Source organism: Schistocerca piceifrons, chromosome 4, assembly GCF_021461385.2.
Source record: "Schistocerca piceifrons isolate TAMUIC-IGC-003096 chromosome 4, iqSchPice1.1, whole genome shotgun sequence".
Classification (NCBI taxonomy): domain Eukaryota; kingdom Metazoa; phylum Arthropoda; class Insecta; order Orthoptera; family Acrididae; genus Schistocerca; species Schistocerca piceifrons.
Window position 1 is genome coordinate 187,774,984 of NC_060141.1, and position 72,089 is coordinate 187,847,072.

A 72,089-nucleotide genomic window follows, 5' to 3' on the forward strand; every position below is an offset into this window, starting at 1 on the left:
AGCTTTCCCATTATCCATGGAATGACCAGTAGATATACAGTTTTCAGCCATTGTAGATTTGTTGCGCTGCGGTAGGTGAGTGTATTGTTTGTGTTCAGTGCAATGCCCTGTTGCATTGTGTGCTCCTTGTCCTACTTACCTTTCATGACACTCACAAGGAATTTGATAGATACATGCCTTTTGTAAAAGTAGATCATTCTTCTTAGATAGAGGAAGGGCTGCTGTCTTCGCTGGTGGTAGGAAGATAACATTTACTGTATGTTTCTTCACTATTCTTCCAAATTTTGAAGAACTATTTCTCACATTTGGCAGAAAGGCCATTGACTTTACACATCATTTTTCTTGCTCTTCTTTTGGTTGGTCTGGCGTTTTTACTTAGAGATTTTATTACTAGATTAAAAACTTGGGAACTAACAGGTGTGATTTATTGGTCAGCTTTTCTTGTTCACCATACTACGAGGGCAGTTCAATAAGTAATGCAACACATTTTTTTTCTCGGCCAATTTTGGTTGAAAAAACTAGAAATTTCTTGTGGAATATTTTCAAACATTCCCGCTTCGTCTCGTATAGTTTCATTGACTTCCGACAGGTGGCAGCGTTGTACGGAGCTGTTAAAATGGCGTCTGTAACGGATGTGCGTTGCAAACAACGGGCAGTGATCGAGTTTCTTTTGGCGGAAAACCAGGGCATCTCAGATATTCATAGGCGCTTGCAGAATGTCTACGGTGATCTGGCAGTGGACAAAAGCACGGTGAGTCGTTGGGAAAAGCGTGTGTCATCATCGCCGCAAGGTCAAGCAACACTGTCTGATCTCCCGCGTGCGGGCCGGCCGTGCACACCTGTGACTCCTGCAATGGTGGAGCGTGCGAACACACTCGTTCGAGATGATCGACGGATCACCATCAAACAACTCAGTTCTCAACTTGACATCTCTGTTGGTGGTGCTGTCACAATTGTTCACCAGTTGGGATATTCAAAGGTTTTTTCCCGCTGGCTCCCTCGTTGTCTAACCGAACACCATAAAGAGCAAAGGAGAACCATCTGTGCGGAATTGCTTGCTCGTCGTTTGGCTGAGGGTGACAATTTCTTGTCAAAGATTGTTACAGGCGATGAAACATGGGTTCATCACTTCGAACCTGAAACAAAATGGCAATCAATGGAGTGGCGCCACACCCACTCCCCTACCAAGAAAAAGTTTAAAGCCATACCCTCAGCCGGTAAAGTCATGGTTACAGTCTTCTGGGACGCTGAAGGGGTTATTCTGTTCGATGTCCTTCCCCATGGTCAAACGATCAACTCTGAAGTGTATTGTGCTACTCTTCAGAAATTGAAGAAACGACTTCAGCGTGTTCGTAGGCACAAAAATCTGAACGAACTTCTCCTTCTTCATGACAACGCAAGACCTCACACAAGTCTTCGCACCCGAGAGGAGCTCACAAAACTTCAGTGGACTGTTCTTCCTCATGCACCCTACAGCCCCGATCTCGCACCGTCGGATTTCCATATGTTTGGCCCAATGAAGGACACAATCCGTGGGAGGCTCTACGCGGATGATGAGAAAGTTATTGATGCAGTACGACGTTGGCTCCGACATCGACCAGTGGAATGGTACCGTGCAGGCATACAGGCCCTCATTTCAAGGTGGCGTAAGGCCGTAGCATTGAATGGAGATTACGTTGAAAAATAGTGTTGTGTACCTAAAAGATTGGGGAATAACCCGGTGTATTTCAATGCTGAATAAAACAACCCCTGTTTCAGAAAAAAAATGTGTTGCATTACTTATTGAACTGCCCTCGTACCTATTGTTGATTCTCTGTCATTAATTAGGAGCAGGCTTGAAGAAGATATAACGGTATTATTAAAGAATACACTGATCTCCACCTACTTTTTTGCTTAAGAAACAATATTTGAATAGATTGAGGGTGATGCCACTGTCAGTCCTCTCTCATCCGTGATAGTCAATTTATTTCTGCAGGATTTTGAAGGAAAAGCACTCACATTTGTAGTTTTAGTATGCATGTAATTCCTTGAGATTGTAGTGAAAGGTACATAGGACAAACAGTACACACTGCAACAGGATGTTGCATAGAACACCAGCGATACGCTCACCCACTACGGCCCATCTAATATGCAGCGGCTGAACATTGTATAGCGACTGGTCATTCCATGGATGATGTGAAAGTTAAAATACAGGCCCGGCCTCATCCTACTGGGATTCAGTGATCAAGGAAGCTGTGGAAATACAATTAACAGACAGCCTGCTCAACCGAGACGAGGGTTTCCGGCTCAACAAGTCATTAAACCCCTTATTTCATGTCTGTGCTTCCGAAGGAAATATTGTTCTAGGTCTTCACTGCCTGCCATTTCAACATATAGCATTCAAAATAACAAAGCCAATACTTCTGAAGCTCTGTGGATTCGCTGACTCTGCACTTGCTTTGTTTTACTCTTAGAGACATAAAGTTTTGTCTAGGGCTGACTTTCTTGTTGCCAACATCGTTATCTTTGACGCATGTGCGTTTGCTACACAGATTAAAGTGTTTTAAAAATCCTTCAAGCAACCTACCTTGAGAATGGATGAAAGGTTGTTAGGCAAAATATAGCGCAAGAGTTAATAATATCCCAGATTCGAAAGATAATAATATTCCAGGTGCATGCATGAAAATGATGGACATTATGGCTGTAACCAATGAAAGTAGACGAGAAATTACATGTAAGTTTTGGGAAAACAAATTAAAAATTATAACTGTAGGAACTATAGAGAATCGTGTCTAAGGGCACTCAGTGACAGTATTACGCTAACTGCTGCTCAGTGAAAACAGCCTTGCAGCTGTCTGTCTACAGTTTTACATAGTAGCACTAAGTTGTTTGATTTTAAGATGATGTATTATCTAATTAATTTCTTTCAGTTCTGTAACCATGCGAGTGTTGCAGAAATCCATATGAATTTACTTTGATATAAATATTTACAGAAATTATTGATTTTTATTTGTTTATTTATTTATTTAGTGTTGCTATGTGTAATTTTTTCTAACATTTGTGAGGCTTTTTCTTCTTTCCAGCATGCATTTACGTTACAGCATAATGCTATACAAATCGTCTAATGCTTAGCAAAACGATGAATATTAAATTTTTACTTCACTTGTGATTAAACAATTTTTCTACTTACAGCCCCATCAGTATTCATACAGAGCTGTTTGCCCTGTTTTCTTATGCTTTCTTGCCATGCTCATATTATATTACCAACAAGTTATGTAACATATCAGAGAAATACTTACTATGTGCTGTGTTTGGTGCAACAGTCCAACATTCAACTGGATGATAAAACCAGAAAGTCGAAAATGACCTGAGTGGTGACGAGTATGGATGTAAAAAGAAAGAAAAGGGAAGTACAGAAAAAATAATCTAATTTGGAAGATACTTGAAGATGTGGAATACTACTAATTACTTGTTACACAGACAGTATTCAGTTTATGAAGGGACTAAAGGGAATTCAACATTCTAAATTATTCTGCAAGAATAAGAAACAATGTACACAAACTAGTCTTCAGTGAAAATCAAAGTCTTTTTCTTACTCTAGCTCTCTTTACAATACTTTAATTCTAATTTGTAGAAGATACATCAGAAAGCAGCTGTAAGATAAATTGTGCTACTGATAAGTATGCACCAAGCACATCGATGAAGGATGGAAAAGATCCACCGTGGTTTAGTAATAAAATTTTGAGAATGGTGAACAAGCAGAGACGCTTGCATTCTCGACTGAAGAAAGTATCCACTAATGTCGACAGGCAAAAGTAAGCATAAATTCGTGCCTCCTTAGCTCTGTGCTTGAAGATCTATGCTTGAAACATCCAACAACATCCATCATCACACCTCAGTGAAAGATCTTGCCAAGAACCCGAGAAAATTCTGGTCATGGGTACAATTGCTAAGGGGATCGATTCAGACAACTATAAACCATTTTGGAATGGTGTGTCAGTAGAAGATTCGAAAAGGAAAGTTGAAATTTTGAATGTCGCGTTTAAGAAACCATTCACACAGGAGAGTCGGACAAACATGCTGTAGTTTGACCATCACACAGATTCCTTAAGGAAGGTATAGTAACAGGCATGTCTGTCGTAGAAAAGCAACTGAAAGAAGAAATAATTATGGAAGGAATACCAGTTTGGTTGTGCAAAGGATATGCTGTGGCAGTGCCTCCTTACTTAGCTTGAGTTCACCACGGATCTCTCACCCAGAAAAAAATTCCAGGTGACTTGAAAAAAGCACAGATGACTCCCATATATAAGAAATATAAAAGAATGGACCCACTTAATTACAGATCACTATCCTTAATATGGGGTTCTACATCTACATCAGTACTCCTCAAGTCACACGACGACGTGTCCGGTCTACTACTTACAGATCTCTGTCCCACATTCCCTGTTCCACTCGCCATGGCGCGTGGGAAGCATAACTATCAGTAAACCGCTGTGTCAGCTGTAATATCTCGAATGTTCTAGTCGTAGTTATTTCGCGAGTTGTATGTAGTCTGAAGTAATATGTTGCCCAGTTCATCCTGGAAATAACTTACTCGAAATTTCAATAGTACATCTCTCTGTGATGCACGATGCCTCTCTTGTAGCATCTGCTCTCGCGCTGACCAAACATCTGATGACGAAACATGCCGCTCTTTGTTGAATCTTCTCTATCTCTTCCATGAGACATACCTGGTAAGGGTCCCACACTGACGATCAGGACCCAAGAATCCGTTGAACAAGCCCACTGGATGCTACTTACTTAGCTAATGCATTGCATTACTCTCGTCGTGGCATCTGCTTTTCCTACTGTTTGTTGTGTGTGATTATTCCAGTCAAGAGTTCTCTTGATAGTTACTCCTAGATGTTTTTGTCATCAGTAGCATAGTTGTACAGCAGTTGATTTCTTTTCCTATGTAAACTGCAGGGTTCTTGGACGTATTCTGAGTTCGAATACATCGAATTTCCTTGAGAAAGAATAGCTTTTGACTACAAATCAGATGGATTTGGAAAGTAACAGTCAAGATAAACACAACTTCCCTTTCCTTGAATGACATCATGTGAGCCATGGATGAAGGGTAGATTCTGTGTTGTTAGATTTCTGGAAAGGGTTTGCCACAGTGCCCTACTGCAGATTTTTAATGAAGGTATGAGTATAAGGAATAGGTTCCGAGATATGTGAGTGGCTCTAAGACTTCTTAAGTAATAAACTCAGTATGTTGTCCTCTACAACGTTTTTTCTTCAAAGACAAGAGTATGATCAGGAGTGCCTCAGAGGAGTGATCGGAATGTTCTTATTCTCTCTATACATAAATGATCTGACAGACATGGTGAGCAGCTGTTTCCTGGTGATGTTGTGGTGTACACGCTGATATCGTCATTGAGCGGCTATAGGACGGTACAGGGTGACTTAGGCAAAATTTCTAGTTGATGCTCTAAATGCAGAAAAATGTAAGTTAACGCAGAGAAGCGGAAAAACAAACCCATGCTGTTAGAGTATAGCGTCAGTAGCGTGCTAGGCAACGGCCTTGCAGCTGTGGATACACCAGTTCGCATCAGATCACCAAAGTTAAGCCCGGTCGGGCGTGGCCGGCATTTGGATGGGTGACCATCGAGGCCACCATGCGCTGTTGCTATTTTTCGGCGTGCATTCAGCCTGGTGATGGGAACTGTGGAGTTACTCGACCGAATGGTAGAGGTTCCGGTCAAAGAAAACACTCATAACGACCGGAAAAGCGGTGTGCTGCCCACATTCCCCTCCTGTCCGCATCTAAGTGAGGATGACATGGCGGTCAGATGGCCATGATGGGCCACTTGTGGCCTGAAGACGGAGCGCTTTTAGCAGTGAGCTGCCTGACAAAGCCACTTTGATCAAATATCTGGGCATAACTTTGCAAAGCAATATGGAATGGAACGAGCACATAAAGACTGTAACAGGGAGTGTGAAAGGTCGATTTCAGTTGATTTTGGCATTTACTCTAAATTTATTTTGTGTGAACCCTCAGAGGGACATACTGTACATTCTTCATATGTTATTAACTGTAGACACTAATGATTTTACAGCTGATTATTGGGTGGTTCATTACCACAGTGTGCTGTAATTAAAAATGTATTCATATGCTTTGTAGCAGGACTGATTTTATGCTATGAATATCTTGTGCTGTTGCTTTTGTCATCCAACATGGTGAAGAATTTGATCACTTTTAGCAACTAATTTTGCTAATTATACTGGACAGTGTGAAGAAATATTCTATTTGACTTAGAAAATATCTTTTGTGGTGCTATTACAAAGAAAAATAAAAAACATCTGCTAACTGGCTCATACATTTTCCTATGAAGGATATTGTGTTAGGAATCATTTTATGTTATAATAATTGGAAGATATATTATGATAATGAACTTGTTAATAATGATAAGAAGTGATTGGTGCTAGGGGCTACAGTATTTAAACATGTCTTGAGGAGGTGGTGTGTTACCTAATGGTTTGTAGTAGAAATTTGGTTATGCCAGAAGAAAATACGTGGAATTACACTGAAATTCATGGATTATTTCCATCTCTAATTAATAATTTACTTCTGCTTTACAATTACAATGTTTAATAGTTTTATCTATTATCCAATGGAATTTATGTGATGCTAAGAAGAGAGTTGTTAGGAATCATACTTTCATACATAACACAAACGATTTTTCGTAAGAAAATTTTGTAACAACTATCTTATGCAAGTGAACATTTATACCTTCTTGCTCTGTTCCATACAAGCTCTGGCTGAATCTCATGATACGTTCTATGCAGGAGATTCAGGATTCTAGAGAGGGGCAGGGTGTTGTTATTTCAAGAAAATGATTTAAAAGTCAGTATTACACAGGTTTGTAAGAAGGTCTTCCAAAGTATTAAAAATATTCCATAACCTCACGTCTATCACCCCACCCTGCCACTCTAAAAAATACCATATAAGCACCTCTGGAGCTGGGGAAAGGTGTACTGCTGGCAGAAAAATAGACACTATGAGTATAATGAAAGGACCAATACCCTATTCAGTAAACAATCTGCTCCACATACTAAATCATTGCACAAATTATTAAACTCATAAATCTGATTATACTAATTAATTGTAAATTTTGTATGCAGTTAATTAACTGTTCAGCAAGGTAAGTAAGAGCTCAGGAGTGGTACAGTCTGGTAGCCCACAAAACAAATTTAAAATTCTCATAAGATATTCATTTTAATGGAAACATATGTTGCAAGGAAATTTGACATGTTACAATGACCAAATAGTGCAACAGATAAAATTATATGTCTTTTGCAAAATTAAAAAATGGATGATAATAAGTGTACTTTTATTTACACCAAACCTGATCTGATAGCACAATAAACCTTAAAGAAAAAATTCCTCAACTTCTTGTAATATAACTTGAATCTTACATCAATCAATATTTATACTGACTGATTTAAGACGCAAAAAATTATTTTACTACGTAAAAAGAGTCATATAACATGGAGACAAAAATATGTTTTTCCTTTATTTTTGAGAAGGATTACAGATACTAACATCTGACAAATAAGATACATGTTTTACAACTTGGAAATTCTATGAATGATGTATCTTTTCAGGTGAAAATACTTGTAGACAAATCACTTTCGACAGAACAGATATGAATAGATTCTACGGCCACCACACAAAACGGCGAAACACAGTACAGGAAATAGCAGAGTGACACTTATAAACAATAGTCAGAAACGTTCTTGACACAAGAACACACCAGTCACCATAATAAATATGCAGTCAGGTTCTCCTGACACAGAAACTCAAAACACTTAGTAATAACTGTAGATGAATCACTGTAATTACTACCATTATGTAAAATATAGAGTAAAATTTTAAGGAAAGCACTTCGAAAGACAACAGATTATGGCCAGAGAACGTAACTAAGCGTGCAAAAGCTTAGCTTGATATTGTTTCAGATCAAACAATAATACCAACACCTCACAGAGAAGGGGCAGATCAATCAATTGTAACCGCACCCAGCGTGTATCTATAATTGAAGGATGACCAGGAGCCAAGTAAATAGTCCGGACACAGTGTTCAATGTTTTGAAACCCAAGTCCTCACCAGTGACAATGACTGGGTGCAGATGGTCTGACGCAGTTATAATCCTGACGTTCAACATTGTTCTTCTGCCAGCAACGAATCAGCTCCAAAATGATTAGGGGCACGTATTGTAGAAAACAAAAATTTTTCTTCACTGTACATCCATGCAGTGCCCCACAACCAGAATTCACTGGTAGCACATGTTGATGTGTCTAGCTGTACTGACTGTCAGAGCCTCCTCCTGGTGGGAGACTCACATACTTCTCCATAGGCTTCGAGGCATTGCCCTCCGGCAGTCAGCAACAAAGATCATGAGACACTCTACCCAAAGATCTTTAGTATGACAAGGCAGATTACTTTGATACAATGGGATCGATCCAAGCCAACCACAGCTCAAATTTGCTTTCATTCGTGCTTGGGGGCAGGCAGCTGTCATGTATCTGTCTATATCTCCATGTGTGTACATACTCCATAAGTCATCATACACTGCATGGCGGAGGCACCTCGTACAACTACTAGTCATACCTTTTCCTGTTCCACTCACAAAATGGAGCAAGTTAAAAACGATTGTCTATATTATTCCATATGAGCCCTTCTTTCTTGTGTCATTTCTATGCAGTCCTTACATGTGACGACATCAATCAACAATGTAAGTTGTTCGCCTGCATGAGTACATGGTGCTATATTGGCACTAGTCGCCAAGCACAAGTTACACATTCAGAAAAATGTCAGCCGACTGATAGGGATGGAAACCTATTCGTTACCTCTTGTTGATAAATTTTATAGAGTCGAGGAAAGGGATAACAGACAGCATTTTGACTATGGAAACAATCAACATGAGGAGGACTGGAATGAGTGTTTCAGGGGCTGCAACTATAGTAGCAGGTACTATGGAAATTTCAGGAATGGACCACAGAATAATAGAGGAGAGAGAGACAGTACAAGAATTCTAGAAACGAAACACCAAATGGCAAAATGATACGAGATTACAGTAGGAATGATGGAAGTACAAACTGGGTTAGAGATTTTGGTGGTAGAAATAGAAGATGGGATGAGGCAATAGAATGCTTCTGCATGTAAGACCATATGACAGAGTGAATCAGTCAGAAAACAAAATATAGCCACAACGAGGATTCATGACTTTGGTGTGAGAGAAGCATGTAACCAGACAAGCAAATTCTGCCATAATGATATTAGAAATTATAATCAGAGGTGACCACAACAAAATTTTGGGACAGTACAGCAAATGAATTGGTTTGAATTCAGTAGAAAACTCTGGAACACCACAAGGGAGAATGATTTAGAAGAGAATAACAGTAAACAGTAAAAAGATGAAAATCCACATATATATGTTGGGATTGTCGAGATTTCCATAGTTGCACTGAGAGTGATACAGTAAAGAATGAAGAGGGACAGAAAGATAGGTGACTGTTTAACGAAGAAGAGTATGATGTAGTGGTCAATAATGCTAATGTGCAGGATGTTGATTACGTGGCACAAAGGGGGCAAACAAATAAAATAATGTTATACAAGCTAAGCATAATGAGAAGTGATGCTGATGATTTTGAAGTCAGTATTGGTGATTATGTTGATACAAAGGAAGGTGGGGTGTTGAATTTAAATGATGTTCAAGATGATGTTTCTTACAATGAGAACAGGAAAGACATAGTTAATAGGGTAACTGTATCAGAAAATAAGCCATTGCCTCTTTGTGAATCACAAGTCATGAAGGGATTAGAAAATGATAATCATGGTGAATTAAATCAGTCTGGAATGTGCTTCAGCTTGGAAGACAACAAGGAAAGTTTTTGTAGAGTATTGTGGAACCACAATGGAAATAATGTTGATAGGGAAAAATTCTCGAAAAGATTAGAAAAAAATAGTGGGTTCCGAGACTTATGGGATACAATAAAAAACGAGTTAAGTGTAAAACGTGGAACAACTACCGGTAGTAGTTTGTTTAGTTTCCAACCTATGGTAGAAGCTTGGTTTAAGAATCACGAAAGAAGATTGTACATATGGAAGAAACATGGAAGGCTTCAGATTGTTTGTGTATGGATGAGACACCAGATTTTAATCTTAGTGCCCACACTCAAAAAAATATACTTTGTTCCATAACCACTTTACCAGGGTAACACAAAGTACTGTGTTGTACAGTCACTGTTGGCAACACTCAGCTTTGCGTATATACGAAATAGTTGCAAGAAGGCATTCTAATTGTTGCAGGCTACTGTTGCACAGCGTTATGATCTGTCCATTATTGTGTGAACTTTGCTATTGTGAATCTCAACTCTGGATTCTCACAGATGATGAACTGGAACTCAGTAAATCTGAATAAAGCAGATTAAGCTATGAAGATGAAGTACAGCATAATAGTACGTTTTTGTCTACAGTTGATACAGTAGAGGATGACTCTACAGATTTCAGCGATCAAGATTCTACAAAAAAATCATTACTAGTAAGGAAGACGCCCTGCTTCAGATATTGAAGATGTTAATGGTACTTGCTTGTAATGACGCTGCAATTGAAAAATAAACATTTTATAACAGTAGCAATAAAAATGAGAAGTGATAACGAAAACAATAAAGCGACTGTGCGTTCTGTAAGTATTCTATGTGGTAAAGTTGGAACGAAATAGCATACAGAACCTTTTTGGGCAAGAAAGTTGCTGATGCAAAATATTTTTTGGGAAACGGCTGGTTCAATACTTACAACAAAACTTCCTTCTTTAAAAGACGTCTTCAAGAGTATACTTACAGAAGAAATATGTGAAACCAATAGGAACGCAAATCAGGTATTCAAAAACTATAACATTAGTTCAGAAGGAGCAGCGAAAGCGTGGAAGCCATTTTTTTACAGCTGACGAATTTGATGCATACATTGTTGTAGTGATTACAGTTGGAGTAAGATTCTCTAACACTGAACATACAAAGGAAACGTGGAAAAACTGCATTCCCATTGTATTGTGCAAGCTTATCCCTCACGATTTTTGGCAGATAAGCAGATATATGAGATTTGACAATTTGAACAACAGAACTGAGCGTTTGAATATTCACAGAGCTTCTGCAATATCTGACATATTTGAAATACTAAATTCAAATTTTCTTGAAAACTATATGCCTTCTGATTTCCTCACTGCTGATCAGCTTTTTCCTTACAAAGGAAAGACGAGATTTACTCCGTGGATGCACTCAAAACTAACCAAATATGGCTTGATCGCTTGGTCGATTTGCGATTCGCGAAATTCTTATCCACTAACTGACCAAATTATGGAGGCAAATCTGCTTCCAGAAGAGAAACTAATCAAAGTCAGAAAGGAATAAAAGGTTAATTTTGTCATTTGGAAGGTGCTGGCAGAAATATGGCCACTGACAATTTTTTCATAACTCTACCATTAGCAAGACTGTTGATGACTGCGATTTGTCCACAGTTGGTACTGCGAGAAGAAGCAAACCCTATATACTGCCAGAAGTGCAGCCTTCCTCTTAACTCAAAAACCGTTGTCCGGGTTTGGATTCAATGAAGACAACGTTACTCCCTGTTCATATGTTACAGAGAAGAAGAATTTATTTATTTCAAGTTTCTGTTACCAGTCACTTTTTATTTTATGCTTAATCTAACACAATGCAACGCGTTTCGAACATGTTCTGTTCATCTTCGGGCGTTTATACATACATACATACATACATATAGAGAAATGTTACTTAAAAATAAACAGTCTTAAACTATATTAATCTAGAACTCTTTGTCCATGGTTTTTTACTGTAGCTGCTGGTGTGGCATTTGGGGGGAAGGCTAGAAATCGAAATCAGTGATGTCTTCTGTTGGTTTTCTTCCTTGTGGTTGACTATGTATATCATAGCTTGCATAGGATGCAGATAAATTTGCATTAGTTATATGTTAAGAAAACAGTGTGAAAGGCTTTTACATGGCAGTTGATCACTTACAATTTCATCATCTTGCTGCTTCACTTGCATTACTGGTGTAATGGCGGAGCTGTTGATTGACATTACACTATTGCACATTATATTTTGTCACTGATTGCCAACGTAATTAATTCACTGCACAAATTGCTTCAATGTTATACACACAACACAAGATGGTGGACTGTAGCATGTGAGTCTGCATCAGTTATCGAGGTTTTGTATCAATATTCTTGACACTGACAGATTTGTAGTCAATTATTTACATTGACATATCTTGAATCTATTGAGTTAGAACTGACTTAAAGAATTTCGAGTTTTTGAATTTGGTTATTTCATTAAGAATGTTACCTCTGTTCTTTGTGTTATGTATGAAAATTTCCACTTCTTCCATGATATCCATTCTTCTACTTTTTCTATTTTGTGTAAAATTTAGAGGTTGTCTTCGATTTTTAAAGGGTGGCCTGTGTATTTAATGTGAGTTGCTACTGCTGATTTGTTACATTTATCAAGCCTGTAGAAGTCTAAATGTTTTTTGAATTGGGTTCTGAAATTTCTGCCTTTTTGTTTATTATATTGGCTGCATAATTTTGTAAATACCAGATGCATCAAGACTTGTATCTGGTGTTTTTATATTGTGATTAAGCTTCCTAGTTAGGTTGTTGTTGGTGCTGAAGCTGATTTTTACTTCTGTATTTTTGAATAGTCTTGATAATTTGAAAGATACTATTCCAAGATATGGCATTTTTATATATTTGACTGCTGGGGCACTGTCAGTTGTCAGTGTAGTTTGATGTTGTTTGTTCAGTTTATTTTTTTATCTATTGTGACATGATATTAATTAGAGGAGGGTCATATCCATTGTTTATTGCAGTATATGTTATGGTTTCTATTTCTTGTTGGAGTTTGTATGTTGAAGTGGAAATTGGTGTGCTCTATACAGCAGTGATATATAAGCAGCTTTTTTGTGGGAGGAGGGATGTGTTGAGGAGTTTGGTACAGTGGTGTCAGTGCCAGTAGGTTTTCTGTAAGCTTTGAAAGCTACCTTTTGGTTCTGTTTTGATATTTTTATGTCAAGAAAATGTATGGTGTTGTCTTCTTCCTGTTCAAAGGTGAATTGAATATTTTTATGTAGGCTATTGAATTTGTTAAAAAGGTTTGTCACTTCATCCTCTGTGCCATCAAATAGAATGAGGGTGTCATCTACATATCTCTTATAGAATTTAACTTTGCTTGTGATGTTATCATTTAGAGTTAGAATTTTATTTTCTATATGATTGCTAAATATTTTAGCTAATAGGCCACTGAGAGGGCTTCCCATTGCTAGTCCTTGGTCCTGCTCCTAAATTTTATTGTTAAAAGAGAAGTAATTATGTAAAAGCACTAGATTAAATACATCTACAAGTTCTATGATTTGCTGGTTTGTTCACTGTCTTGTTTCTCAATAGGTTCATTCTGATTATCTCAACTGTTTCACCTACAGGTATACTGCTGTAAAGGTTCACAATATCTAGGGACTGAAGCTTGGCTTGAGGTGGTACTGTCAAATCTTTCAAACTGTTAGTAAGTTCATAGCTGTTCTTTATGGAATATGAATTTTCAAATGTTCATTTTTCTACAAGTATGTCATTTAGTTCTATCATTAATTTGTAGGTTGGGCTATTAATTGAGTTCACAATAGGCCTGATAGGTGTGTTGGTTTTATGGGCTTTTGGTTGTGCTCTGAGTTTGGGGCTGTTGAGATCATCACAATAAGGTCTCATACTTCATTCTTAGTGAAAAGGAAGTTACTGTTGTTGAGGCATTTTCTTATTTTAGCTTGAAACTTTGGTGTGGGGTCAACTTGGACTTCCAGTATGTGGTTGTTTTTGCGAAGAATTCGAGTGTTTTGTTTATACAATCATCCTTCAACATAATAACTGTTGTGGAACCTTTATCGGATTTTACTGCCAGGGCATTATGGTTCTGAAGTTTCTTATTGATTGATTGGAGTACACTTATTTCAAAGTTGTTTGTTTTTGTTGCTTTTGTGGTTATGTGTTTCCGTATAATTCTATTAGCCTTGTGGCCTAGTACTCTTTGTCCAGTGTCATTAAGTTTTGCAAAGCCACTGGCTATCTTTAGCGAGCATATGGTGTCTTTTATGTTTTGTGATTGATGCTTGGATTTATATTATGCTTCAAAATCCTGATTTAGTAGCGTCATTTCTCTCTGACTGAATTCAGTGTTAGTTGAATTTACAACTCTTGGGAAAATTTTTTGTGGGGTTACTATTCTTATTTACCTATTTATCGACAGGCAGCTTGTTTCTCTTTTTCAAATTGTCAAGCTTCTTTTGATGAGTGCTGTTTATTTTATTATATGTGTGTTTTATTATGTTTCCAAGGATATCATGGAGTAAAGGGATCTGTGCTGGATGTGCTAATAACGTTAATTCCAGTTAGGTGCTGTAAGCTAATCGGTTGAGGGCTTCTTTCTTTTTATATAACTGTTTTACTTCACATCTTAGCCAGAACTTCTCACCTAGCAAGTTGTGCTGAGATAGATTTACAGTTAGCCTTAATGTTCACATATTTAGGTAGTATGTTTTCATATAGACAGGTTCTGTTGAATTTTATATCAAGACATGTTTTAAGTAACTTAAATCTAATGTTTCTGTATGTACAAAATACTTTCACAACTTGGTTGGTTGAATCATAATTATTTTCAGCCATAATGGCTATGTTTGTGAACCATGAGTGTGTGGTATAATAACTTATTTCAAGTTTCTGCTACCAGTCACTTTTTATTTTATGCTTAATGTAACATAATGCAAAGCATTTCAGAAATGTTCTGTTCATCTTCAGGCGTTTATATATACATACATACATATAGAGAAATGTTACTTAAAAATAAACAGTGTTAAACTAGATTAATCTAGAACTCTTTGTCCATTGTTTTTCATTGTAGCTGCTGGTGTGGCATTTGGGGGGGAGGGGAGCAGTATATGGCTAGAAATCGAAATCAGTTCTAATGTTATCCACAATGCATTATGGTGCATCCAATTCTGGCATTCTTTTTAAGCCAGATGTTTTACATTATTATAACAGTACAAAAGGGGGATTGATAATATGATCAAGTTGTGTCTTCATTACACTGTAAAAAGAAGACACAGAGGTGGCCACTAGTATTTCGTTTACAACATTCTGGATACTGCTTCCTTAGTGGCATACATTATTTACACAGAAATGAATCCTCAAGCAAAAAATATGTCACATAGACACAGACTGTTCCTACTGGATCTGGGAAAACATTTGGCAATTTCTTCCATTATCTGTAGATCATCAAATCCTAATTGCTTGAGAAATTTTTCTCTGAAATAGGAGAATGAGTGCATGATAGGAGAACACCTAATTCTTGTTCATGAACAAGTGGAGGGTAAACCAAAACATTATGATTCTGTCGGCTCAAAATTGTTGTTGACTGTTTTGTATGCCTATCTAAATCACACAAAAGGAAGAGAAAACAAGAAAAAGTGGCTAAAAATGTAAAAAACCAATATGTGACAAGCACTGGATTACAACCGCAGCGTGTGGACTGTGAGTAGAAAATAATTCCAAGTTTCCCTTCCACTGTGAAGAGTTCCAAAATTTAGAATTTGTATAATATTATGTAATTTACTGTGTCACATATACTTAATAATTGTATATTTAGAAAACATTTATGATTCTATTGTTGTGTTATTACTCAGTTGTCTAATAAATAATAAAACTATGAATATGTGAGCTGCACACTTGTTCTAATAGAGATATGTGACTATCTGGGTAACCCAAACGTAGTGCATTATGTTCCCTCCCATTTAATTGCTCTTCTTTGAAAGTCAACAGACATTATGACATTTATAAAGATGCAAATAAGGAATAGCATTAGAGAAAACTTTTGACCATGTTGACTGGAATAATTTCTTTCAAACTTTGAAGGTATAAGGTGTATAATACAGAAAGTGATAGGGCATTTCCAGCTTGTGCAGAAACCAGAAGGCAATCATATAAGTCGAGGCGCATGAAAGTGTGGCAGTGGTTTGGAAGGGTTTTAGCCTGTTCCCAATGTTGTTCAGTGTGTATGCTGAGCTAGCATGAAATGAAGCAAAGAAAAATTTTGAGTAGGAATTATAGTTTAGGGAGAAGAAATGAAAACTTTAAGTTTGTCAACAACACAGTCTGTCAGAAACAGCAAAGGACTTGAAAGATCAACTGAATGACATGGACTATGTCTTGGAAGGATATAAAATGAAAATCAACAGAACCAAAACAAATACATTGGAATGTAGTCAAATTAAATCAGGTGATGCTGAGGGAATTATATTAGGAAATGAGACACTTAAAGTAGTAGATGAATAAGGTTGTACGGGCAGGAAAAGAACTGATAATGGGCGAAGTAGAGAGAATATACAATGTAGTCAGACAATTAAAGAAAAAAGTTTCTGAAGAAGTGAAATTTGTTAATATTTAATACAGAAGTCTTTTCTGAAGGCATCTGTCTGGAATGTAGCCATTTATGGGGAAACATGGACGATCAACAGTTTAGACAAGAAGAGACTATAAGATTTTGAAATGTTGTGCTACAGAAGAATGCTGAAGATTTGATGGATAGATCATGTAAGTAATGACGAAATACTAAATAGAGTTCAGGAGACAAGAAATTTGTGGCAATATTTATTTAAAAAAGGATTGGTTCTCATGAAGCATTCTGAGACTTCAAGGGATCACCAATTTAGCCTATCAGTCAACGCCTATAACACCTGTTTAACCTGTAATATGGTTGACATACCAATTTACTCACACTCTCCCAGTAATATGACAGATGTGGGGAAGTCAACTGGAACCTATTTTCGTGTTCTTCTGACAGTCTCAATGAATGCTCTTAAAAATACATCAAGCAGCCTCTTCTCAGCCATCCACCAAAATACTTCATTCACCATAAAATTTTTCCCTAACTTGTACGTACAACCATTGATCTTTCTTATCCTACCCACAAATTCTTCTACCGATTCCATAGGCTTCTTTGTTACCATGGCCAACTGTTCCTGAAATGTCTGACACCACTCTGCTTTGTAAACCTTTGAACTAACTCCATTATAAATTCTCCAAATGTTCCAACTCCCTTGACAGATTCTTTATAACCACATAAGCTTTTGCTTCTCCCATTATTCTTAGTTTTGCTACCCTCAAAAGTTCTGCATCAGACCACCCTCCATCTCTACCAAATTCATAAGCTCTTCCACCAGTGTTTGCACATCTTCAGTTGATTCACCAGAGAAAGAGCAACTAAACTTGTGGCTGACAAATCTGTACCTCACTGTGACGACTGTGACTCCAATAGACCACCTAACTCGATATTGTCTGCCATATATTGTGCTACCTTTTTCAAAAACATGCTAAGTGGCTCCAGTTCAAATACACCTTGTGTCTTTGACACCAGCGAAGACATGTACTTCACAGCACTCATTTTGAAACTTCATTCTTAGTTCTAATCATCAACCATTTCGATTCATGGCAGTATCTAGCTATATGCGATAATACTTACATGTGAAACACACTACTAATTTCCTACATGGTACTGAATGACCTAAACTGTACAGTGTACATATGAAAGGTACTAGTCAGTCATAGCTCCTTTTCCTCTAAGGTGTGACAAATCCACTGACACCTTACTTTTGACAAAATTTACCTTACAAAGTTTGCTTCAAATGGTACTGAATGACCTAAACTGTACAGTGTACATATGAAAGGTACTAGTCAGTCATAGCTCCTTTTCCTCTAAGATGTGACAAATCCACTGACACCTTACTTTTAACAAAATTTACCTTACAAAGTTTGCTTCAAATGGCTGTGAGCGCTATGGGACTTAACAGCGGAGGTCATTAGTCCCCTAGAGCTTAGAACTACTTTAACCTAAATAACCTAAGGACATCACACACATCCATGCCTAAGGCAGAATTCGAATCTGTGACCGTAGTGGTCACGCAGTTCCAGACTGAAGCGCCTAGAACCACTTGGCCACACTGACCGGCACCTTTCAAAGTGCATGGCAGTGAAGCCTCCTTTCCGTGACCAAGATATGCTGAAAAAAATAATTAAATTTCTTGATTTATCATACTGCTGGCTTTAGTGTCAAACACTGTGCTGAAAAGATGATGTCATTACTGTAACACTAGTGAATATATCTGTTGCTGTGGTGGTGCAGGACGACACCGTGAAATGCCAGTCAAACAGCCAAGAAGCCCAAATCACTTTATTATGGCTTCCCACTCTGATTCATTACAATGTGTGTGTGTGTGTGTGTGTGTGTGTGTGTGTGTGTGTGTCGCCCAGCAATGCCTTGCCGTTATGGTGGCTATGGTTGGTTGCAGCTGCATGTGTGGCAGCATGTCTTGCAGCTCTTATGTTGATCAGCACGCAGCAACAGGTGACATAATGGCTGTAACACACTTTACTCCTGTTGATGGTCGACGTGGTGATTCATGGGATTGGGTGGGTCCATTGTGGTCAGAGGTCTGCACTTCATGAACTCAGGAAGAGCTGCTCTGTTACCGAGTCGAACTGTGGCATTCTGGATGGCACTCTAATTGGCACAGCCACCATGGAGGCAGAGCTGCAATACTGACACGAGTTTAGTACAAAATCGCCAGTATTTATATGTTTTCAGGCTGGGGCTTTGCTATGCCTTGCAGTACATATACTCAACACTTTTGTGGCTCCCAGTGTGGAAAGGTATCCACCTACTTCCACCTAGGCACTGTTGTGTCCACTGATTCTACACATTACCAGGTTGGCTAACATTGCAACGTGGCAAAGGCTGCATTATATTTTGTAAGACATAATGTCTGCACACACCTGCAGATGCTGATAGTGCAATCTACTTCTTACTTGAGTGTTTCTGGCCGACTGTAGTCGATGTGCTACAAACACGTCTTTTGCACCACAAGTTGTAATGGTGTGGAATGAATCATTTTACATTCACATAACAAATAGATTTGTAAATATGGCTAGGTGGTGAACATTTATAAGTTTTTATTATTTTTAAATGTGCAGATATGAGTTAGTAATTCCTAGTCTCCAACTTTTACACATTATAGCAGCAGAAATTCTTCTGACTCCATAATCTTTCCTGGCGTCATAATTGGTTGTATTCGTGTCAGGTCTCCAGCTGGAACAAACTGTCATCTGGACACGATATTTCGGTGGTGCATCTGGCAGCCATCTGCAGGTGACTAGGCTGTCGTACTATCTCGCCAGAACTGAAATCAAACATGATACAGCGGTTCCTTTATACACCGACTGTGGGCATTCCTACGTTTCTCGCGGTGCATATATGCAAAAGCAGGAAGAATTTTAAAGAAATTTGATATTGAAAGTGTATTCCATCTGCTAGCTACGAATAGAGTTCTGCTGGGCTCAGTAAAGGATGATTTGGATTTGAGGAATCCTGGGGTCTAAAAGATTCCCCGCCATTGTGGGAAAGCCTATATTGGACAAACGATGCTTAAAGTCCAGGATCGTTTCGTGGAGCATCATCGCCACACACGTTTACTTCAGCCAGACAAATCTGGAGTGGCGGAACATTGTCTTACTGAAGGACGTAAGTGATGAGACACAAGTGGTTGCCCTTGCGTTGCAGTATGGGGGCTGTGTAGTGAAAGAAGCTATTGAAACTGACAATATTATAAACAGAGGTAGGAGATATCCTTTAAGTAGGAGTTGGACTCTTGTCGTGTTTGACATTAAGAAACAATGGTCCTTGTTTCGGTCATCAAAAACTGTCAATAGTGTTTCGATTTATCGTTTCCTCGAGCTTTCACTACTGGTGCACACTACTGGTGCACTGTTGTACCTTTCGCTATAGGGCAGTTATGTTCGCACACACATGGTGGACCCACGGTCGGTGTATAAAGGAACGGCTGCAGCTTGCTTGATTTCAGTTCTGGTGAGATAGTGCGACGGCCTACTCACCTGAAGATGGCGGCCAGATGGATCGCCAAAATATTGTGTCCAGATGACAGAATGTTCCGGATGGAGACCCGACATGAACAAAACCAATAGAAATTCTTCTTCAGAATAGAAGGAGTTGTCAAGGAGAAACTTTTGAGGTTGTTTTCAAGTTTTAATTTGCTGTCTGTCACACATTATATATCACTGGGTAAGCTACCAAAACTTTTAGTTGTAGCTTTGTGAATCCCTTTTTGTTGCTAAGTACAATTCTAATGTGGAGTAATAAATGTCATTATTCCTTCTGGTATTGTAATTATATAGATCATTATTCCTTTTTAATTGCAGTGGATTATTTACACCATGAGTAAATAAATATATTATGACACAGTAGTCAGAATGCTCGTCTTCTTTAAAAGATGTCTACAAGATGATCATGAGTGAGCACCACATATTATTGGTCCAGCAATTTTTGAGCACTGAATGCCATAGAAAATTATCCCTTATGACATTTCTGAATAAAAGTATGCAAAATGTGTCAGCTTACTGATTTCTCTACCCCAAAGACTGTAATAATTTTTACTGCAAATGTGGCTGAACTAAGTTGTTTAAAGAGTTCGAAAATGTGCTTTTCCGAGTTTAAACTCTTGCCAATATGGACAGCTAAGAATTTTGAAGTTTTCGCCCAGTTTACTATTTCCTCCCCACACCTATCATTGGTGTAGAGCACCTAGATATGCAGAACTGAATATCTTGTGTATATTTAAAATTTAGGGTGAGACCATTCGCAGAAAATCATTAAGTGACACTTTTAAGAACACTTTTCATCATTTCTTCTGTTGCTGTATTTACACTTTGGCTACTCAGAACACTAGTGTCATCTGCAAAATGAACTAATTCTGGTTGTTGTATGTTAGACTGAAGATCGTTTGCATATATGAGCAATGATAGTGAACTTTAGATTGAGCCTTGGCATATCCCATGTATGATGCCTCCACAATCAGAATAATATCCTCTGACTACTTTGGCTGAATTTCTAATACATCGTTCTGCATTCTTTTGGTCAGATATGACATTATCCATTGCTTAGCTAGAGCACCAGTCTCATAAAACTTCAATTTATCTGTGAGATTGTGATTCACATGGTGAAATGCGTTACAATTCATAGGTTGCAGAGAATAACAGCCCATGCTATTTTGTTACTTAATGCTTGTATAATTTGGTGAGTGAACATGTAAATGGCATTCTCAGTACAGCAACTCTTCTGAAATGAGAACTGTGATTTCCTGAGAATATTATTGCTGCTCAGGTAAAATACTGTTCTCACCACCTTTTCATAATTTATGAAAATGATATCAGTGTTGATACAGGTCAATAGCTATTGACATCTCTCCAATCACTTTCCTTAAAGGCTGATTTGATAATGCCATATTATAGTGTCTTTCAAAAAATGCTTTGAGGTAGTGTTGCATTATGTATTTGATATACGACATGGCTCATTATTTAGGAAAAAATTTTTAGTGCTCCATTGGAAACACTATCAGAAACAGATGAGCTTTTGTTTCTAAGAGATGTATAATTTTGTTAATTTCAGAAGGAGGAACTGGTGAATCATTCATATTATTAAGTTTTATGAGAATTTCAACGCAATGCTGCAATTTTTCTCTTGAACTGTTCATCCCTATACTACTTACTACATATCAGAAATGATTATGATATACATTTGCTATCTATGACACAACATTTGTAGTTCTTTCAGTCATTTTACTAGTGATGTTGTCTGGTCTCTCATTTTTACATTCCATATAGCATAAAGTCTCTTGTTGTAATTACTGATGTGCATCTTCCTTGATTTTTTATAACTGTTCTTGGTAATTTTGAGTAATTTTTGTTGTGCAGCTACTGCAGGATCCCCACTTCTTCTTGTCAACAGATACATTTCCTTTTTCCTTTGACAAGATTCTTTAATCCCTATAGTGGCCCATAGTTTTTTAAGTGGTTGTCTAATGTCCTTTCTTATTAGCTTATACAGAAAGTTATTTGCCAATAATGATATGAATTTATTGGGGAAGTTAGGATTTGATTCATTACAAATTTCATCTGAGGTCATCTCTTGCAAACCATTCTTAAAAACGTATGTCCTAGAGACGTTAATTTTTCTAACTGGTTTCCACTGTGAGTACATAACTGTAATGAACTACCTTATCTATACTAGCTAACTGTGCATCAATATCAGAGAGAGCATATATTACTGTATAAACAGTTATTTTGTTATTTTGAGCTTCATCAAAGAAAAAACATATCAATTAGGGTTGTAGTTTCTTTATTCACATGTGCTGGAAAGTTAATTACTGAGGCCAAATTGTGGGATCCAAGAACTATTTCCAGAGCATTTTCCTTTACAGAATCCTCTAGAAAATCCAACTAAAGTTATCACAGACTTTTAACTATTTGCTGATGTCTCACAGATTGCATAGTAAAGAATACGGTTTCCTCATTAACAGTTCAAAATTTCCGAATTGTTAATTCACAGGGACACACTTCTATCTGCTTGTCACTACAAAATATACTTTTCTCTATGGCTTTGAACATCTGTTCTGTCTTAATATAAGTTAAGAACTCTTCCTTTGTCCCTATATATTCTGTATGAATTAGATGCTAAAGTGTGTTCTTTTATATGTAGCTTATCTAATCCTGAAGTTATGTGGTGCTCAGATAGGCATAGGTTGTCCATCTTTTTAGAGCGCTCTAAATTTTCCAAACAGACAAATAAAGCTCTTCTACCTTATTACTCAAACTCCTAATATTTTAACAAAATCAACTAACCTTAATTTTTTGTGCATTAAGCATTTGTGAGGTCCTTCCATTATTGTGACTTGTTTCAAAACAAATTGCTGAATCCTAAGTCCAACCTGACAATAAACTTAAACAAGTACAAAATTGAATGTAATTATTGTAGAACTAAATTAATAAAAGGAAGTGTTGCCATTTCTATTCACAACATTCTTATGTCACAGGCTTCAGATATAAGTCAATACAAAATTGAACAACATTTCGAATTCTCTACTGCCAAACTAAAACGAGGAAAACAGTCCATCATAATTATAACAATCTACAGGGCATCAGTAGGAAATATTCCAAAGTTCCTTCCTGATTAGAAAATGCTTGTTTAAAACTTTCCAACAGCAACAGAAACTATTATGTGAGGAGAGTCTAACATTGATTATCTATCAACCAATAGCAGTCATAACACATTAAAAACATTGATATCTTGCTTCAGCTTACACCATTTGTCTCATTTCCAACAAGGGTAGGTCACTGCAGCATGACTGCTACTGACAATATTTCCCTCCAGTTATTATTACAGTGATGTAAAAAGGAGGCTGCAGTACATGGCTTATTGGATCTTGAAGGTCAAAGGGCATTTCTTAAACTTATCAGTTTTAAAACATTTAATGAATATACCTTACACATACACATTACAATAATAAATAATGTATAGTCTAGAACACCACCTATAGGAAGTAGTCTACCAAGAAGATACAAAAGATAAGAAGATTAATTCATTTTTAGACCTATCTCTCAAAGACTTTGAAGCCAGCTTAAAGCAATGTAAGAAGTCAGAAAGAATGACTAATAGCTGGGATTAGAGTATCATGTGCCAAGAAAGGGAAATTTACCTACAGCAGATGGATACTACAAACAAAGCAGTGACAATAGACTGTGAGAGATTTTGCGAGATCTTAAAATATGTAATCAAGAGGCCCAAACACATACACCACACATGGAAAATTAAAGGGACCAACAATAAAACGAAAACCAAATGGAAATAAAAAAAAACCAGATAATTTCAAAAATTAAAAAGTCAGGGATAGCACAGATAATGGAAAATCGAACAGGCTGCAATAACCTGAAAAGAGCAGCCTCTGAATTCAGTAACTTTTTCCTCTCTGTAGCTGAAAATATAGGAACACAAAACATTTAACCTCCCACAGAAGCCCAATATACACCAACACATAAAGGAATTTTAAAAAAATCATCAGAATCCTATAAAAAATCAACTTATCAGGGTACAATGGCATATCAACAATGCCAATAAAATGGTGACTTAAACAGCAACATATTATTCTGTTTATTTTATCAGTCTATGAAGCTTATGGCCTTTCCTTATAGATTTATAGACGGTACAGGTGTGGCATACACAAAAGTAGAGAAAGGTATGTAATAATAAACTCTTGACCCACAAATCTGTGGTCAGTTCTTTCAAAAGTATTATGATGGTAGTGTGCAACAGGTTATGTGAAAACCTAATGAAAAAGGGGTTTTTGCAAAGGACTTTCCCCAGATTTAGAGAAATATTCAGTTTCTCAAAAGAATTTATACAAGAAATGAACTGTAGAAGCCATCCTGTGGGGATTTTCTATAAACTCATTAAAGTTATTGACTGTGTAAAACATAGCATATTAATACAAAAACTCCCACACTGTTGCATCAAGGATTATCCACTAGCTCAGCTGGAATTTTACATACATAACAGGAAATAAAGAGTTCCTCTAACAACTGCAAATGAAAGTATAGAACCAGGGTGAGGAACTACTAAGGATGATGTTTCCAAGGCTTAATTTTTTTATTTTTAACCACTGATCTTCTTAGTGTACATTAAAGACCTACCAGGCACAGTAAATATGAGACAAATATGATAATGGTTGCTGATAATACAAGTATCTTCATCAATGGTTTGAAATTCTGAACGTGGCTTATGACTTAAACAATAATGCACCAAGTGTACAAATAGTTCACAGCAAGTAGTTTATCATTAAACCACTCAAAAACAAATTGTGCTGTGATGTAGCTAGTCATGGTACAGTCGTATCCCCATCACGCTTGGCTGTTGGCAGCATCAGTAATGTTGGCTTTAACTGTGTCACAGTGTGCAAGCTGAGACAAAACAATGACTCACAGCATGACAGCAAGGTTGGAGCAGTAGACAGGCACACTCAGGAGAAGATGATGTACGACAGTGAACTGACAGCATCACTTTAGATCCAGTGCCAGAGAGGTATGCAGTGGTGCAGTAGACTCCATGTTCGACACCAGGCCATACAGGGTGCACTGGCTGAGCTAATGTACTGGTTGGCAAGCCCAAGGGTTTTCTGGTTATAATGGCCCAGTGTAGATGAAGCAGCCACTGTTGTCATCAGAGGGAGAGCCTTGGTAAAGTGGGAGTATTGAGATGCCTGGCTAGAAGATAACAAGCTAACAACGTACAGAGATTGCAGCAGGCTGGATGTGGTGAAGCAGTAGCCCATGGAATATAGCAGTAACACAGCCTGGTAGATTTGCAGTAAGGGCTGGAGGTGGTTTTCTGTCATGGACTATTGTTCCAGTCTGGAGCAGTGAATATTACTTAGCCTCGCGGATGTAGGACATGCAGTTTGAGAAGGAGTCTAGTGTTGAAAACTGCATTATGTTTTAGACAGTGACAGTTACTGAAAATCAATAAATGACAGTGTAGTATTGTATTCTAAGTATATGTGTCACAATGGTATGCATTCTATGTATATTGAATGTCGTATTGTTATTCTTCTCTTTTTTTGCATGTGATATTGTGTTCTTTGACTTGTCCTACACTACAGTACAACCTTTGAACTGAACGTGTTTTAGCAGGATCAAATAAAGAATAAAATTTAATCTTGTTCATGTGCATAGAGCTCAAATGGAAGCAGCTGATACAAGGAGACACAGAACTTATGCTAGTGATACATCATGTATTTATAAAGACAATGCACATGTATGTCACAGGTGCTCCATATTTATCTAGTAGTGCATACATACTACTATCAGCAGTGGGGTAGTTCTAGTGACATTAAACTAAAGCAGAGTTTAATCTGCCAGTTACACTTGAGACATCTGGTGATGATTAGAGTCCTAATTTAGAAATACAAGGACCTAAGCTTGGCAAACAGAGGTAGGGTGGCGCCAGGAACAGATCCCAGATAGCACTGCCTGAGTGTCCTATCAAGAAACAAGTTTGGTCCATGCAGTGTGGCACCATGTGTGCTGACTATGCCTAATAAAGTCACGTATTTTCAATCCTTCCAGGGATCGAGATACCTCAGTGACAGCATTCCAACAATTAGTAGATGGGATTCAGCATTAAGGGTATTCAGGCTCAATCCCACAAAAGGTATCTTTGCAAAATAAGCTACTCAGTTGAGTGTGAAAGGCAAAAAGAAATAATTGTTTCCACAGAGTATAAAAAATATCCATATCATCGATTTTTGCTCATGCAAATGTCAACAGAATGACATTTGCTTCACTTTTTAGATTTACTGTTAAGGAGCACTAAACGAATATGTATTTGAAGCTGTTTTCATGATGTACTAAAATTACTACTTAAGACTGGTTTCAGTTCACAAACTGCTTCAAATAACGCAATATTATCTTTCTACAATTTGTTTTGCAATTTTTTGTTACTTCTGCTAAACTAAGTTTTCCAGCTCTTGACAATTTTCTAATGATAAAAAGCTAATGCTCTGGCGAGTGCACTTGAAGAAAGTTTTACTGATTATTATTGAGAAGATTGTGAGCACTTGTTTACTTCATAAACTGCTAATGTAATTTTCATGCAAACTGGATGGACAGCAGTGACATCTGGTATCCTGTACTGCAGGTATGCCGAACGTTGACAAATTTGTAGCAACTGTGAATCTATATACAAAGACAATCACTAAAGCCATGTTATTTGAGTATTAATCATATACAGACTTAAAAGGGAAGGTAAATAAAATCTGTTCAAACACCTTACATTTTCGCCACAACGTACATGCAGTCACATTTCGTAGTTTGTCTGCTAAGACTTTTAAAATATTTGCTTGAAAATATATTTTAAATTTACTGGTTCTCAAGATGAAACCAAAGTTAACTATATTTGCTGCATGCTATGGTGAATTGTGTATTAAAGTAAACAATAATTTCATGGTAGAGAAGTTCTCGATGGACGTATTTGTACAAACCATGCCAAAGATGTCTCCCTCTTGTAACACTTGACTCACAGTAGGCTTTGAGTTTTCCGTTCTGATAGCATTTACTTTCCCATAGTGTACAAAATACATAGTGGAGTCAACATCACCATCTAGTGCTATGTAATTGCCTTCATAGTATACATTTCTTCTAATATGTATCAGCAGCTGGCGCAAAAAATCTGGATGACATTCAGCAAATATTTCACTCTGTAATTAAGAAAATTATGTTATAAATAAGAATTGGCCGATACATTCTTGTGTTTTTATGGCTGTTACAGTTCTAGTAACGCAAGCTGAGGCTACTTTGGCCCTTTACATGTAACTTTGGCCCAGTGGTTGGAACAAGTTTAATTTTCTTTTTTCTTGTCACGGAAATTATGTGAAGTAAACAAATCAATAAGCATTCACAATGTGTAAAGAACGATCTAGAAGTAATACTGCAGTAGCATGTTAGTAGTATGGGACTCACTATTGATCATAAATATTTTAACAGTAATTACTGCCAAGAGGGTTCACCCCAGTTAAGGTGAAAATCAACTGAGTGTAATTTTGTATTATGTCAGTATTAGGTAATAACGTGAAGAACTGTTATTTGTGTGAAATACATTTAGATAATATTTTTAACGTATGTGTAAAATGATGCACATTTTTTAATAATTATGGGGTTACTTTAACCAGGACGAAAATAGCTCCAAAAAGGCGATAAAATTGTGATGGAATCTGATGTTGATTCTGGAGATTATTTCGTTGTGCAAGATAATATCTAACAACACGAAATGTTGACAAGTAATTTACAGCTGGTCAAGGTGCTACAGTTTCACAAAGCAAATAAGGTCCCAGAATTGTGACTATAGTTAGTGATGAGGCAGTTAAAGTAAATTGTAAAGTAAAAGACGAAGTCCTATTACAAATAATCACAACAAAAAGATTAATTATTTTATCTTTGTGAGGATTTGATAAGAATTATCAGTTCACCATGACTAACATTATTTTTATATATTTTATCATGCCAGAGCTTCAGTTATTTGCGTACTATAGTTCATATCCACACTGGACAGTGTTCTTAAAGTGTGATGTATTCTCTTTGCAGATAGTTACCGTAGTGTAACATGTAATTTGGAAAATGAATTGGTTGATTGCTGAAATGTTATTCACTTGCATATATACCGCAGAACTATCTGAATAAAATTCAATATTTCATGCTTCTGACTTCAAACTTTAGTGTTTTACTTGTTTCCCATGGTCCTGTATTTCTACTGAAGTGATATTCATTGGGTTTGGGTTTGTCCCAACATTATGTTCCCCTTTTTATGAAGAAATAACAGAGTACAACAGCAGATATTATGTATTTTGTTTGGTATCTTTCTTAACTAATGGCACAAGCGTTTGAGAATATTAGAAAAATGTATGTAAAATTTTCTCTCTACATATATCCATTGTTTTCTTGCAATACATAAAAGAACAGGCAAAAACTGGGCCACAGTAACCCTGGCTTACAGTAATATACACAACTATACTTAATGAGTTGGAACCTCTTGCAAAAAGTGAGGACAATAATGGGATTCACAAAGATAACCCTTTCATTTCCAATAATCTTTGACCTTTTTTAACTGAAATATACTGTAGATCCATTGAACAAAAAACTGTGCCTAAAAGTTGGAAGTCATACTTGTCAAGAAGTGCAGCAGAAATGAACTATAAAATTAAAATCCAAATTCGTTGACAACCATCTGTTGTAGATTTTTTATAACACATTCTGATCTCAAACATAGTGAGGTACACAAACTAGATCTTTAATCACATGGATCCCTGGAAAAACAAGTGTCAGGGGAGCCAGGTTGATGCTGTACTTGCTGACTTCTGAAAAGCATTTGACTCAATATCGCACCTACATTTATTACACAAAACATCATTCTATGGCGTATCTAACAAAACTGTGACTGGATTAAAGCAATCTTCACAGGGAGGTGATGGCCTGTTATCTTGGACAGCGAGTCATTGCAATATGTACAAGAAACCACAGGTGTCCCCTGGGGAAGTATACTCGGACCCTTGCTATTCATACTGCGTATGAATTACCTTGCAGCTAATGTCAATAGCAATCTTAGCCTTTTGTAGGTGATGGAGCCATCTCTAAGGAAACACTGCTTTGAAAAAGAGCTGTACATATATTCGGCCAGATCATAATGAAATTAAAAACTGGTGCAACAATTTCCAACTTAAAGTTTCCAATTCACAAAATGAAAAAATGTAGTATTTATGATTAAATTATCACTGAATCACGACTGGTATCAGACAACTCATATAAATACCTGCATGTAATAACTGAAAGCAATATGAAATGAAATTATCATAAAGGTCAGTTGCTCACAAATGAAATTGCATAGAAAACACTTGTACGACCCATCCTAGAATATTACTCAACTGCATAACAGCTGTGCCAAAAATTGTTTTGAAAAAAAAGGTTTTCAAATGTTTGCTGAAATTATCTGTCTAAAAACAAGAATATAATAAGTTAGAGAAGCTTTTGATACATCTTTGGATGGTGCCTGAAATCAGATGTAGAAAATGAGGTGCAGATTGAAAATCCGTCTTCTCTTTCCTGATATCTGAAGGATTCCTTAATGAAAAAGTTTTAACACTGAAAAATTGTCTGAAGTATTTCACACCTTTGGACACAAATAATAGAAATATACCAAGGCTACACAAAAGTTGGTTGGATGATTTGGTGGAGGGGACCAAACAGCATGGTCATAGGTCCTACTGGATTAGGTAAGGATGGCGAAGGAACTTGGCCATGCCCTTCCAAAGGACCCATCCTGGCATTTGTCTAAAGCGATTTGGGGAAATCACAAAAAACCTAAATCAGGATGGTTGGATGCAGACTTGAACCATTGTCCTCCACAATGCGAGTCCATTGTGTTAACCACTGCGCCACCTTGCTCAGTAAGAACATGTGACAGTAGACGCATGGTGTGCATAATCCAACAGGAAAATACCCTCTAGTAATCTTTAAAATTGTCTGCCTCTATGTAGCTGGCTGCCACTTGGAGAACCTGAGTTTTATTCTTCCTTACTGCCATAGATTTTAACTTGGTGAGAGAACTGAAAAAGGGTCGATTTAGCCTAGCAATTGCAGCTGAGGTGCTACTTGAATAAGGAGTAGCAGCACCATGTAAGCTAAATCAACCCCATCCAGAGGAAGCCATTAGCTGAGGATCACAAGATAATCACTCAGCCTGGACTGTCTCATCTGTGGTGAGAATGGTGCACTCACTATTTAAAATTCTAAGATGTAGGTTAAACATTGAACTTTAAATTGTCAATTGGCACGTCATTTAATGTACATAATTTTGAGCATCGTTTGAAGGTGTGTCGAATTTCTTACATTTAGAGAAATGCTTTCACCAAACATTTGGCAGAATTTTTCCAAAACTTTTTGTATTATTCTCAAGTTATGTTCTTCAAACACTTTTTAAATGACTGATAGATGAAATTCTTATTTCACCAGCAGAACATGCTTTTAATTTGCAGTTCGTCAGAATCAGACTTCTCTGCCTTCCATGTTCACCAAGTACCTTCTTCAGTGGTTGGTCACACTTGCATTACTCAGGTGATGCTTGAAACGTTCTGTAACCGATCGAGTTAAGAATGTCACTAACAGGTAACACCTTTGTTGTCGGCTTTCAACTGTGAAGTGCTAATGCCTGCAGGAAAACCAGCACTAATGTGACAATACTGAGGCATTATCGTAGAGATGTTTACAAAATCGCTTCCTAGCGTTTTCTGTCCTTAAAATTTCTTAAATTTAGTACTTCGTTGTAAAAAACCAATTCTGAGAGTTAAATATGACACCAGTGCAACATTTTGTAACATGGAACAACTAGGGCATGAACATATAAGGTTTTAACACTTCATTTGCTTTCCTAACGGCTTCTGCCCTTGGAATGTCCTAAATTTAGTACTTGATCTGAAGGCAATAAAATATTTTATGTACAAAATTGCTAGTCCTTGAAGAGAGGAACTTTTGACACTTCGTTTACATAGATAGCAGCAGCTGTTCATGAATCAGTTCAATTTTCCCTCAAATCACTAATTAAATTTTTCTTAATTTCTCTTATTTCTTTCATGGAAGTCAATTTTTTAATGCAAAACTACACTTCACACAAGTCAATTTGATACATCAATTTATCGATTTCATAGTCTTCGTTTGGCTATGAAAATTCGAACAAAAAATTTTCGTCAGTTCACTAATTAGGCTTTTCTTGGTTATCTTGTTTACTTTAAAGCAAATAAATTCTTTTTTTGCAAAACTACACATCACTGTGGCGAGTTTGCTATACCATTTTTCCATTTTCTTCTCTTTTCTTGACTATGAAAATTCGGACAAAAACTTATTGTGTAATTTATAGTCATGTTTTTATTAAACTCAAACATTTGACCAGTAGCTCTTATAAATCATATTGTACATGTAGAAAGAAGGGCAGTACAAATGGTCTAGGTTTGTTGAACCCTTGGGAGAGGCTCATGGAGATATTGAAAAAACTGAACTGGCAAGCACATGCAGATAAATGTAAACTGTCCTGTGAAGCCTGATTAAAAATTTCAAGAAACAGTCTGAAGTGATTGTAATAAACCAAGATTAATGGTAAACAGATGGAATCTGTGCTACTACTTTCTCTATACGAGGGCTTACTGTTCCAGTGATACGTCATGGAGCTGGTCCCTGGGCTAGAATGTGCGTTGTTTAGTGCAGCTGAGTACATAAATGCTCTGCCTGTAGGCCTATTTGGGCACCCACAGTGCTCACTTTTAGTGTTAAACATCTTATTCCTATTTCGGTCTTCGTTATTCATTCTATTATTAATGTTCTATTTTCTAACCCTGCAATATTTTATTTCATTCTTATGTTGGAAATTAGGTGGATAACGTCTTTCGTAGCTACTGTAGGACTGTGAGTGCACATCTTGGTCATATTCCCCTAGTTCCCAATTTGATGAGTTCAGTCCCTCTACACATGTCGTTCCAAGAAGAAAACTGCCCAGAAATGGCTATTTATCATTCAGCAGCGTCTCTTTCTAAAATATATCTCATCACATATTCAATCTTTATAGAATCATTACAGTGCTTGGGAACTGTTTTGAAAATACTCTCAAGTAATTTATAGGGTGAATATCCCCTTCAGGTTTAAATTTCGGAAACTGTGTATAAAAGAAGTTGACCCACTTTCCAGACAAGAGTTAATGTAGTATGAGGTGCTGGTGTAACGGTGTGTGCTTAATTGGTGATGGGTCCGTTAAACGTAGAAAGCAGCTGGAGTGGACTGGGTAGTTTTAAAGGATAAATACAAAAAGAGCTTCAGTCTCAAAGGATACAGTTCAAACACATGATAGGGGTAGAGAGCAGTTGTGCTCGGAAAGAAGCAAAGCTCCAAGCGCCAATAGAAAGCATAGATCCTGAAATCGTTGTAAGTATTGAAAACTGACTAAATCTGGAGATAAGTAACGCCAAAATTTTGTAATGGGCCTAACAGTTTCAGGAAAGGCAGATTAAATACAGTTGGTGATTGAGTGTTTGTTGATGTTAGAATTAGTTTATACTTTGAAACTGAAGTAGATAGCTGCTGTGAGCTAGTTTGGGCAGAGGTAATATTTGACATTCCTTATAATTTAATAATTGGTTCCTTTTAACACCTCCCTACTCAGAGGATATAGCTGCTGAAAGATTCAAAGTAAACTTGAGTTTCATTTCAAATAGGTACCTCACTCATACAATTATATTTGGTAGTGATTTCAATCTACTCTCGATATGCTGAGAAAGTACATGTTTAAGGTCAGTGGTATGTACAAAACATAGTCCATAATCGTAGTAAACTCTTTCTTTGAAAGTCATTTTGAGTACTTAGTTCAGGAGTCCACTCAAAGTGTAAATGGTAACGAAAACATACTTGTCCTCTTAGCAACAAATAGTCTTGAGCAAACAGGGAGCATCAAAACGAATATATACATTAGTTACAATATCGTAATATCTAAATCCATCAAAACCAAACGAAAAGTATATTTATTTTTAAAAGCAAAAAAATGTTCTATTGAAGCCTTCCTAAGAGACAATATCCACACCATCCAAACGGTCTGTGTAATCATAGAGCAGATGTGGCTTGAATTTAAAGAAATAGTATTTATGGCAATTGAGAGATTTAAACCAAATAAATTAATACGAGGCGGAACTGTTCCCCTATGATACACGAAGCAGGTCAGATAACTGTTGCAAAAGCAACGAAATAAGAATACCAAATTTTAAAGGACGCAATGTCTCCAAGATTGGCGACGTTTTACAGAAGCTCAAAATTTAGCACAGGCTTCAGGCTTCAATACGAGATGTTTTTAATACTTTCCACAAAAAAATCTCTGTGTCGAAATCTGGTAGAAAAATCCAAGGGGTTTCTGGTTGTATGTAACCTAGACAGTGGAAGACGGATGCACTAGGTACCTTCACTTCACGATAGCAACTGAAAAGTTATCAATAACAGTGCCACTAAAGAGGAGTTACTATAAACAGTTTTCTGAAATATAATCATTAACGAAGACAAAGTAAATATTCCGCTATTAGAATCAAGAACAGCTGCTGATACTAGAAAATTATAAGTCGGTGCCCTCAGTGTAGCCAAGCAACTCAAATCACTTATTAAAGGTAAGTGGCCTATTGAGATCCATATTGTATAGCAATTATGTTCTCTTCAGAATACGCTGATATAATACGTCCATACATAGCGGTATTACATAACCGCTCTCTCGGAGAAAGATCCATATGGTAACTAAAGACCGAAAAATTGTACAGGCTGCATCTATATTCAAGAAAGGAAATAGCAGTCATCCCTGAAATATGGAACCATATCACTGACGCCGATTTTCAGTAGGATTCTGGAAGATGTACCGTGCTTGAACATTACAAGGACTCGATCTATGGATACATAGTCAGCACAGATTTAGAATTTATCATTCTTGTGAAACACAACTAGCTCTTTATTCACACAAAGTTATGGATGCTACTGACAGAGTAAATCAGATTGACTCGATATTTGTAGATTTCCAGGACGCTTTTGAAATCATTCTTCACAAACAACTTCTAATCGGACTGGGTGCCAATTTTTCATCCTCCCGGCTGTGTGACTGGATTCGTGATTTCCTGTCAGAAAGGTAATTGACAGAAAGTCATCGAGTAAATCAGAAGCTGTATCAATCGTTCCCAAAAAGTGTCATGGGCCTTCAGCTTTAATAACCTATATAAAGCATTTAGCATACAATCTGAGCAACCATCTTACACTGTTTGCAGATGATGCTGTCATTTACCGACTAGTATGAAGCTATGACAAGATCATAACTAATTGCAGAATGATGTAGACACGATATCTTTATCATGCGAAAAGTGACATTTGACTCTAAATAACTAAAAGAGTGAGGCCAACCTCATGAGCACAAAAACGAATAGATTATGTTTCGATTACATGACGATTCATAGAAATCTAAAGGCTATCATTTCAACTGAATATGTGAGATAGTAGTGGAGCAAACTATGTATCACCACATTCAGCATTGTTGTCAGATGTATCCAAGATGGCGACCTGTAGACTTGGTAACAGCACATGTCATCCAAGATGGCGGCGATGATGTCATCCAAGATGGCGGATTTTGTTGGGAAGATATGTCACTTGGTCTACCCCCAGTAACCTAAGTCATCCAACCGCCACCTCTTCCTAGGAGTTTGCAGGAAAATGACAGCCTGTGCTGGGCTGCTGGGGAAAGGAAGGAGTGTACTTTATTTATTTTGGAACAATTTATTTAGGTATGGATTTGAGATAGTATATTTATCACACTGATACAAAACACACGCTCTGACATGCTTGGGGTCCCACCACATAGCCTACAGACTTCTAAACTACTCCTAAATTACCGAAATAACCCATGTATAATGCTCTGCCGACATGCTTGCTATTTGTAAACTGCCAAATAATAAATTACAGAGTTTACAGACTTGCAAACCACTCGTAAATAATGAAAGACATTCATGTCCAGAGAGCCAAACAACTCGTAAATTGTCAAAATAGTGATGCATCTAAAAGACTCTGCAAACACGCTTGCTAATCGTGAGCTGTCAAAATCATGTATCTCTCTTTATTTAAACAATGTGAGGCACTACTGCCATCCAGTGCATTCGCTGTGAGGTCCAGAGAACAACTGACCTAGTACACAGTACCACCACCAGAGGGCACTGTCGTCCATTCTGTGATGCAATCCAAGATGGCGGCCATGATGTAAGCTGATGATACAAGTACCAATATCCAAGATAGCGGATTTTGGCGGGAAACAGTGTGTTCACCATGAGATCTGGACTTAGTACACAGAAATGAAAACGGAACATACTGCCATCCCTCCCATTATGTAATCCAAGAGGACGAATGGGGTGGGGGGTGGGGAAATGGTGGGAAACAGTGTGGTCAGCATGGGGTCCGGAGTCCAACTGAGCTAGTACACAGTACCACCACCAGAGGGTGCTGTCGTCCATTCTGTGTTGTAACCCAGGATGGCTGTCTGGAGGGGAAAAAAATGACTCAGCCTGTGCTGGGCTGCTGGAGAGAGGAGGGAGTGTACTTTATTTATTAGGAACAATTTATTTAGGTGTGGATTTGAGATAGTATATTTATCACACTCATACAAACACATGCTCTGACATGCTTACGGTCATGCCACACAGCATACAGACCTGTAAACTACTCCTAAATTACCGACATAACATTCTGCAGGCACGCAAACAATTCCCAAATTACCAAAATAATACTAGTACACAGCACACAGACATGCAAACTCCTCATAAATAATGCAGTACACTGATGTGCAGACACGAAATCAACTTGTAAACTGACCAAATAATGCATAGCGAAGCCTACAGATTTGCTCAAAAAATAATGCAACAGACACGCAAACAAAGTACACAGGCACCGTCCACCACCCCCTGTCCACTGGACTGCACAGGAGGCTACCGCACACACTCCCAGAAGTTGGGATTCATAGACAGAGCCCATGGCTGTCAGCTGACAAGATATGCACAGGTGACCATTCGGGTCCCTCAACCATGAGGCGATGGCATCCCTAACACATTTGATAATCGTCAACTGACGAAATCATGCACTGCACACCTGTTCATAAAATAATGCATCAAACATCAAAACAACTCCTAAATCATCAAAAGATAATGCATGTGTAACGCTCAGAGCGCTTAAACAGCCGAAAATTATCTAGTGCGCAAATACTCAGTGCACATAAAAAACGCTTCCGAACTATCATCAACCACAACTATCAGAGGCTCCAACGCGCTCTGTAGGGCAGGCCAGATGCAAGCCAGCACAGGAGTGCTGCTGATGGCATGTGAAAGTCACCTCTACAAGCCAAGCACAGATGCCTGTTCGAGTCCCTCAAGCATGAGGCGGCAGCATCCCTAACACATTTGCTAATCATCAATTTGCAAAATCATGTACTGCACATCTGTTCGCAGTTTAATGCTGCAGACACCAAAACAACTCCTAAATCGTCAAAAGATAATCCGTAAGTAACGCTCGCAACCTTGAACCACTGAAAATAATCCAGTACACAAACACACAGTGTATGTGAAAAACGCTTCGAAACTATTATCAACCGCAACTATCAGAGGCTCCAACGCGCTCTGCAGGGCCAGCTGGACGCAAGCCAGCGCAGAAGCGCTGCCCATGGCATGTCAAAGTCACCTCTACAGTTAAAGTTCTTCGAGTGTTAAACTGACATCACATGTCTGTCTAAATAAGCACCAAATCTTCCCCTGGGCTGAGGGTGCATGTGTTCAGCACTGCTGGTGCGATCCCTCTCTCTACCTGCAGTCTGGCGAAGAGCTAATAGCCGAGTGACTCACCCTCGCATACACTGCAGAAAGCCGTTCCAGAATAGCACAGGAAGATTTGTTCTGCGTGATCCTAATGGAACATGCGAGATGCATCTAGCTATGCTTAACTGCCCAGCGTAACTGACACAATGCTGCAAAATGCACTCGCGTAGCTACAAACCATCGCAAGCGCATCTAACAAGGTTCTCTAAATGATATCACATGGCTATGTAAAATAAGCATCAAGTTAACCTCTCGGAAATTGTATCGCGTCCCAGAAATAGTTAACACTCGCTTTTGTAGGAGCTTTTGTGATGGTTCAGCTTGTATGCAAGGAAATTCTTGCCCTAACAGAACCTGTTTAGGAAAATTGCTCAGAATAATGTTGAATGCATTCTTCCTCATGGACCTAACATGGCACCCTGTCGATCATGTGTCACCCTTCCTGGTTTCAAGATACACAAACTTTCTCATCACTATGTAAAGACTCCTATATCCCAGCACAAAGGATGTCTTATGAAATGAATGGAGCATTATGATTAGCTCTTGTCGAATTTATCCTCTGAATTACTGATGCTGTCAGTGTGGAAGCATAGCCAACCCTTTTTTTTCTTTTTGCAGAACAGACTTTCAGTGGGAAAAAGCTATTATACACAGATCGCCATATTGCACTGGCAGTTAAACCTTACAAACTACCCTATGTACCGTCAAATGCGGAAATATTCTTACTCAATTACACAGTTCTCCCACTGAGGATAGGAACTTGGATATTAGAACGTGAAACCGATCTGTGACATATCAGTATATCACGGTGTACCCTGCATATTGACAGATATGGAAAGACTCCTAGTCAATTACATTGCTCTCCCATCAAGGACAGGACCGTGAATCTTAGAATGTGAAACTGATCTCCAACCCATCAATATAAGACCGCGTTCCGTGTGGATATAGTAAACATACAATTCATACCCTGCGACATACAAAGTCAGTCCGTTTACATCATTCGTACATATACCATGAACGTAGACATCACTGTAGGTATACTTGGAGGACTAGATATTTACCTCAAGGTCGGGTGGGCATCCACCCCCAATGCATGACCTGAGCACTCTCAGTGGATTGAAGTCACTCTCAGAACTGTTCTACAAATTTGGCCTCATTCCCCCCCCCCCCCCCCCCCTCCAGGACAAACGCGTTACTGTTTCTGGTCCGGACCTGTTTGCTTGCTTGCTCGCTTTTCTGCACCCACCTTCAGACCCTAGGATTACAAGAACATATCTTAATTTCACATGGCTTGCTAGAATATCATACCATTTTGGCGGTACTTCTCGATATCAAGCATACAGCAGTATCTTACCAATCGCTCGCGCAACATAATTCCGAAGATATGGACTGGAAATTATTTCTCTACAAACCCAAAACTTTTGCTAGATGGGGAGCGCTGTAAACCACTCAATAACTAGAAACTTGTCACGTCTGCGAAGAAATTTACGCAGGAACTCTAATAAAACACAGAGAAAATTTCAATAAGCGAATACCGATGTCAGTGATGTAGCAGATTCTCAATCATTCCTATAATTTACAAGCTCAACTAAGGTGTTTCTCATGTCTAGAGAAACGGCAAACGTGTCTTCTACATGTTAGATGCGCACACCACAATCTATCTTCTCTCAACCAAGCTAAGGCATGAAATGTGCAGAAGCAGTCTACCGAACTATTTACGTGGGAGGGAATAACGGTCCAGCGCAAACACGCCTTCATATTCAATCTTCTCAAATTTCCACGCAATCACGAAAGCTATGCAGCACATACTAAGTACATAGTTCGCTATTCCGTCGTCTAGAGGACAACACAGTTAATTCTTCTACATTCCTACACTCCTACACTCCAACATTCCTTGACTCCTACATTCCTACACTCCATTCGCACAGCTCCTACCATTAACGGGAAATGTGAATCATCCCCCTGCAGGTCACCGGCACTGGATGCCAAGCACGCACAGTTAGAATCAACATCCTAAGAAATCAGTCACACATATATATTTCATCCCTGTACTCATAACTAAATGTTATAGTCTGTCGGTAAACCGAAGAGCGAGCGAGTGAATCTCGACTCTGCCAATCCAGCTACGTAACAGGGCGCTTCTACAGGCTGTTTCACAACGTAGTACCGTCCCTGCCGCGGCGCGCGCGGCGACGCCGTGAACACATACGTCTCGGCTGCGTTCATTTTTAGACAAATGCATTAAGACCATAAGGGATACAAAAAACAATGGCTTCTTCCGAAACATGACATTATAGAGTAAATAATATTAAGATAAGATTGGAAGTCAGGATTACACTACAAACATAGAACTGAATACCTGTTAACGTGAATGTATTGTATGATCCTCTATTGCTATTTATAAAACGAACCCCATGTAATGCAATCAATCTGTAGAATTTAAGGGTTGTTCTAACTTTGTGTTTCTACTAAAAGGTACAAGTTTTCTTTGAAGGACTTGCAACACGAAGAGTGTTTAAAAAGTAAGCACAAATTTATAATTTTGTGTGTCCGATTTGCACTACTTTTTTATCACTGTCTTCGTAAACATTCTCAAAAGTATGTGTACAATGTTTGCATATTGGGTACTTACTCTGTTGTCAGCTGTCACAAAGATTACATGTGTTTTGGTAGCATCAAGAATTATTTGTTTTGTATAAAAGCAGATTAGAGAATCTGTATTAAATTTTGTTATACGAATGGAATAAAGCGTATGAAATTTTTAGAAATGTTAAATATTGCTTTGGTGAGCCTGTTATGAGTGAACCAAGGGCATAGAAGTGGTATAAAAGTTTCAAAGCAGGCCTTAAAGGACAGCAGTTTTACAAGCTTGGATGAGACAAAAAATGCACAGTTAAGAGACCTATAAACTATCCCGAAGAAACAGTTCCTAAAGAATTTCGGGAATAGGAAAAAGCACTGGTACAAATGTATAGTATGTAATGGGGAATATTTTGAAGAAGATAACATTGTTGTAGATTAACAAATAAAGTTCTTACCAAAAAACAAAAATTAATATGTGAACGCACCTCGTACGTCAAGCTACTTCCTTAGAAGTCCAAAATCAATGCACTTGTTTCGAAGAAAATTTCGGCAGTGTTTAGAATATCTATTGCGCACATATTTCAAGCAATATGTCGCAGAATCAGGTGAATAGTGACCGAGATAGAGATTTAGTGCTCCATAAGCATCAAAGGTTTCACGTGATTTTGAAACTATCTATAATGGTCGCTTTCCTCCCAAGATGATTAGTTTTCCTTCATGCGGCTTATTTTCGCGTTCTTCCCTTATGCGTCCTATTGGACGAGGCTGACGTTTCCATAAATTTCAGCCCTTTGATAGGGACTAATAATATTAGCCAACAGTTCTTTTTGGGGTCGCCTCTTTAATACACGCTGTAATAACATTAGAGACGATCTAAAGCTCGTTTACTCCGCAAATACCTCCTCTTTCTCGTATTCCCCACATTTTCTCGCAATGCTAGATGATTATCCATCATTTCCGGATATCGAAGTATATCAGTAAGTATACAAAGTTAACTGACTGACACTGGCAACTAAGATCCCACTAACAGAAACGACGTATATCACTGCATGCCGATCTACACCGCTAAACAGGTAACGGGCAACAGATTTTGGGTGCCCCTGTAGGCTGGTGGCAGCGTTATTCCGGGAAAGGCCGCTTCCCCCACCAAAACTGCTGCTCGCTCTTGAGTTTACAGACTATAACTATTGTGGTATCAGTTGAACGACATTGAACAATGAGCGAAGTATCGTAAATACATCCTGCTGACGGGTCTGGAAACAAAACTATTTCTACCTCCCTTATGACTGGACATAGTCATTCCATTATGCACGCGTCGGACGCAAACACATACTTTATAAGCCTGATGCTCAAGGTGAACCTATCTCGCACCAGCTACTACTAAGTATAATACTTCGTCAATAACTGATCGCTGGCGATACGAATTAATACTGGCCGAAAATCAACTATGGGTGGACATGTCTCATACGATTTTCTTGTGAGTGCTACCACCTTATCTTAGAAAGAGATGTTTAATCGTCTTACAAACACTCAAATGTTAAAAAACCCGATCTCAACAATTACTATTGTTACTGTCACAAGCGTTCTTGGTTCTACATGTGCACATAAGTATCCATGTTAAAAGCTATACCGGGTTTTTAAATCCACGTATGGCATTACCTATGAATCACGTGGTTTATTCAGACAAATACCGAGACTGTGATCATAGGAGTGTATATTTTCAGACCAGCAGTCCGGTTACATGTATCCCACGATACAACCTCGTCATACAATCACTGAATTTTTAAAGTGATTCGGCTAAGGAATGTGGTATGAAACAGCTATTTGCAACTCACTCACACAGCCGCCACTAGATATTTCTCCAGTATTTGTAATGTATTCTGTCTCGATACCATGTCAGAGGTTCTGCGATATATCCACTGAGTTATAGGCGATGACTGATTGAGAAAGATCATAAACAGTAGTAGATGGTGTGCTGATTGAGGTCGTAAGAAATGTGCACTAGCTTTTCAGATCTCTAGTGTTACGCTGTCTGCTAGAAATGATGTCTTTGATTTGGAATTAAGTTTTTCCATTCAACCACACACCTGCACTGGATCCTATGGAGAAGTAATCTAATGATAACAGTCACTAGTGAATCATATTTCTGGCACTCTCATTTCTCGAAACAAGCCAACTTTCTCGACCCAATCTGCTACACTAAAATTCCAACATGGGTTTAGGTAGCTCCTATGTATCTTGCAACTACCCCTCAGAATCTGCGCTACTGTCCCTGCAGCTGTGCGCATCTGATTGTTCCAGTGTAAGTCGGAACTGAGTAGAAGTCGGAGAAAGCTGTATCTACCAGCTTCTGTAAGCCGTGTAGAAACAGGCGAAGCTGAGTTACTGCAACAAAACTGTGTTTCTACCGTTCAACGGAAACGAGGTCTGCTCATGTAACACGAGGTAGTATAAAAGACAGTATGGGAACTGGGGGAAGGACGTGGATTTTGCTACTGCATTGTGGTGCTTCTCCAAACTACAAGCATTTACTACAGATCAACATCCCTCAGGGCTCATTCACGTCTGTCACCCCAACATTCTATCATCGTTTTTCTGTTCCATCCACCAGAGAAAAATTACGAACTATAAAAGCTCCACTAACTTCATCCGACATAGAACTCAATAAGATTTTTACCGCATCTCTCTCCTCCCATACATCGAAAACAAATAAAGCATGCATGCTGGCTTCGAGCACATGTGATGATCCTATTAAATATACAGGTTTTGATCCACTTCAAAGACCAGTTTAAAGTTTCATCACCTATACTGTAGGACGACGACTGTATCCCACAGACTATACTGTAAGTCGCAAGAGACACTCCCCGTGACCCTGTGTCGTTGTCTGAAACCTTGTTTTTCTCTGCTGTAACACGCTTTGTGCACTGCCATACACTTTGTTGTTCTGCCACGACTTCGAGGTCTGAGTCAGGTTCTAAACTGACATTAATACCTTCTGATCCATTGCCTTTCGCAGAAAACTAGTCGTTGTACAGTGTACAGTGTGTTGTTACTGCGCCTACAATAACATATCGCACACAATGGATTATTTTAAATGAAAGACAGTTACAATATAAGGAATCTGGAAGAGTTTGGCCTCGTTGTGGAGAGTTTCCAAACTGCTGTCAGAAAAGTGATTGACGACCTTTACATTTAAAGTTACAGTGACGAAATAGCTGATGGCTCTGCATTCCGTTTCGACTGATTCCTCATACTGCAGTCATGTATGCGATAACTGTTTGAGTGCTATCTGTCTCCAGAAGATGTTGTCCCTCCAACAAAACTCTTTCTCAAACTCGAACAAGCGATGTCAGTCCATTATTATGTGGTAACCAACAGTGTACCAGTGGACAGATAGGATGGGAAAGACACCCCCGATGTGCTGAAATAATAAGCATTACAGTTGATTGTGTGAACAATTTTACCAATTTTACAGTAAATTCAACACCGTCCAATGATGTGACAGCGTGTTTCCCAATTTCAATATCATGGCTAAACAACCCACTCCCCCATTTTGCAAGTATCGTTGCGAATGTGGATAGATGAGTGTGCATTGCTAATTCTCGAACTCATCCATCATGAAAATATATCAGACAGCACTCTACATATTCCTAACACTTCGAGCATAGTGCTTAATTTACGATCTGTCTCTATGCTGACAGGAGTCACAGAGCATTCTCGCAGTTGTAGGGTAAAATCAGAAACTGAAAGACCCACCCTGAAACACTGTTACCGATTTAATCAGCAACCGACCAGAAGTAGACCGCTACATTCCACGTCTCGTGAATGAATGGTGCTTCCCGAGTCCTCGCTCATGCAAGTGCGAAAGATTTTTTCGAGATGCGCCCATGTCGAGGAGGTTAGCACTCCTTATCGATGTATAGTAACAGATTTGAAAGTGTTGTGACGTAATAGCTGACGGTGGGGAAGAACAAGAGATGGGTGATTTTTATGCGTGATGGAGCTCCAGACGGATGGAGTTCAAAGCATTTTTACATAAATCAACTAAGCTATCAATTTTAAAGTATTATTCCAGAGTCTAGGATCAGTACCACGGAGGTTTTGGTAAGAGATAACATAAACACACGCAATCCTAAGGCAAAAACGTTCTTCACTTAAAACGAGCAATAATGTTAGATCGCTTGCGTTTCAGACCTGTCAGTCATATGGAATGTCGCGCTGTTAATATTCCAATGCAAGAAATATATTTCAAGCGCATGACATACATCTTTCTTCCCAGTTTCTCTCTGATAAACTATGTAATCGAACCGTAAAACGAAAAAACTATTTCCTTAAGACATTGGCTCTGTGTTATACAAGAACAATAAAGCTTTCCACAGATGTATAGCCTCCATTGTGCACATCCGTTCATGCTTCAAAAATTATATTATTCCAGCATCAGCCCTACATAAAATTATGGTTAGTTACAGGGAATACCTCTTACACGGAAACAAATAAATGCTTAGCAGCAGGGTCCGACATGTGAAAATTACAAGTCATTCCTCCACTTACTCTGTAAACAGCATATCTGTCAAGCAGATGAATACACAGGGGAATGCAGTGTCTCACAAACACCTATTGCTAACTTAGTTATGAAACTGAAGTATCGATCATACACTTAACATGCGACAGGGAGGTGGAGTACATCGCATAAATCATAGTTCGTTTAGAGGAATGTGTCGCGTTTCATCATACATGAGATGGAAGTCCTCTGATGACCGACAGGCTTATCGTTAACGATCGCAAGTAGACACAGCTTTATATCACATTCAGAACACGTGGCTGTATATGATTCGAACACATGCTATATCACGTGACTGATGCATTCTGTAAGAACAGTGGAAAAATTGACCTTCAGCAACTTCCTCTAGAATGTATCATCAGTCTACCATTAAATCGTACCTCATTACTGCTCCATCTCAATCGATCACCCCATCCAGTCTCTGTGATCCTTTAACGCTGATGCATGTAAGTTTGGAGGCAGATTGTTTTCTGTCTTCCTGAAAAGCTTCAAATACAGTAGTCAACTCACCTGTATCACTGGTATCTCAATAGGCGTACAGTATAATGCTGCCTCGATGGAAAAGAAAACTGACGGCTTCCCTGATTCCCTTTGTTTCCGTGTTGACATTTTCTAAGGTTTCTCTTGGTGCTGCATACTTGTTTCCATGTACAAATTGCTCTGTGCCAACCAGAAGATATGCAGGTAGTTCGTCAATTTCCCCACATTTCGATACTTATTCGGTCAATTTATACCTACCCCCTATCATTTTTCGCAAGTCCATCGATTTTTTAAGGTCAGCCATGCGATCATGACATAGCCTCTCGTTCTGTGTTCTAGGATTGCCTGTAAATGTAGTACATCTGCCAACCCATAGCCCAAATGCCCACATAGCCCAAATGCAGTATAGCACTGTACTCGATTATATCCAGTCACCTTCACATTTGCAGAGCGTTTGCTCTGTTTTCTGTCCCAAGTGTAATAAGTGTAGGACAGCAATCAGATAATTTAAGTGATAGTAATACCATTGATGTGGAGGTGACAGTAGAAGCAGACCCAAGTACAAACAGAAATAGTAATATACAAGAGTCTATAAATACCAAAGTTACACAGGAAAGTGTGAACCTTACATCAAATGTTTCAGAGGTTAAAGATGATGTTAGTATTAAATTCATGGTGAGTATGCAACGTCAGTTAACTGAGAATTTGCGACGTTTAAATGATAAGTTTGATTCTAAATTTGATTTCCTAACTGAAAAATTCGACACCCGGGTTTACTCAGTGAAAAGTTTGACACCAAGTTCGAGTCACTTAAAAATGATAATAGACAATTAAATGAGAAATTCGATAACTTAAAAGTAGAGTGGGATGAACGATTAAATACTAAATTTAGTGAATTAGAAATTAAAGTTTCCATGGATATGACTAACCTACACACCGAATTTATGGGTAAAATTAATGAGATGGAGAATAAATGTGAAACTATTCCAAAGGGGCATAGTGATCTGTCAGATGACATCTGTAACTGTGAAAGTAGTTACTTGAAGGCTAATGTGCAAATTGAGGATCTGTCTAACAAGATGTCAGAATTCGAAATAAATACTTGTAATGGCATAGATAAATAGTTAAAGGATCAAACTAAAAAATTAGATGATGATCTTTCTGAGTGGATAGAAGTTAAAATAAGGAAACCAAAGAGAAAGTGAATACCACTCTCGAGTTGAAACAAGTTGAAGTAGTTAAAGATAAACAGATGGCAAATGATGAACTTATCAAGTTATTTACTAATGGGTTTCAGGCTATTAAAGATAAAGTAATTGAAGAATTACCCAAGAGACAAATGAAAGAAATTGTAAATTGTCAGAATTAGAGCAAAAATCTTCACGAAGTGTATTGACTAAAGACAACTATTCAGAAGACAGGCTTAGGAATAATAAATCCTGTAGTGAAGTGAAATGTAACTGTTATTGGAATACAATCGATAAATTTCGTGACTGTTATGGAAATGAAAATGACACTTTTGTGAAATGGGGGTACTTGTCGTCTTTAAAGGTTGAGACAAGCATATTCTAGAGCAGACAGTTTCCTAACTCTTCGGCTAAAGAAGATGACATCCGTCCAAACATTTTCATCAACAATTTTAAGAGAATTTTTCCTTGCAGTTGGTCTGAGCACGATAGACTTCAATTTATTGTGTCCAAGATCACAGGTGAAGCAGCACTGTGGGCTGCAGAAGCGAGTGAGAATTGTAATACATGCGGGAAGTTTGAACAACTTTTCTTAATGCAATACTGGTCGAGTAGCAAACAAGAGAGGCTGTGAAAAGAGGTTGTATCAACCGGAATTTTATAATAACAGATGAGGTTCATTAAGACAGTATTTGGAGAAATGCCTTTATAAAATGAGGAACTGGAGCGATCTTATTTCCCATAGAGAAGTGATACATATTTTTAAAGGAAGATTACCTATTTATGTACATGAGAAACTCGTAAATGTCGCTGACTATGACGTGGAACAGTTCCTGTCTGTGCTCAATTCAATCGATATCATACAAGAAGATGCCTGAGTATGGAATAATAACCAAATGTCTATCTCACAACGTAATAATAACAATAGTACTAACAATAATGACAGCCGAGATAGAAAAACTAAACCTATACTACATGAAGGAGGAAAAGTGTCATCTTTTGCCTATAGTAAAGCCAGTAATAATAATCAATATAAACATAACACCTAGTACACTAAAGAAATCTATGGAAATAATAATAACCAGGTGATGTTGTGCAAGCATTCAGTTGGATACTGCTGTGTGCTTAATATCGAGAAGTACCTCCAAAATGGTATGATATTCTAACAAGTCATGAGAAATTTGATATGTTCTTGTAATCCCAGAGTCTGTAGATTGGTGTAGAAAACTGAGCAACCAAGCAAGCAAGCAGATCCGGACCAGAAACAGAAATGTGTTTGTGCCAAGGTGAAATGAGGTGGAATTTGTAGAACAGTTCTGAGAGTGACTGCAATCCACTGAGGGTGGTCTTGTCATGCCTTGGGGGTGAATGCCCAACCGACCTCGCAGTAAATATCTAGTGCTGTGAGTATACCTATTGTGCTGTCTTTCATTGTGGTATATGTACGAATGATGTAAAAGGGCTGACTTTGTATGGCTCAGGATACAAATTGTATGTTTACTAGATCGACACAGTACATGGTGATATTTTGATGGGTCGCAGATCAGTTTCACGTTCTAATATTCAAGCTTGTGTCTTCAGTGGAAGAGCAGTGTAACTGAGTATGGGTCTTTCTATATTGGACGATATGTAGGGTAGTGTGTAAGGTTTAATTGGCAGTACAATATGTTGATCTGTGTAAAATAGTTTCTTGCCACTGAAAGTCTGGTCTGCAGAAAGAAAAAAAAGGGTGGACAGTGCTTCCATGCCGGTGGCAACAGTAATTCAGAGGGTAAATTCGATAAGAGCTTATCATAATGCTCCATTCATTTCATAAGACATCCTTGGTGCTGGGATATAGGAGTCTCTACATAGCAGTGAGAATGTTGGCATATGTTGCAAGCAGGAATGGTAACACGTGATGGACAGGGTGCCATATTAGGACCACAAGGAAGAACGCATTCGACATTATTCTGCACTATTTCTGTAAACAGGTTCTGTTAGGGCAAAAATTTCCTAGCATACAAGTTGAGACATCACAAAAGCTCCTACAAAAGAGAGCGTTAACTCTTTTTGGGACACTGCACAATTTCCGAGATGTTGACTTGGTTCTTATTTTACATAGCCATGTGATATCAGTATAAGATTGAGAACTTTGTTAGATGCTCTTGCAACGGTTTGTAGCCATGCGAGCGCATTTCACGACATTACACTGGGCAGTTAAGCATGGCTAGAGGCGTGTTGCATGTTCCGTTAGGATCGCGTGGAACAATGCACCCTGTGCTATTCTGGAACAGATTTCTGCAGTGTCTGTGGGGGTGAGTCACTCGGCAATTACCTCTTTGCCGGGCTGCAGGTAGAGAGGGGGATCACACCAGCAACCGCGAAACACATGCACCTACAGCCCAGAGGATGACTCGGTGCTTATTTAGATAGACATGTGATGTCGGTATAACACTCGAAGAACTTTAACTGTAGAGGTGACTTTGACATACCGTCGGCAGCGTTCCTGCGCTGGCTTGCATCCGGCTGGCCCTGCAGAGCCCGTTGGAGCCTCTGATAGTTGCAGTTGATGATAGTTCGGAAGCGTTTTCTACGTACACTGTGTGTTTGTGTACTGGATTATTTTCGGCGGTTTAAGCGTTGCAAGCGTAACATATGGATTATCTTTTGACGATTTAGGAGTTGTTTTGGTGTCTGCATCATTAAACTGCGAAAAAGTGTGCAGTACATGACTTCGAAAATTGACGATTAGCAAATGTGTTAGGGATGCTGCCACCTCATGCTTGAGGGAACTGAACAGGCGTCTGTGCTTGGCTTGGCAACTGATGGCTGTGGGGGCTGTCAGTGCATCCCAATTTCTGGGATTAGATTAGATTAATACTTGTTCCATATATCATGAATATGACACTTTGTGATGATGTGGAACGTGTCAGGTTAATAAAAGATGTCTGTACGAGATATTACATTACACAAAATATTGCATGACACAAATGTTTAAGTTCTTTTTTTCCCTTAATTTATATCTAAAAATTCAGCCAATGAGTAGAAGGAGTTGTCATCTAGAAATTCTTTTAATTTATTTTTAAATGTTGGTTGGCTATCTGTCAGGCTTTTGATGCTGTTTGGTAGGTGGCCAAAGACTTTTGTGGCAGCATAATTTACCCCTTTCTGTAACAAAGTCAGATTTAACCCTGCATAGTGAAGATCATCCTTTCTCCTGGTGTTATAGCTATGCACACTGCTATTACTTTTGAACTGGGTTGGATTATTAACAACAAGTTTCATAAGTGAATATATATACTGTGAGGTTACTGTGAGGATCCCTCGTTCCTTAAATAGATGTCTGCAGGATGACCGTGGGTGGAGCATGTGCGGTAGCCTCCTTTGCAGTCCAGTGGACAGGGGCGGCAGACAGTGCCTGTGCACTTTGTTTGTGTGTCTGTTGCATTATTTTGCGAGCAAATCTGTAGGCTGTTCTATGCGTTATTTGGACAGTTTACGAGTTGATTTCGTGTCTGTACATCAGTGTACTGCATTTTTTAGTTTGCATAACTCTCTGCTGTGTACTGGAATTATTTCGGTAATTGTGTGTCTGCAGGGCATTATTTCGGTAATTTAGGAGTAGTTTACAGGTCTTTAGGCTGTGTGGCGTGACCCCAAGCATGTCAGAGCATATGTTTTGTATCTGTGTGATAAATATACTATCTCAAATCCATACCTAAATAAATTGTTCCAAAATAAATAAAGTACACTCCTTCCTCTCTCCATCAGCCCAGCGCCGGCTGAGTCATTTTGTTCCCCTCCAGACAGCCATCTTGGGTTACGTCACAGAATGGACAACAGCACCCTCTGGTGGTGGTACTGTGTACTAGGAAACTTGGACTCTGGACCTTGTGGTGAACACACTGGATGGTGGTAGTGCCTCAAATTATTTAAACAGAGACTGGTGCGTAATTTTGACAGTTGAAGATTAGCAAGAATGTTTGCAGAGTCTTTTAGGTGGATTATTATTTTGACAATTTACAAGTTGTTTGGTTAGCTGGACATGAATATATTGAACTGTTTACAAGTGGTTTGCAGGTCTGTAGGCTGTGCAGTGCATTATTTTGACAGTTTCCAATTAGCAAGCACATCTGCAGCACATTGTTCATGGCTTATCTCGGTAATTTAGGAGTAGTTTACAGGTCTGTAGGCTGAGTGGCATGACCCCAAGCATATCAGAGGGTGTGTTTTGTATCATTGTGATAGATATACTATCTCTCAAAATCCACCCCTAAATAAATTGTTCCAAAATAAATAAAGTTCACTCCTTCCTTTGTCCAGCAGCCCATTGCAGGCTGAGTCATTTTCCCGCCAATCCCTAGGAAGAGGTGGTGGTCGGATGACTTAGGTTAGTGGGGGTAGCCCAAGTGACCTATCTTCCTGCCATTTTCTCAGGTTGGTAGAGATGTGTTGCATCGTCCGGTTGGAATTTGAACTTCCTGCCATTTTCTGGGGAGGGGGGGGAGGGGAGGGTGGCTAGGATAGTGGAGGTAGCCCAATTGAACTATCTTCCCCCCAAAATCCGCCATATTGGATGATGTCATCGCCACCATCTTATCATGTGCTGTTGCCAAGTCTACAGTCCGCCATCTTGGATGACGTCATCGCCGCCATCTTGGATACATCTGGCATCAATGCAGAGTGGGTTGGTACACAGTTTGTGCCACTACTTGGGACTACATTTACAAACAACTTAAACTGAACGACCACACAGGACATACAGTATAGAAGGTGAACTGAAGAATTTTTTCAGCTGAACATTTAGAGGATGTAACAGATCCACTGAGAAGGTCGACTACACTGTAGTTGTCCGCCATCTGCCGGAGTATTTCTCTGGTGTATGGGAGCCTTCCCAGATACGATTGATGGATGACATACAAAAAGTTCAAACAAGGTCTGTTTGTTCTGTATTATCATGAAGAATAGGGAGAATGTCACCGATTTGATTATTGAGTTATGGTGGCAATCATTAAAACGAAGTCTGTTTTGTTTGTGGCGATATCTTTTGGGAAATTTCAATGAACAACTTTCTCCTCTGATGACGGAAATATTTCTTTGATGTCGATGTACATAATAGTGAGAAATGGCCATCGTAATAAAAGAAAAGAAATCAGAGAGATTTAAGTTTGGTTTTCCTGCAGAGTCCTTGTGAATGGAACAGTAGAAAAATAGTATGAAGGTGGTTCTGTGAACCCTTTGCCAGGCACTTATGTGTGAATTGCGGAGTATCGTGTATGATGTAGTGCTATCGGAAATCTGCAGTTGTTGTTAGGACTTGTAGGTACACAAGTGTCAAAAAATAGACTTCTTAATTTTTGTCTTAAAAATTCCTCTGTAGTTTTCTGAACGAGGAAAAGTTTACTTCCAAAGAAATGGAGCACAGAAAGTATCAAAATTAGGGGAATTTAAAAGTGGCTCCACACACCACGATGTCCCCATAGCACACAGTGAACTCTGTCAAAAATAAAGTTTTGCTCTCATTTGTTACGTTTTTATGACTTCTTAGTCCCTTAAGCTGGCTACATCTACATCTACATTTATACTCCGCAAGCCACCCAACGGTGTGTGGCGGAGGGCACTTTACGTGCCACTGTCATTACCTCCCTTTCCTGTTCCAGTCGCGTATGGTTCGCAGGAAGAACGACTGTCTGAAAGCCTCCGTGCGCGCTCTAATCTCTCTAATTTTACATTCGTGATCTCCTCGGGAGGTATAAGTAGGGGGAAGCAATATATTCGACACCTCATCCAGAAACGCACCCTCTCGAAACCTGGCGAGCAAGCTACACCGCAATGCAGAGCGCCTCTCTTGCAGAGTCTGCCACTTGAGTTTGTTAAACTTCTCCGTAACGCTATCACGGTTACCAAATAACCCTGTGTCGAAACGCGCCGCTCTTCTTTGGATCTTCTCTATCTCCTCCGTCAACCCGATCTGGTACGGATCCCACACTGATGAGCAATACTCAAGTATAGGTCGAACGAGTGTTTTGTAAGCCACCTCCTTTGTTGATGGACTACATTTTCTAAGGACTCTCCCAATGAATCTCAACCTGGTACCCGCCTTACCAACAATTAATTTTATATGATCATTCCACTTCAAATCGTTCCGCACGCATACTCCCAGATATTTTACAGAAGTAACTGCTACTAGTGTTTGTTCCGCTATCATATAATAATACAATAAAGGATCCTTCTTTCTATGTATTCGCAATACATTACATTTGTCTATGTTAAGGGTCAGTTGCCACTCCCTGCACCAAGTGCCTATCCGCTGCAGATCTTCCTGCATTTCGCTACAATTTTCTAATGCTGCAACTTCTCTGTATACTACAGCATCATCCGCGAAAAGCCGCATGGGACTTCCGACACTATCTACTAGGTCATTTATATATATTGTGAAAAGCAATGGTCCCATAATACTCCCCTGTGGCCCGCCAGAGGTTACTTTAACGTCTGTAGACGTCTCTCCATTGATAACAACATGCTGTGTTCTGTTTGCTAAAAACTCTTCAATCCAGCCACACAGCTGGTCTGATATTCCGTAGGCTCTTACTTTGTTTATCAGGCGACAGTGCGGAACTGTATCGAACGCCTTCCGGAAGTCAAGAAGAATAGCATCTACCTGGGAGCCTGTATCTAATATTTTCTGGGTCTCATGAACAAATAAAGTGAGTTGGGTCCCACACGATCGCTGTTTCCGGAATCCATGTTGATTCCTACATAGTAGATTCTGGGTTTCCAAAAACGACGTGATACTCGAGCAAAAAACATGTTCTAAAATTCTACAACAGATCGACGTCAGAGATATAGGTCTATAGTTTTGCGCATCTGCTCGACGACCCTTCTTGAAGACTGGGACTACCTGTGCTCTTTTCCACTCATTTGGAACCTTCCGTTCCTCTTAGAGATTTGCGGTACACGGCTGTTAGAAGGGGGGCAAGTTCTTTCGCGTACTCTGTGTAGAATCGAATTGGTATCCTGTCAGGTCCAGTGGACTTTCCTCTGTTGAGTGATTCCAGTTGCTTTTCTATTCCTTGGACACTTATTTCGATGTCAGCCATTTTTTCGTTTGTGCGAGGATTTAGAGAAGGAACTGCAGTGCGGTCTTCCTCTGTGAAACAGCTTTGGAAAAAGATGTTTAGTATTTCAGCTTTACGCGTGTCATCCTCTGTTTCAATGCCATCATCATCCCGGAGTGTCTGGATATGCTGTTTCGAGCCACTTACTGATTTAACGTAAGACCAGAACTTCCTAGGATTTTCTGTCAAGTCGGTACATAGAATTTTACTTTCGAATTCATTGAACGCTTCACGCATAGCCCTCCTTACGCTAACTTTGACATCGTTTAGCTTCTGTTTGTCTGAGAGGTTTTGGCTGCGTTTGAACTTAGAGTGAAGCTCTCTTTGCTTTCGCTACCTGCGAAAGCTTTACAGTTGCTTATTTTTCGTTTATACAGCGGGTTTAGACATTGTTTGCTGTTCTTTTGGCGCGAATATTTTGTTTGCAGCGAAGTAATTGTGTGTGTGAAGTTCTTATTGTGTGCTTGAGATTCTTATTCCACTTGATAGCAACGGGAAGAATTTAGAAATTCGGTGTTAAACAATGTAAATTTTATGGAAATCAATTCACCAAACGGATTAACTCCGATAATACTGAAATGCAACTTGATACAACGCTTGAATCAGCTCAACTACTCCAAGTGCTTCGAAGCTAAAACTGAAATATTTGGACAATGGGCTAGACAATATGCTGATAATATGGAGATGCCAACTATTAATTCAGGTTGTGTTTTTGTTGCAGTATCTACTCTATCTGAACTAATAAATAAAGCTTTGCAGTCTGAAGAAAGTGGCAGTAGTGGTGTGAAAGTGGTTGAGGAGATACATACTAGAAGAGGTTGTGAATTAAAATTAAGATGTGCTTGTAATTTTTGTGATTTAAGCGAACGTGGTTATTCTTGTGGTATAACTAAACAGAGAGTGTACAACACAGATATAAAACTTGCTTATGCTATGAGGTGGGTAGGCAAGGGGTATAGAAGGGCACAAATTTAACTGTGCTCTTATGAACTGACCTCCCCCTACAAGGTGTGACAGGTACAATAAAATTATTCTACGGAGTTTAGAAGAAATGGCAAATGATAGTATTAAAAATGCTGTTCAGGAAAGTGTGGACATGAATGACAGCAATACATGTATGTCTGCAGCCCTGGATGCATCCCGGCGATGAGGAGGCCATAGTTCCCTAAACAGTGTAGTTACAGCTGTCTCCTCGGACAATGGTAAAGTCATTGATGTGGGATGTATTACCAACTACCGTCGTGGCTGCACTAGTGGAACTGAAAATCAAAATATTTGATTAGTTTTAGTGGTTATACCGGAGGGATGGAATCTGAAGTTGATGTGAAGATATTTCACAGGTCAGTGGAGAAATGTGGTGTGATGTATACATCTCACATGGGAGATGGAGGCTCAAAAGGGTACCAAAATGTTTGTGACTCCAGACCTTATGCTGACACAAAAATGGAAAAAATGGAATGTGTTGCGCATGTTCAGAAAGGTTAGGTACAAGGTTGAGATACTTGAGGAGCAATTTGAAGGGATAATTAATTAGCTGATGGTTAGTGCATTACTGAATGTGGTCGGCTTACAGATGAAGAAGTAGATGGGTAGCAGTATTATTATGGACGAAATAAAAATGACCTTGAGAGAATGGGAAAAACAGTATGGACTACCTTCTTTCATAAAGCCTCCATAGATGACAACCCATGCCATGCACTCTGCCCACCTGTCAGTAAGTCATCATATGGTTAGCAGAGCGATGTTACTCAAGGTGAGACCTACAACCATAAATATTCCTTGGCATTTGCTATAATGGAAGTTATAAAAATTATATATAGGGATTTTAGTGACACAAGATTACTGGAGAAATATTTACATGTTAGGGCTCAAAAAATGGCTCTGAGCACTATGCGACTTAACTTCTGAGGTCATCAGTCGCCTAATTAAACCTAACTAACCTAAGGACATCACACACATCCATGCCCGAGGCAGGATTCGAACCTGCGACCATAGCGGTCGTTCGGTTCCGGACTGTAGCGCCTAGAACCGCACGGCCACTCCTGCCGCCTTAGGGCTCAAAATACGAATGAAAATTTCAACAACTGTATATGAGAATGGATACCAAAAATTGTTCTAGTAGGACTAAATACTTTGGAAATAGGTGTGCTGGGTGCTGATCTGTTTCAACGACAGTGAAGTGTCAAGGCTTAATGTTATGCAGTTGATGGGAGAGCCTGGTGGACTAAATATGCATAAAGCTTTAACAACCATTGACTGAAGGAGACTCTTCAAAGCAGAAAAATCAGTATTGAAAGCCGCAAAAGAAACAAGAATAAGAAGAAGAAGTGTGAAAAAGAGAAGAATGGAAAAACAACACAGGAAACAAGATGAATATGGACCTGGCATGCATTAGTGCCATCCGAGTTTAATACAAAAAGCAAATTTTAACTTTAGATTGTATTTCCCGAAAGTTAAATTATTTATTTCATGTTCTGGTACACTTTGGTTAATAACTATTAAAGATAGAGAGCTGTATACTGTCTTAAAACGTGCTTTACTAAAAAGTGGATACTTTTGTGACTTAACTTTGAAAATAAAATGCTTTTTTGAAGAAAAACCCTGAACTCATTTCCAAAATTTTTTATAGTCACACTTAAAATTTTTTTGTGCCGCTGTTTATGACAGCACCATCTTTTCAATAGTCTGCTTTAAGGATAATACTGTAAGACTTACAGAAAAAAACCTTCTACTTCGTTTGCATTTTGAGTAATATCTAGCTATGATGTACATAAATATTTAGCATGTTTCATTTCAACAGCAACAAAAAGAAAAAAACAATTAAAAAAGTGTGAGAGCTGAAGCTGTGACTCATACATAAAAATGTTCCCGAAAGATGTCTTAAAAGATGGTAAGCATTACATGGGCTTACAAATCTTATTGAGTTATACTGTTTGGAAAACCGACACTTTTTTCAAGGTTTCACCTGTTCATGGACCAGCCCCTTAAGTCTTTTAGTAACTCTGTTTGTGTCCTGCCTTTTTCAGCTGATGAATGAGGTGTGCTGAAAGATGACTGAATATTTTCGTGAACCATTTGTTTAATATTAAATCACTAATTCTCTGCTACAAGGCTGCTGGAGTAGAACCTGAGATCGCAGTGATGTCTGAATCTCTGAATCTTTATTCTGCATTAATATACAATGTTGGAAAAAAAATTAGTATACCTGGAAAGACGTCGTCGATTTTGATCCCATAACAGCATATGCCACCTGGGGGATAGTAGCTGTACTGATAATGGTTTCAACATTGTCTGCCAACAGATAACGTAGTGACATAGCTGCTGGAGCGCCATCTGAGTCTACCCTCTTAAGAGGGAGTGCTAATAGCGAGAAGGCTCAGCATGGTATAAAAGTGTAAAGCAACCAAGCAACCATTCCACAGACATGCATTCGTGCTTCCTATAGTCAACTGGGCAAGTTTGAAAATGGTCAAATTGTGGCTTTCCGAGTGGCGGGATGGTCCTTTTGGAGAACTACCACGCAAGATGGACGTGCAGCATCAGCTGTGCAATGGTCTACATCTACATCTATATCATACTCCGCAAGCCACCTAATGGTGTGAGGCAGAGGGTACTTTCGGTGCCACTATCTGATCCCTCCAACCCCGTGCTACTCGACAATAGTGCGTGTGAAGAATTACTGTTGGTAAGCCTCTGTATTGGCTCTAATTTCTCAAATTTTCTCCTCGTGGTCAGTACGTCGAGATGTATGTGGCGAAGGTAATACGTTGTCCGACTCCTCCTGAAAAGTGCATTTATTTATTAAGCGTATGGCAAGTACAAATCACGTATGAAAAATCTAAAAGTACATAACACACAAAACAGTTACAATATCACAAACAAACATCTAGGTTAGAAATATAATCGATTGCACTGTTAGTCGCATCCATGAAGTCCCTTGTTGGCCCAGGGTAGGCCCTCAGAGGGCATTCTACCACGATATGGTGAATTGTCTGCCTGTCAGCGCCGCAGTCGCACTGTGGTGATGGCACTATGCTCCATTTGTACAAGGAGTCCGCACAACGGCCGTGGCTCGTCCTGATCCTGTTAAGGGTAGACCAGATTTTGCGGGGCAAGTCAAAGCCCCGAGGTCTGTTAGATGTTCTCAATAACGTGTTAACCTGAGGCGGTGTCTTTTACTCCCATTCTTCTCTCCAGCGGTCCTCAAGAATAAAAGCGTTCTTTACCAGATCTTTGGCACTTGCGAGAGGGGGGTGTCTGGATTTCAATCTATTTTGCTCAATTCCATTACTCAGGGTGTGGATAGGAAGATCTGGGCTATTTTGGATTTTTCAACACTCCCTGACAAGTGCGTGTTCTCTGCGCAAATGTGGCGGCGGGATATGGCTCAATACAGGCAGCCATTGCACAGGAGTTGACCTGATCGTTCCAGAGATAATCCTCATCGTTTGGTTCAAGACTGCATCCACCTTCTTGATGTGAGCACTGTTTAACCATATTGGGGAACAGTACTCTGCTGCAGAATAGACAAGTCCTAGTGCAGAGCTACGCAGAACGGAGGCAGTTCTGAAATTTCAATAGCAGATCCCTCCATGATGCGAAACGCCTCTCTTGTAACGTCTGCCAGTGGAGATTGTTTAGCATCTCTGTAACGCTGTCTCGACAGATAAACGATCCCGTGACAAAACACACCGCTCTTCATTGGATCTTCTCTATCTCCTCTGTCAGTCCTATCTGGTAGGTATCCCAGATAGATGAAGAATACTCAAGAATGGGACGAACAAGCGCCTTACAAGCGATTTCTTTCGTGGATGAGTTACATTTCCTTAAGATTCTTCCGATGAAGCCGAGTCTGGTGTCTGCTTTTCCCCCTATCTGTTTCATATGGTCATTCCATTTAAGGCCGCTCTGGACAGTTACGCCTAGATATTTTCCGGCAGACGCCGTCTCCAGCTGTTTGTCATCAATAGTGTAGCTACACAGTAGTGGATTTCTTTTCCAATGTATGCGCAGTGTGTTACATTTATTTACGTTCAGGGTCAACTGCCAGAGGCTGCACCATTCATCAATTCTCTGCAGTTCGTTCTGCAAACTCTTACTATCTTCTGGCGTTGCTACTTCGGCATAGACAACTGCATCATCTGCGAATAGCCTTTAAGAGCATCCGACGCTTTCTACTAGATCATTTATATATACTGTAGAGAGCAACGGTCCTATCACGCTTCCCTGCGGTACTCCGGATATCACCTTTACATCTTTAGATTTAGTTCCGTTAGTCGGCCGAAGTGGCCGGCGGTTAAAGGCGCTGCAGTCTGGAACCGCAAGACCGCTACGGTCGCAGGTTCGAATCCTGCCTCGGGCATGGATGTTTGTGATGTCCTTAGGTCAGTTAGGTTTAACTAGTTCTAAGTTCTAGGGGACTAATGACCTCAGCAGATGAGTCCCATAGTGCTCAGAGCCATTTGAACCATTTTTTTTAGTTCCGTTAAGGGCGACGTGTTGAGTTCTGTGTGCAAGAAAGTCATGAATCCAATGGCAGATCTGCGCCATTAAACGGCAATGCGGGACGGTGTCAAATGCCTTACTGAAATCAAGGAACACGGCATCAACTTGAGTGCCGTTGTCCACTGCGCTGTGGATCTCATGGAGGAATACAGCAAGCTGAGTTTCGTAGGACCTCTATTTGCGGAATCTATGTTGATTTTTGTAGAAGAGATGATCATTTTCCAAAATCATCATAGTTCTTGAGCAAAAAACATGTTCCATATTTCTACAATAGACTGACGTCAATGACATAGGTCAATAACTGTGCAAATCTGTCTTAGGCCCTTTCTCAAAAACGGGAATGACCTGCGCTTTTTTCCAGTCGTTAGGTACAGTCGTGCTCAAAAGTATCCGAACGACCTGAATTGCATTTCGCCTGATTCGCATACAACCCTCACTACGCAGCTGTCTAGCGGGTCCTCTAATCGCTCCTTGGTACAGTCGTTTGACTATTGAAAATGGTTCTAACAAATCACCACTAGAAAACACTGCTCTGTATCGCAATAACTCAAGATGAAGAGTAATACCACGATACTACGAATAGGAGGGAACACCTTATCACGGATAAGACTGTCCTTAAGGCTTGTAAGCTCACATTTATTACAATAAATGACATACCTGAAATGTTACCACTCTCATTATTACGTCAGACAGGTAATGCTCGTAGTAAGTTCGTTGTATTCATGATTTCCTCTTCAAAGTAACCTACCGTACTTATTATTTAACACAAAATGACATTATAAAATTTAAGTTATTCACGAGCAGCTAGTTGAGAATATGTATGAATTTCAAATGACACGACGAACCGTCTCGTTCTGCATATGGATTCAAACCCAGGTCATGCAGACTAAGCAAAGATTTCGTGACTGACGGAAACTAACAGTCATTCCTGACTAGGCATACAGAGAGTGATATACCTCGATTTTAGACAGTACCAGTTAGGAAATATCAACTTTAAATTACAGAACGTAAACATTTTTAACGGACGCGAATTCCTACCCAGCATCTATTGTCCCCGTTAAAAAACTACGAGAGATGTCAAATATTGCTTCTTCACAAGTAGCTTACTTGAAATGCCGTGAGGTAAAGCTTTGTGTTGAACAGGGATTCGAACCCAGAACATAATCAGATTGTTATTGAAGCACAATCAACTGTGACATATCGGATTTTCTCGGCAGTAGCAACATGTTTTAACTGAAATGACGAGACGAAACATTAATTTTTTCCTTCCCAGGACTCCAACCCGGCACCTATCGCTGTTCTATTCTAGAGAAAACGAACGTTAAATGTGGGTTTGTTACACCAGCAGCGACATGTGAGCATGTTTGAACTAGAAATAATATGACTAAGAGTTCAGTGCTGACTGGTAATCGAACCCCACACATTTCGTTGTTGACTACACACAAAGAGACGTCAGCTACAGAATTTTTCTCCACCAGCAGGTCGGAATAATACCCTTGAACTTACAGTGATCTCGTGATTAGTTCTGTCTCTCACTGGGAAGCGAAAACGTCAGATATAGTTAGTGTTGACAACGAATGAAAATACATTAAAAATCAAAGTTATTATCCAACAGCACAGAAGTGTTCTCATGCTAGAGCTCGATTATACATAATGAAAACTTTAGTGCCGGACCAGGATTCGAACCCATTCACGCGCAATATGTGGAGAGTTGAGGAATCTGCAGGTTTGAACAAACAACAAATTGTAGTCGAGCTGTATTGTCACGAAGGGATCAAATTCCGCGTTAAGGGCGGTCTGAGATGCTTTCCCAGTTCAGAACCAATTTTATCGACATACAGAAGCTCAAATAAAAGGTGGAATAAGTGTCCTGTGACCCTACATAGCGTTTGTTTCGTCACTAGAAATAAATAACCAGTATAAGAAAGGTGACTGGTGATGGAGTTCCTATATGTCGCCACTCCTGACTTTATTGTGGTTCAACCTCATGTCTACTTGGTAGAGAAGGAATATCACGTTCAATGTGAATCTCAGACCACAATGCCACTGTATGTTCTTCACTTGGCGTAGCCAGTAGAGAACAGAATCTGTTTCTCCCTATCAAAAATCATCGGCAGAAGTTGGAATCGAACACAGACCATGCGTATATGAATCTATCAGCAATCAAACAGACCACCAAATCCTCTTCTCTGGGGCACATTTTTTTATTGTAATGCCATTGCGCCACACTGGATAAGAATTCTGACACACAGGCTCCCTGTAGTGGTTTGCAGCATGTTCCGTACATTCATTTACTTGGTTGACCGAATCACCATGAACTAGCTGCCTTGGCTACCCAGTGAATACATTCGACTCTATTCTGTAATCACTGAAATAAAATCACGTAACTGCCACCTACACAGAACTGCCAACAGTGCAGGATGCAGAAATTTAAATAGTCAGTGTTCCTTTCCACTTGAGCTACTCTATTACGCTATCAGTTTGTTGAAAACGTCGTGCAGTGCAAAAGAAAAGCTGTAACTGTCTGTCTCTCGGAAGTCTACATCCGGCCTTATGAATTATCTCACACTACTGTGGAATGCGGAAATTCTGGAGGGATTGTGCTCGACTTCTGCATAAACTGTAGTTACAGTTTAGCTAGTAGTGTAACGATAAGTGTAGTGCACTGTAGACAAAACGTCGCGAGTTCAAATACATTCACTACTACTTTTTTTTAAACGCAATTCTGCTGTCTGCTGAAGTTATCAGTCTAATGGAACTTTGAACACAATTCCCATTCACTTTGCAACCTAGAATAGTCGTATGTGGAGAAAGGGCCAACTACTGCGACATTTTGTTCTTCTCTAAACTTTTGTATTATGTATGGGGAGAGCGCATCGTGCCAAAATACGCCAGGAAAGTATTTTCTACATTTGCTGTCGTGTGGTAGTGGCATTTTATTCTTCTTCAAACCTTGTTTGACAGCTTTCTCTCAGAACAAGTTTTCTACATGCATGTAATCATTAAACTGCATGTGCATTGTCAGACTGTTACAGATAACATCAAAGAATTCGCATGTATCGTTGATGATTAATTTCTCCCTCATGTTTACTAATGGTTAAACAACACTAAAAGAAACACTACGAAAATTGTGCACTGTATTATAAGAAATGAAATAAAACTACCCACGATAACCATACAACGAAAGTCGGTTTTAATAAAGCTGAGTACCTGTACACATGCGTGCCTCTATCGAACCGAATTAGTAAAATACTACTCACTTAGATTTCGATTTTTAATTGGTATGCTCTGTCATACACAAGAGGTATGCAAATGTAAGATTTCATACCTAAAGTTATGTATTCCTAAAATCACAAAATTTGCTTGTCAGTAACGGAAAGAGACATTACCTGTTGTGCAGCATTGCAATTTTTTCACCATTGCACTATGAGCCGAAAGTATTTTCTTACGTTTTCCTTATCGATGTTTGATCTGACTGCTTGTACCTCTTTCACAGAAGGGATAAAAACGTCACAGTCAGCTAGACTGGTACCGCGAAACACAACAAACACTTTTTTTTTTTTACAGGTCAGCATGTTACCACAGAGCTAGCGAAGTGGTATGTTTCAGGGATTCCTAGTACGGGGCTAATAATGGCTAGAACTCGTAAATCGCTATTTAAAAGACAAGATTATTTGCGATCTCCACGTGCAACGACTTTCCTGGGCTGAAAACCGTAAATTCACACTCTTTTGTTACACCTCAAGCGATAATAACTCAGATTATGCAATGGAAATGACAGGAAAAATCAAGTGAACTTTGAGGCTTAATTCCGTGCATACCAGGAAGTAACTCGTCGATCACAGAGTTGCCAAACATACCTTGCCTTTTTGCCAATTCTCAGTTACAGTACCAGCAGGAAGAGTACGAACCCATGTGTTCCTACAGAGGGTTGGCTCTGAGCACTATGGCCTACAGAGGGTTGGGAAGTGACCATAGATGGCTTCTCAAAGACGCTGCTGGCACGGCCTGGAATACGTAATGCGTCTGTTTCGCATTTCTGTAACTAGGTTTAGGGACTGGAGCGCAGTTACTAATAATATTCAGAACTGCCTGTAAACTAAGCATCATAAGTCAGTAACTTTCATAGTTGTTTCTATATTTCTTTCGTAAGTGTACTCAAAATTAAGAAACTCATTCATGGACGTTTTCATGCCTGGACGATAGTCGAGCACAACAAACAAATAAAAATAAAAAAACAATGATTGTGTGAGTGTGTGTGTGTGTGTGTGAAGTGAATTTCTGTGATGGAGGTACGAACCCAACACTTAATCGGATGTTTAACTAAATAAAATCAAATGTTATGTATCGGTTTCTGTTACCAGCTGCTAGGTATTTGAATCTAAAATAAGGATACCAATTTTTGTGCCTGAGCGCCAATCGAATGGCACACCTACCATCCTCCTTTATCATCCATTAATATAGCTAAAGTATCAATTGGTTACTCACTAACAATCAGATGTGTGCGTGTTTGACCAGAAATAACGACCCCTATTGCGAATGTTGGCAACACATGAACAGACATTAAAAATGCATGTTAATTTTCACTAGCAGGCCGGTGTGCACGTGATGGGGCTTGAAATGAAATTATGAATATTTTTGTATTGGATCAGTATTGGGACCCACATACTTAAGTTTGGAGGAGACCTAGAGAAGTTTGCAGTCTTGGGAAAAGGAACGAAATGACTGAACTATACTGTTCCGAGAGATTCAGATCCTCGAGAGAGGAGATACGAATTCTAATCACAGCCCAGCACCAAATTTTTCAACATCTGTTGTTCAATTAAGTACAAGTAAAATAAGAGCCCTGTTCCTTGAAGTGGCCATCGGTTCATCAAATAAAATAAAATTTTTTAATGTAAGTTTACTTGCGACAGTATTTCTGTTTGCCATGACTTCCGCCTATGTCATTTCCCTACGTAAACCGGCTCTGCCCAGTTGGTGATGAAGGAACGGTATGTTTAATGCGGATTCTGAATCGTAACGTCTTTCTCTTGAGGTTACCAGAGGTAAAGTAAATCTGTTTGTGCCTCTTAAAAGTAAGTGCCTGAACCCATGCATTGCACCTGCGATAGTTCGTTCCACCAGGCCATTGTGGCCACATTTTCCAGCCCCAGGAGTGTGCTCTAATGGATCATATACTTAGCTTACAAAATTAGTTACTATGGAAAAAATGCGAGTCTATTAAATGGTTAAGTAGAAGCAAGCTTCTGACACGGAGATTATGCTATTCTCATGTCAGCAGGATGTAAAGGCTCTTCTAGGCATCATAGCCTCGATGTGAAGCCATTTGAAATTTTCACTAAATCAGCAAATTTCTTAGTTCGAGAAAATCCACTGTGAAGTGTGAAGTTACCGGATAATTCGATTATTACCGTCATTATTACGATCATTTTCCGCATACCGCTGCTGGAACACATGTGCTTGAAGATCATTTAATGCCTATTGATCATTATGGAAGTATTTGCCCAAGAACAGGTTCTTTCCCTGTTACGGAATTCTTTTCATGTTAATATCAACGATCAACAATTACTCGTACATTACATTAAAACTGAAGTAATTGATGAAGACGTCACTTGATAACAAAAACGGGCTGTCTTTCTTAGTTTGCTTGTGCATAGAAACGGCTGTCGAATACTGCCAAACCAAAAGCCAAGGGATCTTACTGCCTTCTGATATATGTCGCTGTCATTTCTTCCATATGATTTGGTCGACGTGACCTGTTTCAAGTCGTATATGACAGAGAATGTTTTAGAAAATCAATTGTTTTCCTTTGCAATAAACAGAAAGAGTTTCATTCCAAGCTATCCAAGTTAAAATTTTTCGCAATACTAGTTCAAATTTAATATTCGCTTCTGTAATGTGGGAAAGTATTTCACAGTTGCAAAATCCAGATCCGACCCATCGACCTTACATTTAGTCGCTGACCATAAATTCTAGCTCAGAGTGACACCGGTTTAGGTAACCTTATGTAGCGGAGACTGTTTGCCAGTGCTCTTTCTCACCGGAAAATACGAAATTAACCCATTGGGCTCCATAAGTACACTGTAACAGTAATTTCTGTGTGTATGCAATGCATATGGATTGTAGAATTTAGTGGTGCTCTCTCTTCTACTTTTGTATACAACATGCCTGATTTAAACGGGCCCTTTTTCATTACAGGCCCTGGGCAGTGCAACATCAGACTTACAACAGTAATGTGCTTTTACTGACAACCTCACTGCTAGTTTTACTTTAAATAAAACAACATGACCTTCCAGTGGGAGACATTTCGTCCCCGTTTTCCTTCTGTGAAATTTGTAAGTAAGCTTTTTGCCTTCCAACCAGCGAAATGCGGCACAGTACGGCTGGTAAATGATACACAAACCACGATTTAATGCCGTTAAGTCGATTTCTTTAAACATTGTCGTAGCTGACGGAATTTAGTTTCTTCTTAAATCGTCTTATGCAGCAACTTTCATAGATATCTCAGATAGGAAAAGCTCTTTCTCCAGGTAGGAAAGTTGTAAAACAAACTTCCCACAGTCTGTGTCAGATTGCTCTTTTTGTCTGATAGCACCGCGTAAGTATTTTGTCTAAGAGGTTGAAACGCGTATGTATTCATGTATTCAGTACCAGCGATGGCGAGGCATGACAGAATCTCTGACCAGAGAGTTATTTATCGTTGCTAGTCTGCGCTTGACCGCGCGAGAGTTCAGTTGCATGTAGGGAGTCGGCAGTTGCAGTTGCGGTGGAGTTGCGAGAGAGTAAGTTGTACGTAGCGAGTCGCGAGAGCATGTAGTTCGTTCGTGCTAGTAGCGCGCGCGAGACAGTCGGAGTTGTGTGTGAGGAGTCGGCGGGCGACGACATGGGCCTCTGGTCAAGATTCAGGACGAGGTATATTTTTTTTAAATAAGGTAATGAAGCAGCATTGCGCTCATCTGATAATGTAATGCATCTTAAGTGTAAATAATTTGTTCAAGAATCCCCCCAATAATAATTTTGTTTTCAAACCAAGCATTTTAACAAAACAAACATTTTATTGAAAGAAAGTTTCCCAAGCATATCCTTAAAGAAAAATTTTACTGAAGTTCAAAGAATTTTTGCGATGCATTTCCTCCAAGCTATGGCGAAAAATAAGAGCAGATGCAATTTTACTGAGGTAAGAACAGGGCCTAAGATCGACATTTCGCTCTATTTGCGTTTTCATTGTCACTGAGATTTCATTTTTATTGAATTGACTTTCATTTTTGTGGGGAGCTTACACATGGCTCAGATTGCTGTTTTTCATTTATTGTTATTGTCATTAAATTCCATTGCTGGGAGGTTACACTTAGCTCTATGTCCATTAGCATTTGAATAAGAATACTTTATACAAATTTTGCTGGGAGGTTACACTATTGACTTTTTAAAATTCTCCGGGGAGGTTACACTATTGACTTTTTAAAATTCTCCGGGGAGGTTACACTTGGCTCTATGTCCATTGACATTTTAAATATTTTCTTTTATTTTTTTTGCTGTGAGGTTACACTTAGCACGATTTTCATTGTCATTCAAAATTTTTGTCATTCGAAAAATTTTGTGGGGAGGTTACAAGGTATCACAAGTAGTGTTCCTGTAGCTGTGGGAATCATTGGTTGAAAACGAGTTTAACACCAATGGGTACGGCACTGCTAAATGTTCAAAATGATTATCAACCTAAGTCTGAGTTCATTCGCTAACTGAGGCGAAATTATAATATTGAAGCTAGACTGTGTATCCTTGTCTTCCTTGAGTGGGCGTTGGAAGGCGTTTACACACACGTATGCAATACTACGAATACTTCGAACGCTATAGTTAACGTTGCTCTCATAAACTAATTTTTTTTAAATTCTTATGGATCTTCAGGGTGCAATATTTGTTGTAGATACAGTCTTAGACCAAAAACTTGGCCGCCGAGTCTTTCAAGTAGGGTGGACAATACAGTCGTGCTCCCCACAGAATTTTACGTTCGGCAATATGCTCGATCTGGCAACATTGTAGACTACGGCACTTCCTAGAGAAGTTTCGACTGCAGTCTGAGTACATCAGTCTTGACTACGAGCGTAGTCTTGAGGTAAAGCACGAGACTAGCTAATACGACATCTGTCAACAGAAAGCACACGTCGACAAAACTTTTATCGCCCTTTCCTCTCGGTGCTGAAGCTATGAGTGTAATTCAAGCGAATCTACAATATATTTCGCTTTCTGTCACATTGGTAATAACAATTTGGTTCAACACTATTTTGGCGAGAGATTTCTTGGCCGGCCATCTGCCTCTGAACACCGCATACGTCTGAGTTCTCTGGGACCCTTTGCTGCCTACCGGCGGGGACTGAGGCGCTGCGCTGCCTCACCGTCTGCCGAGTGTCTGCTCCACTCCTCACTCTCGACGGTGGAACATGTTCTAATGTTGATGAGTGGTCACCCATAAAATCTGTCTACGATTTGTGTTTCACACTCGATAGCAATGGAGGCACAAAACCGTTTTTATTTGATGAGTATTTTATTACACTAGTATGCAATACATAAATGTGGCACAGAAATAATTTCATTGTTCCTGATCCAGTGTGTTATAGTTAAAGCATCACATCCTGTTCTTTTTACTTTCATATGAGACTCTTCAAATAATTTATTTTTGTCATGGATTCATATGTGTTAGTCAAGGCACAGAGAGTAAATGCAATGTAATGTGTTTGGTTTCTTTCTTTGATTCCCTATGGTAAATGGATGCGAAACATTGTGTCAATATCTTTCAGAACCCGCTCTATAACTACTCAGGCAAATTGCTGGTTTTGAGGTCCATACATTAATTAATGGAAAAGTGAACGCTGTTCAAAAGTGATATTTAAAATATTCAATTGGATTTAACGCGACAAAATTGCCTGTATTTGAAGCTACCCAGAGAAAAAGTGAGTTGCTAGAGCCGCTGTTAGCAAATGTCTGCAGAGAATTCCTAATTTCTACCGTGGAAATTTAACATACAGGCCCTATAGTAATCAAGAAGTTCATTTCTTTGATACTTATCACCCTGGCATGTGAGTCTTAAGTGAAAAAAAATATTGAAATTCGTATCATTGACGGTCGATTCGAATTTCTTCAGAGACGCTTGTATTGTGAAGCAGCTTGGCAGTCAGAAGTCCGAGATCTATGACCATTAACACAACTTGCTGTGTCGAGCTACCAAGAGGACTTGATGTGTAAAGGTTTTCTTCCGATTTCGTTACAGAATTTTTTCTAAAAATTGGCAGCACCATAAAATAAATCAGAAAAAAAGGTCGCACATGCTGATCCCTGCTACGGTTAGAACTGACGACTCGCTGAGCCGTTGTGACACGAGATACGGGCGGGGTCAAGGGGCTACGGACACACTGCTGCCAGCACGCCACTCTCCTGGTATTGGTCGCTGAGCCTCATAACGCATCGTGAACGATAATAGAAGTTGTCACTTACGTGAAGAATAGCATTTCTTTAGCCAAAAAATTGAATTTTCTGTCTCAGTGTCTAGGGGTTATATACCTCGAGTCATTCAAATGGAAAGGGAATATCAAGTGAATTTAGTGAGTCAGTTCAGTACCATACGTGGAAGTGATTGCACTGTCACAGTATTGCCAAATTTTTGTGACTATGTTGCCAATTCTCAGTTGTGCTAGGAACAGCTCTGTAGCGGTATGCGAGCAGAATCCCGTGCTCATGTCGTAGGACGATACGGAGAGGAGGCGCAGGGTTTGGTTAATATGCAGCGTTTGCTCCTACCAGTCACGTCAAACATTAATGTGTATAAACTTCCATCACGATTACAATTTCCCACAAAATATATACGAATAAAACACTTACCCTGTTACTTTATGACAAAAGATTATTTCAGTACAATAAAAAGTCTTTGGAAATGAACTTTGTCCAACTGTCACGCAAAGTAAGATAACAAACACTTTGCACCTCGAAATCGATGGCATCTATGTGCAGTCTTGTGATCATACAAGTAGAATTTCATGAACTGCACGAGAATGTAGAAAAATGATGATGGGAATGGGAGCTATAAGAAACAAGTTAACTAATTATACTGTGCCACGTAATAATCAATACATTTGAAAATTCAGAAGAGAAGAAACTAAAAATTATGCCCATTAAGACAGAAACTAAAGTGCACATGCGGGGACTGTGCAGATCTACGCTTTTTCGCCTTCAGATCTGCACAGATAATGTATACTAACCAGCGTATTCATTGCTTTCGTACTGTTTCCCTCTTGTTTAGTCTTCTAATAATGAACTGGATCCACACCCATGAGTCTGGTTGTTTATTGGTATCCTTCCATCTTCTATCTTTATGTGTTATTGCTCGGTGTTCAAAAAGCAAAATGTAATGCCTGCTCCCACGAGGGATTAGAACGAGGTCGCAAGAAAGCTAACGAAGTATAATCAAAATACATTGAGACGCCAATTTGTCCGTCGTCGTGGTGTTAAGTTGACAGAAATAGTTGGGTGTTATTGCCTGCATCACCGGCATCCCATTGTTGTCTTCTCTTACTGAGATTTTCATATTACCCTGAACACAAGACGCCGAGATAAATGTGTATATTCTCCATGACGAAACATCCCACAATCCATTCATCCTGATCCATTCGTTACATGCATCGGCAACAGTCAGTGATAGGAGAGTTGTTGCGAGATGACGAATAACAATAACGAAGATAGTAGCAACAAATCAGTAATCAAGGATATTTACCGCATTACAGACAATTGTTAACGATTAACAAAATAACCAAGAAAGGCTGAGTGTTTAATTGGCGCACTGCATAGGTGTTCTTACCACTTTGTTACTGAATTCTGTTCTGGTTGTTTGCAGAGGGGAAAAAGAGAGAACGCTGTAGCCATACATATCGCTAGTACAACGAGATATTACCTATCAACTATCCTTGCTTTACATCATGGGACGAACATGGCGTCACCGAGCTGATATCTGAAATACATCTCTGTTTTCTCCCTCTGTCTCTCTATCTCTCTTTTTATTTTTATTTTTATTTTTTGAGGAAAGCACCAAGAAGCGCGAGTAATAGGCAAATAGGCATATAATCTATTTACAGTTATTTTCATCGGGTTATATAATGCAAAAATACATCTAATAAGTGTATTATTGCGTAATTCCAATTATTGTTAGTATATTCGTGAGCTTGCGCGCATTCAGTGGGGTGAAACCTATCACAGAAGCAAGCAAAACACAAATATTTCTTGCACCATGCGCAACACACAAACGAAATCTCGCTGCACTGACGTATTGTCTGATATATTGCTCGGAAAAAAAATCTGATTCATGTTGCCAAATACAGCTATATCAGATATCTATGTGGATGCGTACCAAGTGTGTAAAAGTATATCTTGAAATTCACAGAAAGGCACAAAGTGGTATTCTACTGATACATAGCAATGAACGAGATTGTAACTGGGGTCGACAGCATCGTCATCTACCACCTTGACAACTCGAACGGTGACAGTGCACGGCCGGTTACTTACGTTTACTGGTATCAAAGCTACAGCATGAAAACACAAAAATGTTAATAACCTGAAGATCATTAACTTTGGAACCCATAATAAAGTAAATTAGTCATCAGTTAGAAGATTGGTTTGAACACTAGAGTGCTTTAATAGGCACGGTCCTCTTGGAGGTGGTATACTTTTGCTTTCCTCCGACCTTTGAGTTGACTTGCTCTAGACAGTTAATAGGGGAACCTACAATTTAACGTGGCTTTCGGACCACAGTGCAACTCGGCATTTTTCGCATCAACAAACACTGCCCGAAGGGGAAATAAGTGTAAAATGGGAGATAAAATTCGTGGAACTGACCAGGTATCGAACCCGAGACCTTCGTACACGTAGACTACCTATTTATCGCTTTGCCGCCATTAAGCCACCACTGTTGCTTCCGCTTGGCATTAAAATGGAAGATCTCGTGATTCTGCCTGCGTTGGCACTTGCGCGTCCCTGCACCAAAGTAAAGAGAATTGAATTGAATGAAGTGCCTTCCAGTTGGCATAAACAGAAAAGGAGAAAAATTAAACAACATAAATGAGCTCTCTTTGATGCCTCAGTCTTCATTGCCATTATTCGTCTTATGGGAAAAAAGTACACTGGAAGGTCATGTTGTTTTATTTAAATGATTACAAAATCAGGTAAAACGAACAGTGGGATTGCCACTAAGAGCACATTACTGTTTTCAGTATGATGCTGCACTGCACAGGGCCTGTAATGATAAAGGACCCGTTTAAATCAGGCATGTTGCATACAAAAGTAGAAGAGAGAGCACCACTAAATTCTACAATCCATATGCATTGCATACACACAGAAATTACTGTTACAGTGTACTTATGGAGCCCAATGGGTTAATTTCGTATTTTCCGGTGAGAAAGAGCACTGGCAAACAGTCTCCGCTACATAAGGTTACCTAAACCGGTGTCACTCTGAGCTAGAATTTATGGTCAGCGACTAAATGTAAGGTCAATGGGTCGGATCTGGATTTTGCAACTGTGAAATACTTTCCCACATTACAGAAGCGAATATTAAATTTGAACTAGTATTGCGAAAAATTTTAACTTGGATAGCTTGGAATGAAACTCTTTCTGTTTATTGCAAAGGAAAACAATTGATTTTCTAAAACATTCTCTGTCATATACGACTTGAAACAGGTCACGTCGACCAAATCATATGGAAGAACTGACAGCGACATATATCAGAAGGCAGTAAGATCCCTTGGCTTTTGGTTTGGCAGTATTCGACAGCCGTTTCTATGCACAAGTAAACTAAGAAAGACAGCCCGTTTTTGTTATCAAGTGACGTCTTCATCAATTACTTCAGTTTTAATGTAATGTACGAGTAATTGTTGATCGTTGATATTAACATGAAAAGAATTCCGTAACAGGGAAAGAACCTGTTCTTGGGCAAATACTTCCATAATGACCAAAAGGCATTAAATGATCTTCAAGCACGTGTGTTCCAGCAGCGGTATGCGGAAAATGATCGTAATAATGACGGTAATAATCGAATTATCCGGTAACTTCACACTTCACAGTGGATTTTCTCGAACTAAGAAATTTGCTAATTTAGTGAAAATTTCAAATGGCTTCACATCGAGGCTATGATGCCTAGAAGAGCCTTTACATCCTGCTGACATGAGAATAGCATAATCTCCGTGTCAGAAGCTTGCTTCTACTTAACCATTTAATAGACTCGCATTTTTTCCATAGTAACTAATTTTGTAAGCTAAGCATATGATCCATTAGAGCACACTCCCGGGGCTGGAAAATGTGGCCACAATGGCCTGGTGGAACGAACTATCACAGGTGCAATGCATGGGTTCAGGCATTTACTTTCAAGAGGCACAAACAGATTTACTTTACCTCTGGTAGCCTCAAGAGAAAGACGTTATGATTCAGAATCCGCATTAAACATCCCGTTCCTTCATCACCAACTGGGCAGAGCCGGTTTACGTTGGGAAATGACAGGCGGAAGTCATGGCAAACAGAAATACTGTCGCAAGTAAACTTACATTAAAAAAATTTTATTTTATTTGATGAACCGATGACCACTTCAAGGAACAGGGCTCTTATTTTACTTGTACTTAATTGAACAACAGATGTTGAAAAATTTGGTGCTGGGCTGTGATTAGAATTCGTATCTCCTCTCTCGAGGATCTGAATCTCTCGGAACAG